General features: G+C 42.9%; 2 protein-coding genes and 1 non-coding gene across 7 annotated transcripts; 2 read left to right on the forward strand and 1 right to left on the reverse strand.

The window, feature by feature from the left end:
• Positions 1-14,836: 14,836 nt before the first annotated feature.
• On the reverse strand, positions 14,837-26,772 carry MGME1 (mitochondrial genome maintenance exonuclease 1). 3 transcript variants are annotated; one of them, XM_023731413.1, is made up of 5 exons: positions 26,656-26,772; positions 25,262-25,845; positions 21,854-22,070; positions 16,542-16,674; positions 14,837-16,149 (listed from the first exon to the last, which is right to left on the reverse strand). In XM_023731413.1, exons 2-5 carry the CDS (start codon positions 25,770-25,772, stop codon positions 15,988-15,990), a joined length of 1,023 nt encoding a protein of 340 aa, XP_023587181.1. In that variant the 5' UTR covers positions 25,773-25,845; positions 26,656-26,772; the 3' UTR covers positions 14,837-15,987. The 3 variants fall into 3 exon arrangements, with proteins under 3 accessions (XP_023587181.1, XP_004376501.1, XP_023587180.1); XM_004376444.2 differs by having other exon boundaries at positions 26,448-26,669; XM_023731412.1 differs by lacking the exon at positions 26,656-26,772 and adding an exon at positions 26,016-26,144.
• On the forward strand, positions 26,644-53,718 carry SNX5 (sorting nexin 5). 3 transcript variants are annotated; one of them, XM_023731411.1, is made up of 14 exons: positions 26,644-26,662; positions 27,136-27,218; positions 37,384-37,488; positions 38,651-38,782; positions 40,897-41,018; positions 42,327-42,450; positions 43,126-43,221; positions 43,975-44,080; positions 44,169-44,244; positions 45,568-45,607; positions 45,692-45,778; positions 46,927-47,086; positions 51,649-51,734; positions 53,642-53,718. In XM_023731411.1, the coding sequence occupies exons 2-14, from the start codon at positions 27,168-27,170 to the stop codon at positions 53,690-53,692; spliced, it is 1,236 nt and encodes a 411-aa protein (XP_023587179.1). In that variant the 5' UTR covers positions 26,644-26,662; positions 27,136-27,167; the 3' UTR covers positions 53,693-53,718. The 3 variants fall into 3 exon arrangements, with proteins under 3 accessions (XP_023587179.1, XP_023587178.1, XP_004376502.1); XM_023731410.1 differs by lacking the exon at positions 26,644-26,662 and adding an exon at positions 26,761-26,901; XM_004376445.3 differs by lacking the exon at positions 26,644-26,662 and having other exon boundaries at positions 26,812-27,218; positions 38,672-38,782.
• On the forward strand, positions 32,168-32,404 carry LOC111820568 (small nucleolar RNA SNORD17). Its single transcript, XR_002824106.1, has one exon. It is a non-coding gene; the product is annotated as a small nucleolar RNA SNORD17 (small nucleolar RNA).
• Positions 53,719-71,079: the final 17,361 nt, after the last annotated feature.

Genomic DNA, 71,079 nt, shown 5'->3' on the forward strand with positions numbered 1-71,079 from the left:
TTAAGACCCCAGGCACTACACAAAGAACTAGGAGGTAGAACAGAACAGTAAACACATTATTAGGCCAATTAACTGGGATGTCCCATGAAACCATGACCCTGAACCTCCAAAGCAAGGAATCAAACCCCATGAGGTATTTGGCTGTACATAAGCAGCCTCAGCAGCTAGTCCTTTTTTTTTCTTCTGTCATTGTTGTAAACATATCAGACAACTTTTGCCAATTCAACTCTTTACAGGTGTACAACTTATTGACAACAATTACATTAATCAGCTGTGCAACCCTACCCTTAATCAATGTGATTTTTCCATCACCGTAAACTGAAACTCAGTATTCCATAAGCAATAACACCCGCCCATCCCTTCTCCCTCCCTTCCCTGGTAACCACTAATAAACTTTGGCCCCTATATATTTGCCTATTCTTGTCTTTTTGTGTAAGTGAGGTCATACAATACTTGTCCTTTTGTGATTGACTCATTTCACTCAGCATAATGTCTTCAAGCTCCATCCATATTATATAGCATGTATCATTTTCTCTTACTGGCTGAGTAGTAGTCCATTGCATGTATGTACCACATTTTGTTTATCCATTCATCAGTTGATGGGCATTTAGGTTGTTTCTACCTTTTGGCTATTGTGAATAGTGCTGCAGTGAACACTGCTGTACAAGTATCTGTTTGAGTCTCTGCTTCAAGTCTTTCATATTAACCATTTTAAGTGTACAATTCAGTGACGTTAATTACAGTCACCATGTTGCACAACCATCACCACTATCTACTTCCAAAGTTCTTTATCACCCCAAACAGAAACTCAGTAGTCCTTAAGTAATCCAACCTCTCTTTCCCCTCCCACCTGCCCCTGGAAACCACTAATAAACTCTTTTTTTTTGTGATAAATATATATGTAATAAATTGTTTTCCATTCATCATTTTTCATCTGTGCAATTCAGTGACTTTAGTTAGATTCATCATGTTGTTCAACCATCATCCATATCTGTTCCCAAATTTTCCAGTCACCCTTAACAGGAGTTCAGTGTCCACTAAGCAACGAGTTCCACTTTTTCCCTCCCTCTCACCCACTGCTGGTAACCACTAATGAACTTTGGTCTCTATACACTTGTCTAGTCTAGATATTTCACAGAAGTGGAATCATACAATATTTGTCCCTTTGTGACTGACTTGTTCCATTCAGCATAATGTTTTCAAGGCTCATCCATGTCATAGCATGTATCAGAACTTCATTTTTCTTTATATTTATTCTATTTCTTTATATATTCTATTGTATGGCTATATCACATTTTGTTTATCCATTCATCTATTGTGAATAGTGGTGCAATGAACACTGGTGTACAAGTATCTGTTTGAGTTCCACTTCCAATTTTTTTGGATATATACCTAGGAGTGGAATTGCTGGGTCATATGGTAATTCTATGTTTAACTTTTTGAAGAGCCACCAAACTGTTTCCCACAGCAGCTGCACCATTTTACAATCCCACCAGCAATGGCTGAGGATTCCAATTTCTCCACATCCTCCTCAGCATTTATTTTTTTGTTTTTTGATAACATCCTAGTGGGGGTGAAGTGGTTTTGATTTGCATTTCTCTAATGACTAATGACCCCCACGCATCTGTCAGTTTATTGTACTGTGGGGGTTTGTGTGTTGCTGTGATGCTGGAAGCTATGCCACCGGTATTCAAATACCAGCAGGATCAACTCATGATGGACAGGTTTCAGCTGAGCTTCCAGACTAAGACAGACTAGGAAGAAGGACATGGTGGTCTGTCAGTGTTGTTGTTATGTGCTGTCAAGTTAGTTCCGACTCATAGTGACCCTACAGGACAGAATAGAACTGCCCCATAGGGTTTCCAAGGGGGGTGCTGGTGGATTGGAACTGCTGACCTTTTGGTTAGTAGCCCGACTCTTAACCATTGCACCACCAGGGCTCCACATGGTGGTCTACTTCTGAAAAAAACTAGCCAGTAAAAACCTTATGAATAGCACTGAAACACTGTCTGATATAGTGCCAGAAGATGGGCCCCTCAGGTTGGAAAGCACTCCAGATATGACTGGGGAAGAGCTGCTTCCTCAAAGTAGAGTGGACCTTAATGATGTGGATGGAGTCAAGCTTTCTGGACGTTTTTGCTGATGTGGCATGACTCTAAATGAGAAGAAAACAGCTGCAAACATCCATTAATAATCAGAACGTGGAATGCACGAAGTAGGAATCTAGGAAAATTGGAAATCGTCAAAAATGAACTGAAGACATAAAGATCGATATCCTAGGCATTAGTGAGCTGAAATGGACTGGTACTGGCCATTTTGAATTATACAATCATATGTTCTACCATGACAGGAATGACAAATTGAAGAGGTATGGCATCACATTCATTGTCAAAAAGAACATTTCAAGATCTATCCTGAAGTACAACAGTGTCAGTGATATAGGATAATATCCATATGCCTACAGGAAGAACAGTTAATACTACTATTATTCAAATTTACGCACCAACCACTAATGCCAAAAATGAAGAAATTGAAGATTTTAACCAACTTCTGCAGTCTGAAATTGATCAAACACGCAATCAAGATGGATTGATAATCACTGGCGATTGGAATGTGAAAGTTGGAAACAAAGAAGGATTGGTAGTTGGAAAATATGGCCTTGGTGATAGAAATGATGCTGGAGATCTCATGACAAAATTTTGCAAGACCAGTAACTTCTTCATAGCAAATACCTTTTTTCACCAACATAAATGGCGACTATACATGTGGACTTTACCAGATGGGATACACAGGAATCAAATCGACTACATCTGTGGAAAGAGATGATGAAAAAGCTTAATATCATCAGTTAGAATAAGGCCAAGGGCTGATTGTGGAACAGACCATCAATTGCTCATATGCAAGTTCAAGTAGAAGTTGAAGAAAATTAGAACAAGTCCACGAAAGCCAAAGTATGAACTTGAGTATATCCCACTTGAGTTTGGAGACCATCTCAAGAACAGATTTGACGCACTGAACACTAATGACTGAAGATCAGACGAGCTGTGGAACGACATCAAGGACATCATACATGAAGAAAGCAAGAAGTCATTAAAAAGACAGGAGAGAAAGAAAAGACCAAAATGGATGTCAGAAGAGACTCTGAAACTTGCTCTTAAACGTAGAGTAGCTAAAGCAAAAGGAAGAAATGATGAAGTCAAAGAGCTGAACAGAAGATTTCAAAGGGCAGCTTGAGAAGACAAAGTAAATATTATAATGAAGTAAACAAAGACCTGGAGTTAGAAAACCAAAGGGAAGAACATGCTCGGCATTTCTCAAGCTGAAAGAACTGAAGAAAAAAAATTCAAGCCTGAAGTTGCAATATTGAAGGATTCTACAAGGAAAATAGTAAACGATGCAGAAACCACCAAAAGATGGAAGGAATGTACACAGTCACTATACCAAAAAGAATTGGTCAACGTTCAACCATTTAAGGAGGTAGCATATGATCAAGAACTGATGTACTGAAGGTCCAAGCTGCACTGAAAGCATTGGCAAAAAACAAGGCCCCAGGAATTGATGGGATACCAACTGAGATGTTTCAACAAACAGATGCAGTGCTGGAAGTGCTCACTCATCTATGCCAAGAAATTTGGATGACAGCTACCTGGCCAATCAACAGGAAGAGATCCATATTTGTACCTATCTCAAAGAAAGGTGATCCAACAGAATTCAGAAATTATCAAACAATGTAATTAATATCACATGTAAGTAAAATTTTGCTGAAGATCATTCAAAAGTAGTTGCAGCTGTACATCAACGAGGAACTCTCAGAAATTCAAGCCGGATTCAGAAGAAGACATGGAACCAGGGATATCACTGCTGATGTCAGATGGATCATGGCTGAAAGCAGAGAACACCTGTGTCTTATTGACTATGCAAAGGCATTTGACTGTGTGGATCATAACAAATTACTGATAACATTGCAAAAAATGGGAATTCCAGAACACTTAATTGTGCTCATGAGGTAACTGTACTCAGACCAAGAGGCAGTCTTTCAAACAGAACAAGGGGATACTGCGTGGTTTAAAGTCAGGAAAGGTGTGCGTCAGGGTTTTATCCTTTCATCATACTTATTCAATCTGTATGCTGAGCAAAATAATCCGAAAAGCTGGACTATATGAAGAATGTGGCATTAGGACTGGAGGAAGACTCATTAACAACCTGCAATATGCAACTGACACAACCTTTCTTGCTGAAAGTGAAGAGGACTTGAAGCAATTACTGATGAAGATCAAAGACCACAGCCTTCAGTATGGATTACACCTCAACATAAAGAAAACAAAAATCCTCACAACTGGACCAATAAGCAACATCATGATAAATGGAGAAAATATTCAAAATTGTCAAGGATTTCATTTTACTTGGATTCACAATCAATGCCTACAGAAGAAGCAGTCAAGAAATCAAATGACGCATTGCTTTAAGGTATCAAAAAACAAAGATGTCACTTTGAGGACTAAGGTGCACCTGACCCAAGCCATGGTGTTTTCAATCACTTCATATGCATGCAAAAGCTGGACGATGAATAAGGAAGACAGAAGAATTGACACCTTTGAATTATGAGTTGGTAAAGAATACTAAATATACCATGGACCGCCAGAAGAACGAACAAATCTCTCTTGGAAGAAGTACAGCCAGAATGCTCCTTAGAAGCAAGGATGGTAAGATTTCACCTCAGATACTTTGGACGTGTTACCAGGAAGGACCAGTCCCCGGAGAAGGACATCATGCTTGGTAGAGTAGAGGGTCAGCGAAAAAGAGGGAGATCCTCAACAAGATGGATTGACACAGTGGCTGCAACTATGGGCTCAAGCATAACGATTGTGAAGATGGTGCAGGACTGGGCAGTATTTCGTTCTGTTATACATAGGGTCGCTATGAGTTGGAAGGCCTGGACGGCACCTAACAACACCACCAACGACTAATGAACTCAATAAATACTTGTTGAATGAATGAATATATAAATACCCAACCTTTTAAGATCAAAATAGCCTTGGTTTTAGAATGACCCCTTTCCTCTGAGAAAAATCCCTAGCTCACAAGGGAACATTGTTCCATGAGGTATATCCTACAACTGACTTTAGCTATGAGAACCCACAAATTTTTATTGAATTCATGATTGGAAAACTAACAGATCAACACTTAAACAGCCCTCTTAGCCACCAGCAACCAGTTGCCATTGAATCAGTTCTCATGTGTGTCAGAGCAAAAACTGTGCTCCATAGGATTTCAATGGCTGATTTTTCAGAAGCAGATCTCTAGGCCTTTCTTGTGAGGCACCTTTGGGTAGACTCGAACTGCCGACCTTCTTTCGGTTAGCCTAAGAACTGTTTGCAATACCCAGGGATGCCCTCTTGGCCACAGGCAACCTCAAAGAAACCAATCTGGTTCTATGTTTGGAGAATCCCCCCTCCCTTATTCCCTCAGAGGGAGCTAGAAGCAAAAGCTGATACAAAGGCTGATGGAGGAAGGAGGAAAGAGCACGCAAGTACCAAGTGGAGATGGATAGAGGGCCCTGGCCCAACTGCACATCTAAAACCCAGTACTGATGCCCAGGGGAAGGCCTTTGCCCCTCAATCCCCCTCACTCCAAACATACTGCCGTGGAGTCGATTCCAACTCATAGAGAACCCCCACTCCACCACATAACAATTCCACAACCAGAGGCCTCCTGGGCTCTGGGAATTCTGCTTCTATGCAAAGAGCCACCATGGTCCAAATAGTTCCTATTTTGGTTCTTTCCTTTATACCATTGTCCTGATTTTTCCTCAGCCAATTCCAAGCCCAATGTACCATTTTAGCTGATGTGGGTGAGTGTTTCGTAGGGACAGCAGATGGATGGGATGACAAATAGCAGGATGGTGGGGACAGCTGAGAAGGCTCCTTCCTGTGCCGGAGCTGTTGGCTGTGCACGTGTTCCAACATAGTCTAGATACACCCTGTGAAGCTGCAGCATGTGCTGGGGGGCAGCCAGCAAGCTGGATTCCATCTCTTCCTTTGCAGCTAATCAGACTCGTCCATACATCAATCAACCAACTAACCAACTGTCTTAGCTTGGGCTCCTCCAGAAGCAACTCTGCGACAAGTAGTTTATTTGGGAGGTGACCGCAAGAAGAGCGATGAGGTAGTGGGGAAGTGAACTTGGGAGAAAAACCAACAGGGGGTGCCTTAGCGAGCTGGTTACTGCTGTGGGCCACCAGGGCCCAGTCCTGCTGGGGAACTCTGGGCCACTATGTAGACCAGGCCTCAGAGTTGTTGCACCCAAGGGTTAAGGATACTGAGGTGCTTTTCCACCAGCTCCTATGTGTCTTTGGTTAAGTGTTGCTCCTAGAGGTGTAAACTCCACGAGATTTTGGCCTGCCCTGTGGCCAGAAAAAATTTTCAGGCAGAAAGTCTCAGCTGCTTAGTACAGAGCCATTGTTTGGAACAGCAAGTAGTGAGGGAAAATGGACAGGGCAAGACAGCATTTGTTACGCCAACTAGCACAGCACTGGGGCCAGAGGAAATATAAAATTGGATCCTTGCTCACAGTCTCGTGGTGGAGAAGACTATCAAATAGACACGGTGAATAGTCTAAGCAGAGGCCCGTGTCAATACTGTGGGTGGGGGGCAGAAGACTATTGAAGGTGCGCAGCAGGCTTCACAGAGCAGGGAGCATGAGCCAGGCCTTGTGAGTCAAGTCACACACGTGTAGCTAACAGTTCACAAAACCTTTCCAACTCCTATGATGGCTGCCTTCTGGGCAGCTGGGATTCCTAGTCAGTTAGATGGACTTGGAATTCCTCACTGAGGAGCTGCTCCGGGGCATTCAGCAAAAAAAGCAACACCAGAAGGGGGCAGAGCCCTCTCAGTTGAGTCTATTTCCTGAGGGACACCTGAGGGGCCCTGCAGGGAGGCCTGGATGATGGTGCCTCTGGTGACAAATCAGAGGGTCCTGGAATTGGAAGGTGCGGGAGAGGCCAATGGCACTGCCTCCTCACAAGTGTCCTACAGGGAGTGGTTCCATTCCTCTTTGCAAGCTGCCCAGGGTTTAATGAACATACCACTGTGTTTCCTTACGCTAAGCCTCCTCTCTGCAGGCCCACTTCTTCATGCCAAGCCTCAAGGAATATCAGTAGAATCTGCTTTATTTATACAGCTTTTTACAGATTACAAAGCATTGTGACATACAGGCTCGCGGCTGGTTCTTACGATGACACTGTGAGGAGGTAAGATGTTATTACCTGAGTTTGCCTGAGGAAACAGAGGCCCCAAATGTCAACCCATCAGTAGGAGGTTACACAGCTAGTAATTAGCAGCTCCAGGAGGCAAACCTAGGTTTTTGCCCCATGTCCCCTGTGTGTCCCCTCTCGCGCTGGCCTCCAGACGGTGGAAAACAGTTACTAAGGGAATTCCTCGCTCCTGGTCTCTGGTCTAGCCTCAGTGTTTCTGGAATCACTGGAGGAGGTGTCATGGACTACATGCGCACTGCTCTAAACAGCGCTGATGTGCATGGTGATGAAGGCAGTCCTTGTTCTACTTTTCTGACTGCATCGAGAAGAAAACTCTGTCAGTACTAGCCCTTAGCATCTGTCTTTCACTCCAATGACCTCTTTTTCCCAAAGAGAGAGCAGGCCCCTGGAAAGTAAGAGAACTAAGTTAAAACTAACAGCACTGTTTTGTTTTCATTGTAGTTATTTTATGACTACCTTCTGCTTATGGCAAGTGATAGTCATTTTCCATCACGATAGTGAGATAAATTTGCCTTTAAAATGCATTTATTTGAATAAATAAAGTGAGCTTGTTCAAAGAAAAATGTTCTGTAAATAGTTTAAGTGGTCCTCGGATATGATAAAAATCCTGATGGTGGCACAGGAACGACAAGAAGGGTGACATTTTATCATTATTATTAACAGTAATAAAGTAGCTATTATTGAGTATCTAATGAGGCATTGGTGGTTCAGTGGTAGAATTCTCACCTTCATGTGGGAGACCTGGGTTTGATTTTCAGCCAATGCATCTCAGGCACAGCCACCACCTGTCTGTTAGTGGTTGTTTATGTGTTACTATGATGCTGAACAGATTTCAGCAGAGCTTCCAGACTAAGACACATTAGGAAGAAAGGCCTGGCAACCTACTTCCAAAAACAACCAGTGAAAACCCTCTGGATCACAATGGTCCAGTCTGCAACCAATCATGGGGATGGTGCAGGACCAGGCAGTGTTTTGTTCCATTATGCACGGGGTCACCATGAACTGGGGGCTGACTCCACGGCAGCTCTCACAACAACAACCTTTCACGGAACATTTTTGTACAGACTTTTAAAAGTGTGTTGATGTCTTTGATGATTAACAGCTAACACTTCTATTCACCCTTAACTTCTTTTAGACTGTGATATTAAAAGTCTTCATAGCAGACAAGAGGCTCTGATTTGGAAAGAGGTTCACTGGGACTCTGCCACAGCCTCAGCTCGGTGGCCCGGCGGTGTGTGTGGACAGCGCCATGTGTACTCAGCCTTCTCTCCCACTGCAGACTCAGCAGTGGTCAAGGAAAGCCCCCGGTGGGCTTGGAGCTGTAGTCTCCTTCCAGCTTTGCAAATAGCCTTGTTCCTGAGCTATCTCACTCCTCTTTCCTGGGCCAGTGACCCAGATGCATTCACTCTCTGAGGCAGCACGGGGCACAGGACTTCCTTCATTGTGGACATAGAGAAAAGGCTCCATGTCACTACGCTAGAAAAACTGAGAAAAAAATTACAAGCCACCCAAAAACGGGGAGCAGATCACAGAACTCTCACTTTGTCTAATCCAATTCAATCCAGACCTCTGTTAGTAACTAAAATCCCCGAACTACCCGATATACTGCAGTGTTCTTCTTCCACCACTAGGTGGTAATCTCGTTTTAAGGAAAATTTATTCAAGCAATAACGCTGTTCAAAACAAAATGTAAAAATTAACTGTTTTTACCCCATCATATTGGACAAAAAGAAAAATCCCCAAACTCTCGTGTTGATGAAGATGCGGGCAAGCAGGAAATTCCCAACAGCACTTGTGGGAGTGTAAATTGATATCATCATTTTGGACAGGAATTTGGCAGTAATGCTCAAAATGTGCAGACCCTGTGACCTCGCAGAGACACTTCTAGATTTGATAATGTGGTGATCTAATGATGACTATGGCTGCCATTTATTTTGTACTGTGTGCCCCTATGTGCCAGATGCTGTTCTGCCTACTATACAAGTAGCAACTCATTTAACCCTCATAACTCTAAGAAGTAGGCACTATTATTTCCCCCCAAATTACAAATAAGTAAATCAGGCACAGAAAGGTTAGGTAACTTGCCCACAGTCACAGAGCTAGTGTCTTAGGCTGGGTTCACTAGAGAAGCAAAACCAGTATAATGTATAAATATATGTAGAGAGAGATTTAGATCAAGGAAATGGCTTACTGGGTTGTAGAGGCTGGAATGTCCCAAGTCCGTGGGTCAAGATAGAGGCTTCTCCTGATTCACGTAGCTGCAGGGGCTGGTGAACCCAAGATTGGCAGGTCTGGGAGCAGGCTCTTGCTCACGGGCTGTGAAGATCAACGAATCCCAAGACCAGCAGGCAAGATCACAGGAAAGCTGCTAGCTCAAGTCCCTAGAACCAGAGGTCAGATGAACAGGAGCCAGCTGCAGGATCCAGAGCCAGCAAAAAGCCCACCAGCCTTGCCAGAATGTCCACGTATATTCGATGCAGGTCACACACCCAAGGAAACTCCCTTTCAACTGACTGGCTACTCACAGCAGATCCCATCATGGAGGTGATCACATTATATCAAATCTCATCATGGAACAACACCATATGACTGTCAAACCACTGAGAATCATGGCCCAGCCAAGTTAACACACAACCTAAACCATCACAGCTAGTAAATGGTAGAGCCACAATTCAAATCTTGCTTCCCACCACACTGCATGTCCCTCAAAGTCCAGGAAAATACACACAAGGTGTTCACTGCAGCATCGTCTGTAACCTAAAAGCATAACGCAGTTACCCTAACAGCCCATTAGAAGGACAATGACAAATGAGGGAATATTGCAGAACAGTTAAAAGCCATGCACTAAGCATAATATCTATATGCTTCGCTGTAGAAATATTGATATGTTTAATTACTGGTGCCATGCCCAACCTTGTTGAGGGGTGTTATGAAAAATACAGTATATGCACAGATTTCTCTTTCAAAAATATGAAAAATTCTGAGTTCTGAGGCACATCTGCCCCAAAGGACGTGGAAAAGGGATTGAGGACTTGCACTTCTGGGGTTGTTGGAAGCACTAAGTGAGGTAATGTGTGTGCCCAGCTTGTAACAATGGCTGGCACTTGGTAAATGCTGAGGAGATGCGCACTATAATTATAAAAAAATACACAGGAGCCTTGAATAATGAGTTGTTCTGGTCTTGTTCCTGTCACTCTGGAATTCATCTGGAAGAAACATCAAACTCTGAAGCTCCAATTCATCTTTTACCAGTCCCATCTCCTGAACAACAATACCTTTTGGGAAAAGAACCTCCCTGGTAAGAAGGTGCTGAATCAAGTTCCTGCTGTTGCTGTGGAGTTGAGACCCAGAGCCCAAAGCTTAGAAAAAAATCTGAAAGCACAACACCCAGAAATTACCAGAATAGGGCATAAACGGAGTTCTAAAAGAGGACCTGCTGCCTCTCAAAGGCTGTGTGGCATGATGGAAAGAACCTGACTTTGGAACCAGAGAGGCCTCCATCTTAGTTCTGCCACTCCCAGGCTAAGGGAATTTCTGTGTCTCAGTTTCTTCAAGTGTAAAATGGACTAATAATACTTACTTGAGAATTTTGTCGTAACAGTAAAGCACCTCTCATGGGACCTGGTAGGCAGAAGGTAGACACCAAGTGGCTGCAAACAGACACATCACATACCATGTGTACGAAGTGACAAAAGAAACGAGGTCATTGTCAACCACAGTTCTGCCTTGCTCTAAACTGACCAGGTATTGTGGATTGAATTGTGTCCCCTGCCCCCAAAATCCTAACCCCTATACTCGTAGATGTAATCCTATCTGGAAATAGGGTTTTCTTTGCTATGCTAATTAGATCATACCCAGATAGGGTGGGTTCTAAATCTAATCACTTCTGAGTTATAAAAAAGTGCAGGTTAGACACAGAGGCACGCACACACAGGGAAGCCAGATGCCATATGAGGAAGTCAAGGAACCAAGGAACCCCTAGAACTACTGACAAGGAAGGAATCAGCACGGCCGAGACCCTATTTGGACTTTGAGCCTCCAGAACTTAAGAAAATAAACTTCTGTTCCTTAAAGCACTAGACCTAGAAGTGGTCAACACGGATAGATCTCAAAAACAAATGTTGAAAAAGCAAGTGGTAATTAAAAACACAGAAAGCAAAGCTATACATTATTCATGGAGACGAGCACATATAGTAAAACTATAAAAGGATACACTGGAAAGATACCCAATTTCTGATGGAGTTTGTCTCAAGGGAAGGGGAATGTGATTAGGGAAACAAAGAGAGGGCTTTTAAGTTTATCTGTAACATTCTACTTATTTTGCTATTTATATAAATCTCTTAAGCAGAAGGGAAAAACCTCAAGTGCTAACGCAGAACATCATAAGAGATTCTCTTAAATTCCCTTCTACAGTAGAAATAACTTAGGAGGATCGATAGGCTTGACTTCAGCAGCAGCACATCTCTACTCAATATCTAGGCCTCTGCTGCTCTAAGAACTTCACTGCCTTCCAGTTGATTCCGACTCCTAGCAACCCTATAGAACAGGGTAGAGCTGCCCCAAGGCTGTAAATCTTTACGGAAGCAGACTGCCACACCTTTCTCCGGCAGAGCAGATAGTGGGTTCAAACCGCTGACTTTCTGTGAACAGCAGAGCACTTAACCACTGTGCCACCAGGGCTCCTAGCTTGAAGAACTAGTTGTTAAAAAACAGAAAGAAAGGGAGGGAGGGAGGAAGGGAGGGAGGGAGGAAGGAAGGAAGGGCGGTCAGTACTGCCTTTTACTTAGTAATTAATCTGTTTTAATAGACACTGTGTTTCTCTTTGGGCATTCCAGCTCCAAACAGCTTAAGTATTTCTTTAAAAATAAAAGTTCCAACTATTCCCTTGCTTAATTTTGTCTTTTTTTGCGGGGGAGGTGGGGGAATAGGGCAGGGTAGGTTATAATGACATGTTTAATTGCTCAGGTGGAAAGCCACAGTGATTAAAACAAATTACCCCTCCCCACTCCTTTCATGATAAACAGAGAAAATATTGAAGTTGTCAAAGATTTCATTTTACTTGGATTCACAATCAATGCCCATGGAAGCAGCAGTCAAGAAATCAAATGACATATTGCACTGGGCAAATCTGTTGCAAAAGGCCTCTTTAAAATCTTAAAAAGCAAAGACGTCACTTTAATGACTTAAGGTATGTTTGACCCCAGCCACGATCGTTTCAGATGCCTTATACGCATGCAAAAGCTGGACAATGAAAAAGGATGACTGAAGAATTGACACATTTGAATTATAATGCTAGTGAAGAATACTGAATATACCATGGACTGCCAGAAGAACAAACAAATCTGTCTGGGGAAGAAGTGCAGTCAGAATGCTCCTTTAGAAGTGAGGATGGTGAGACTTTGTCTTACTTTGGACATGTTATCAGAAGGGACCAGTCCCTGGAGAAGGACATCATGCTTGGTAGAGGGTCAGCGAAAAAGAGCAAGACCCTCAACGAGATGGACTGATATGGTGGCTGCAACGATGGGCTTAAAAATACCTACTACTGTGAGGACGGCACAGGACCGAGCAATGTTTCGTTCTGTTGTACACGGTCTCTGTGAGTCCTAACAACCTAACAGCTAATACCTAACAACTCCTTTAAAGCCAGTAGGCAAATTGGTTTCCTAGAAACACACTGATTTATGACTAACCCTCTTTCTATATTTACCAGTGTTAACACATATGAAACCATAAGTCATATGTTGACAATTTTTCCTAGAACTACAATAGGTTTATTGAAGTTAATGTTCACATTATCAGGGGCTAATGGCTCTGAAAGTAGCCCTGGTGGTGCAATGGTTAAACACTCAGCTGCTAACCAGAAGGTCAACAGTTCAAACCCATCAGCAGTTCAGTGGGAGAAATGACCTGGCTATCTTCTCCCATAAAGATTTCAGCCCGGGAAACCCTATGGGGCAAGTCTACTTTGTCCCTTAGGGTAGCTAAGAGTTGGAATTGACTTGATTGCACACAACAATGGCTCTGAGGAAGAGGCCAGATCTGGAGCAGGGGGTAAGCCATGAGTTTTGGAAAAAATTTGAAAATTACTTTTCAGTGCCAGCAAAGAGCGTTTGTCAGTAGCTAAATCCATTAATAAGAATGGGTAGAATTGCAGAAGATAGAAGTGCAGAGTTTTGAATCTAATGGATTGTCCCAATACTAAAGACTGTAGAGCTACATTCTATACCTCTGTGAGGTGTTTTCAAAGACCAATTTATACTTTTTTTTTTATGCTCACATAGACTGTCTCATTACTGCAAATCCTCCATTTCACTGGAGTTTAATATGCCATATCTCACTTAGGGGAAGAAGTGGTATCCAAATATTAGTAACCTACACAACAATTTCTGAAAAATTGTGACTCATTTAGAATCTCAAATTTGGCTTTCTTCTCCATGCCTTAGCAGCAATAACTTTTTTCATTGGTATTTCCCTCTCAGGGGATTGAGGCTTCTTTAACTGGCGAGGTCTGAGGAGCCTCAGGATTGTAGTGAGAAGTTAGTGTACCCCTGTGTGGCAGAGAGAAACCCACCAGGGATTCTTCTAGTTGTTCTCATACCAACCAGTCTTCCTGGTCAGACTCTGAAGGTCTCTATCTTACGCAACTCCTCATGCCACCATTGACTTGGAAGACTCGTTACAGGAGGAAGACAGGTTCAAGGTGAATTTGTATTCACCCCACAGAACAAGTGTATTAAAATGAAGTTTTGCTGGGTCTAGTCTGTCAAGGTGGTGTCCCTGGGTGGCACTGTGGTTAAGAGCTTGACTACTAAGGCCTGGCGATCTGCTTCTGAAAAATCACAGCCTTGAAAATCCTAGGGACTGCAGTTCTACTCTGGACACATGGGGTCACTATGAGTCGGAATCGACTTGACAGCAACGGGCTTAGTCTCGCAAGGGAAGGCATTAGTAATTTAGTGGTAGAATTCTCACCTTTTTTGTGGGAGACCTGGGTTTGAGTCCCAACCAAGGCACTTCATGTACAGCCACCACCCAAGTGGAGGCTTCTGTGTTGCTATCATGCTGAATGGGTTTCGGCAAAGTTACCAGACTAAGAAAGACTAGGAAGAAAGGCCATCTGATCCCACTGTGCATGGGGTCCTCATGAGTAATGGATCGACTTCATGGCAGCTAAGAACAACAGTCGCCCATGTCCTAGGAGAAGGCTTCTTACAGCAGTGTGGCACAATCTACTGGTACAACTGTTAATTGTCTCCCTTGATTTTGGAAATTATAGGCTACAGGAGCTTATGGTGCTTGAAAAAAACAGGAATACAGAAGTGCAGAGTCAATACAAAGTTCTCCCTTAATCCTCCTCTCCTACCTGAATCTTACTTTCCTTGCCAGGTGACCATGGTTGACAGCTTAGTGAGGACACCTCCTCTTTTATGCATTCACATACAACACAGACCAAGGCCACTAGGCCAGTGGTAAAATTTTAAATGTGAAAACAAAGTATAATTCCTAACTTTATGAAACTCTTCTATAAACACATAAATTTAAATGAAAAGAAACAAAACCAAAGCCTCATCACTTTATTCGTATCTTTTATTTCTTATAATGACTAATGAAAGAAAAAAAGTGATTTAGCAGTCTATCTTAAGAACAGCAATTGTAACTTAAATGCTAACAAATCCAGTCTATAAAACAGGGAGCCCTCCCCCAGGACTATATTAAAAAAAAAAACCCAAACTCATTGCCGTTGCGTCAGTTCTGACTCATAGCGACCCTATAGGACAGAGTAGGACTGCCTCACAGGGTTCCCAAGGAGCAGCTGGTGGATTTGAACTGCTGACCTTCTGGTTAGCAGATGAGTTCTTAACCACTGCGCTACCAGGGCTCCCCCAGGGACACAGTAGGCATTTATATCAGTTTCTCAAACCCAAAAACAACTAATAATTTTTATTACCTATCAAACTATTATTCTTCCCCCACAACTGAAAAAAGTCCAAACAATGGTTTTTCCCTATGTACATGATCCATTGAATCAAACCAGCATAGTTACTAAAAGGTGGTATTGAGGGATATTGCCAACAACATTGTGAACATCATCTATCTTCCCAGACAGTAATGTTTACTCGATGCTAAGTAATCACATACTTACTTTTCAAAAATTTTAAATGGAAACCTTTCTCCCCAAATGAAACACACAGAACCCCAATATATAAAACAAATTCCAAGGAAACTGCGTTGGCATGGAACTGGCTGATGGCTGTTCTTTCCTCCTCGCATATTCTGGGGGTACCTGTCCTCCCCCCTCCACCACAGTGTATCCCTGGGGAAAATGGAGAAGCAGGGACCTCCTGTGTGCTTGGCACACCAAGCCTCACTGCCTTTCAATCCAATTCAGAGACTGGGCATCCTGTCTGGGACACAGCCAGTCTACAGAGGAGCCCAAGAGTCACCAAGGCTGTGCCAACCCTGCTCACCCTCTTTCAGGTAAATAGCTGGCAGTAGCATAGTTGGCATTTGATGTGCTAGAGTCCAGCTCTTTGAATCTAAACTTTTAAGGCTTTTCCATAATTTTGGTTACAAGACATTTCAACAAATGAATACTTCTGCTTGGGTTAATGTAGCTCTTCTGAGCATCTCCATTTTTAAATCACAGTCAACAGCAATATAACTTCCAAACTTGAGAAAGTACTGAATGTCCCCAAACAGCATCCTTTCCCCTAATCTGGTTTCTGAAGCTTCTGGTTCTTTTCCTTCTCTGTATATTCTTCCAATCGAAGAAGCCACTTGGACCAGTACTGGGAACAGAGCTCTGTGTCCATGAAGTGTGGGTGGGCAGGGGACCCATTTTTGTAGGCCACCACAATTAAGCCATATTGAACCTAAAAAGAAACACAGGGCACTTTCAATGTTTCTATATTAGGTCCAGAGTTCATGCTCATTTTCTTCTTATTCCAGGGCAAACCCAGTCAGAACAAAGCAATCTACAGTAATAACATCTCCTAATTCAATTCTAAGATGGGTTGATGAAAGACTAGCACCAGGATATATAAAAACACAAAGATGACAGATAAGACACTGAAGAATGGAATGTAATCATTAAAGATTTAAAAAAAGAGCCCAGGAAGAGGAGGAAAAAGTACTTTTTAAAGTAGGAGGTCAAGAAGTGGATTAGGCAGTGGGATGCAAGCAGAGTGAAAGCCAAAAGGAGTTCAGCAGCTATAAAGAAGCATTGAGCATGGCTTTTGAGTAGGAAGAGGCTCAGTGTCCCAACCTGAAAGTTATAGCTGGCGTCATGATTTACTGCACCAACGTACGCTACAACTTGCAGCGGGTTGTCAAATGTATTTTGGATAAAAGGCTTTGGTTTCTCTGATGTCTTCCAATCAATCACACACAGCTTGCCCCTAAAGAGAAACCAAAGGAAGTCTGTAAATAACAGTTCAAACTGAAAAACTCTGTTTAGGTTAACGTTCTTCTTACCCAGTTTACTACTGATTACCCAATGCAAACCGTTGCTTCTTGTTCTTCACTTCCCTAAAAGATGGCTCCCCTGGGCTTTACTTCTTAGGATTAGGACAGTGAGATGCTCTCTCTCCTCTGAACCCGATTCAGGCCGGTGATGAGCCTGTCAAGAGGTAGGATATAAACTACTTCCTGAAGTGCAGCGAGAGCCATAGATGCGGCCCACAGGGGGTGCTGGGAAACCTTCCTCCAGTCTCTAAACCTTCTCACAATTCCTTTGGACTGCCACAGTCTCCCTTCTTTTAAGAGCTGACAGGGAAATTGAAATTGCATCTATTGTTGTCTTAGTTGATTGGGCTTCAAATACTCATCAGAATGAAAATACAACAGGCCAGTAGCAAAGTCCCTATTATGAAGGACTAAGCACCATGGTGCCTTAGAATGGTCTTACTCAGACCAAAACTGGGGTTAAAATCCAACAACATTTAATATGCACCAAGCATGGGAACCACGGTGGTGTAGTGGTTAAGTATTACAGCTGCTAACCAAAAAGGCTGGCAGTTTGAGTCCACCAGTCGCTCCTTGGAAATCCTTTGGGGCAGTTCTACTCTGTCCTCTAGGGCCTCTATGAGTCGGAATTGACTCAACGGCAACGGGTTTGTTTTTTTTTTTACGTGCACAAATATGAAAAAGGAGACCTGGGCCCTGTCCTAAAAGTTTACACACAGGATAGGGTGTCTTACTATTAAAGATATTGGGAAAATTTAAAAATTCCTACCTTTTTTTTGTTTCCTTTTTTGGTCAAATAACCAGTATATTCCTCTCCACTGGCCCCATCCTGGTTGCATTTTATATTAGTTAACTGTAGGGATCAAAAGGATTGCAGGCGAGTGGACTATTAACTGGTGCTTCTCCAAAGGCTCTATTAATCTGTCTCTCATGACTTCAGTTTATAGGGAGGTTTTGTATGAAGCATGGATATGTTACTTATCTATCACCATAACTACAGAGAGGCTTATACAAGGTACTTATAAGATCAGTCTAGAGCAGCACTGTCTCAAAGAAATAAGATGTGAGCCACATATGCCATCTTAAATTTCCTAGTAGCCACATCGAAAAGAAGAAAAAGAAAAAAGAAACAGGTAAAATGTTAATATTTTATTTAACCTATCTAAAATAGTGTCTTTTCTACATGTTATTTCTTAAATAATTTATTTTTGTTGTTATTATTGAGAATATACACAGTAAGACAAACACCAATTCAACAGTTTCTATTAATATCTAAGTTATTAATGGGATATTTTACATACATTATACTAAGTCACTGAAATCTACTTTGCATTTTATATTACAGCACCTCTCAGTTAGTACTGGTCACTATCAAGTACTCAGTAGCCATATGTGGCTAGTGGCTACTCTACTGGACAGGGCAGGTCTAGAGGTAACCCTATTGTCTTTATAATATTTGTAATATTATCACTGTCTCTGTAATACTGCTAAGTCTCACAATCTATGCAAATGAAGAGAAGGCCTCAACTCCAGGAGGCTGCCGTTCTCGGTTCTCTCCCTTGACTAAATCGAGATACCCTAAAGATTTCTTCCATGGACCACTGTTTATAGCAAGGTAATAGGAATTGCAGAATTTTGTAATAGGGAAAAAAATCTCAATAGTATAAGTCCAAATTAAAACCACAATAAGACAATTCACAAACAGCTCTTGTAGAAATTAAAAGATACTCAGACTCATTATGTGAAATGCAGATTACAATTACAAGATACAATGTTAACAAAATTGCTAGCAGTGTGTTGTTAAAGGTGTGTGTAAATAAGCACACTCATCTCTATCATCATTTAAAATACACACACCGTTTGATCCAGAAGTTTCCCTTCTAGGTACATACCCGACAGCAATGGTTTGATATCCTGGATGCAAGTGATAATTGCCTGGGAGACTTAAGCACTCATGCCCAGGCCCGCTCCAAGACCAAGTGAATCTATCCCGAGTGTATATATCACCCACCCAAAACAACTGAACAGCAACACACAAATGAACCCTGTGCATCTATCTAGAGAAACTCTCACAGCAGTATACAAGGAGACATGCTCACTGCAGCACTGCTTGTAATTGTGAAAAACTAGAAATAACTAGAATGGCGATGGTTCATCCATACAAAGGAATAACAAACAGCAGTTAAAAAGAGAGAAATGGATCAAAATGATAATGTTAACATGCTAACATTTATTGAGTACAATGTATGCATTTTAAGCACTGTGCATGGAATAAAAAAGAGAAAGGTTTAGTCACTATAATAACCCTATGAAATAGGTACTATTATTAGCCTTATTTTATATATGAACAAACTGAGGTACAAAGAGGCTAAGTAACCTAAGATTATGATGAAAAGCCAGAATCCAAACCCAGGCAGCCTGGTTCCAGAACCCAGTACCTTACCACCTTTGTGATACGTATACCTGGAGATTCCTATATATTGTGCCTCTCACAGATCACTGTGTAACAATACATAGGGTTGTGTGTGTGCATCGTGTGTGTGCATGTGTCTGAGTGTAGAAAGCAGACTGGAAGTGTGTTACATGTGTGTATGTATTACACACAGTACTGTGTGTGTGCATGTTAAGGTAAACAGCAGGAGAGGGCTGGAAGTGTACTGTGTGTATAGTGTACATTTGTTGTGTGGGTATGTTAAATTAGCTGGAAGGGAATACTATCACATTCATCAGAGTTACTGAGATAGGAGGTAGTTAAAGGGGATGTGAGCTAATTGGTAACATTATACTTTTCAAAAAAAAGAAAGAAAAAATTGGAAGCAAATGTGACAAAGAATTTAATAGCCTTTAATTATAGGTGATGGAAAATTATTTAAAAAGAAAAGAAAGTTGCAAATGTATATGAATAATAAGGAAAAGTCTTAAAAATACATTTTTTTAAAGTGAAACAAAGCACCTTGTGTTAAAAAGTGGGGGTGGGAAGGCTGGTGTTCCGTAACCTCCTCCAGGGCTTTATCAAACATCTCCTCCTGGGTGAGGCCTTCCCTGCCACTCTACTGAACATCACAATGCCCTCCTCTAAGGCTCCCCATTCCCTCACTGTGCTTTAGTTTTCTCTAAAACTATCACTATCTGACATAATATATCACTAGGTGGTACAAACGGCTAACATGCTTGGCTGCTAGTGCAAAGGTTGGAGGTTTGAACCTACCCAAAGGCCTCAAAAGGCCTGGCAATGTACTTCCAAGAAATCAGCCACTGAAAACCCTACAGAGCACAGTTCTACTCTGAAACACATGGGGTCACAGTGCATCAGAATTCGCCGACACCACTAGCATGAAAACTCAGTGAAGGTAATGATTTTTCTGTTCTGTTTACTACTGGATCCCTCAGTCCTCAAAACAGTGTTGGTACATGCAGGTACTCAAAAATATCTGTTGAATTAATCAATCAACTCAAACTTTTATAGGAGAATCTGACAAGATCATTCCCAGAACAAAGCACCGGTCAAGGCCAGTGAAAGAAAGGAGTATCAGTTTACTAAAAAGCAAAATCATGATGTGGGGGGGGGGAGGATGAACAGGTGAAGCAGAGGGCATTTGGGGGCCAGTGAAACTATTCTGTATGATACCACAATGGTGGATACATGAGATACTGCATTTGCAAAACCCATAGGACTGTACAATACAAAGATGTAACCTAACCCCTAATGTAAACTATGCACATTAGTTAATAACAATGTATCAATATTGTTTCATCAAAACACATTACCACAAGAAGGCAGGATGTTAACAACGGGAGAAACTGTGCGCAGAGGGAAGGAAGGGGATATGGGAACTGTCTTTTCTGTACCCCTAAAACTGCTATGCAAAATACAGCATATTAAAAACAAAAAACGTGGGGGTGGGGACATATGATTGCACATATCATCATTAAATATCCCTGGAAGAAAACACAAGAACATTTTAACAGAGGTTAAAAACAAAGTGGGGGTGGGGAGACTCACTTTTAACACTGTTTGCATTAGCCAGGTATATGTTACCCATTAAAAATTCTTGAATTTCTAAAAATTAGATTAAAAAAATGTTCAACGTTCATTGCTGATGCCTTGACTGAAAGAGCAAAACACAGTCAATCAATCAACCAATAACAAACAAACAGCAGTGCCATAGACATGTTTTATATTCTACAACTCTATGAAAATCCCTTGGTGTCAGGAGCTTTGTGTAGGCCTTGGGTGGCAGTGACTGCCTGGCTCCCTTGCTTAATCTAAAGGGCAGCCACAAATAGCCCAGCAAATTTCTAGGCACACAGGGCTCTTTTCAGATATGAGGCAGCAACAGCACAAAACCATTAGGTGGCCTAAACACTGTTTCCAGACTAATCAATATTCTCTCATAATTTTTTTAATTGAAATGTTAACTAGATCTCCAAAGGTTACACTTACAGATTTTCTCCCCATCCTGTTGTATTACTCTTGTGCTTTATTTGGAATAGGGGTACCTGCAGGTCACAGCTACCCTTAGAATCTGGATTAAGTGGGAAAATCAGTTAACACCAGAGCAGTTTAAAAACCACAGGAAGCTTTAGTAAATTCTGAGTTCTTACCCATTGCAACTACTGACTGGAAGCCAGGAAAAGAGCTAGTTTTCAGGGCCAACAGACTGTGGCACTATCTTGAGGAAAACAGGAAAGAAAATGCAGGCATCAAATTCGATCTTATGTCTGGGACCTTGCTTGAGGGGCGGGGAACAGGAGGGACAAGCTGGAAAACAGGCCATCCTAGGGATAATAAAAAGTTATGCCTTTCTCCACCAAGCAACTTGATTTTTTTTTAAACTGACAGAAAATCTTTATTGAGGGCTCACAATTTGATCTTTAAACGTCATGATTTACAAAGATTATGAATCTCTTCTCCCTGTATCCCCCCTCACCTTCCCACTCCACACCTAATTCTTTCACCTATCACATGGCTTTTGGGTGAAAGAGGCAGAGGTCAAAGTATCTACAGGCACATCTTGAAGCAGGAGAAAAAGGTAATGTTTGATGGGCACCATCTGTCCCAGCCTGCATTAAATCAATCCCACACCACGAAGAAAACAAGCTAACACTTACTGATACTTGGCCACGCAGTCCAGCAGACCCACGTACTTTAGCCCTTCATGTTTAACAGCGCTTTCCAGAGCTCGCACTTCAGTGACATCTTTCAGAACATGCTGGATGCTTTCAATGTACCCAGATTCCAGATTTCTATGTCTTTCTTTTGAACTCCCTTGGGGTGAAAGTATGCTTTCCAAGGCTTCATGGAACCGTTTCCCTTGTAAAAATGTGTCTGAAAAGAAAATCAGGGCAAAGGAAATAAAAAAAACCAAAAACAAAGCTAGCACTAAAAACAAATACTCTAATAAAATTAAAAATAAGATAAAAAGTTATACAAGAGTTACCTTTAAGCAATAACCCCTAAGGCACCAAATTTCAGCTCCAATGAAAGCTAAGAACGCGTTTTGAAAATCAAAGGGATTAGGACAGTTTAGACAATAAAACGGATTAAAATGAAGTATTTCTAGTAGAATTAGGCCAAAGCTAGTAGAATTTAAGTTTGAGGACTACAGGACCACACCTAGTTTATGCTACTATGTATTTAAGTGCTCAATTTACAATAGTTAACAGGTTGTCAAATTTAATTTAGAAATGTAAAGGACTGTGCTTCTGTTTCTAACCAAAACTTAAATTACGAATGTAGCTGGTAGAAATCTTTTACTACTGGGATTAATGACTAGCAAGGAATGAAAATTTAAGGCACATACCAATTAAAAACTATCAATTGGACATTGTGGGATTATGCAGGGGTGGGGGGGAGCTAAGGGAGGCTATATGTGACATTCTTTACCTGCACCTTTTTTTTTTTTAGCAACCTAAGACAGTTGCACTGTCCTGAATTTTTTTTTTCTCATGCACTTTTAAGGGAACACAAACATATTCAACAAAAGCAAGAAGTACTATATATTCACTTGGTTCCTCGTAAAGGAAGGAGGGAAAAAAGACAGACGGGCACTGTTGTGCTACACTGTGGCTTTCGTGCTTTCAAAACATTTTACTGAGTTCCCAAACACAACAAGGCAAGTATTATAAGCTCCATTTTAAGGCATGAGGCTCTCCAAGCCTAGGCAGTGCTGTTATTTTGCCCAAAAGCAAAAAACTGGAACGGCAGCCTGGCACAAGAGCCTGTGTTCTTTCCAGCCCACCACACAGCAAAGAGCACGGAAGGCAAACTCAGACACCAAAAACACCATTAGATACACACAGGAACAGAGCAGGAAATACACATGCTTGGAGACAGACCTACAGCAACTGGGGAAAATAATCTCATTTAATGAAGTCTATCAAACCACAGTACATTTTTCAAGTACACTTCATAAAGGCTTTTAAGGTCAGTTCTCCTGGCAAAAAATGGAATTGCTTCTAGTAATTTACTTGGAGAGTTAATGAAATTCAACTTAGGAAAAACTAAGTTATTCTACCCTAAATTTACTGGCTCAATTGGACTCACTAGCCCATCAAAGGCCTATAAGAAATTTAAGACCAATGGAACTAAAACCTAGGGAAGAAGAGTGTAGTATTCATCTAGACTGGCTTAATAAAGCAGAAGATAAACCTGTTAAAAGCAGAAAGAAAAAAAAGATTGCTCTATCAATTGCCATGCAAACAGACAACTCATCCCTGATGCAGACTTAACCCTTGGCTAGCTTCTTCACATATAAGGGACCACAAACATAGGAAACCTAGATTACATGATCCCTCAGATTCTAAGGCTTAGAATATTAAACATGATTCAACTTTAAAAAAACGATTCAATCCATTTATTGCAGGTAGCATCAAGTCAAGATTATTTACCAATAAATTAAAGGAATGAAAGTAAAATATTTTCAAGCCTCAGCATATAAATGTATTTTAAAAAATTCGTGAGCTGATAGAACTGGCAGGATTGCTATTTTAGGTTACAAAATCAGTGTAGCAAAAACTGAAAAAACAAGCCCTAGTCCTTTCCACTAAGATCAACAATGTAAATGAGAGTAAGTCAGACTTTCTCATCCTCGCCAGTCTTCAAAAGGTAAACTGATGTTTGGGAAACTGCTCCAGCATTAGGGAGAAAGCCAGCTGTGGGCACATCTCTATGCTCTGGCCTTGGGCAAAATCTGGCAGAAAGGAATTTATCAATCGAGTATTTTTCAGACTGACTCATTATTGATTTACTGGGTTATGCTTTTTTTTTCTTTTGGCCACAGCACTAATCTGTATACCAAGAGCGCCACCAGGGTACTTCCTTACTTAGTGCCAACAGCTACAGACCCCGGGTCTTCACCTGTCCCTGAAGTTCTCTGCCTTTACTCTTTTTATACTGATTTTAGGATTCCCACAAGCTGTGACATTCCTGGTTTAAGGAAAATCAAACAACTTCTCATGAAGAAACAGTATCAATTCTAAATTCTAACGGTGCAAATAAAAAAACTTAACATGTCATTAAAAGACTTTTATGTAGCTTGTTTATGTTGATGGTTGTTACTAATTATCTTAAGAAAGCAGTCAGCCCCTGTATGTTTTCCTTGCCCCTCACATCTGGGGAATGTTATAATGGGCTAAGGTCTTGACTGTTTTTGGCCAATTCCACACGCCACTTATATAAACTTAGTATTTCTCTTTAAAACACATATGTCCACAGGTTTAATGTGTTAACACACACATATATTTTTTTCTAAGACACCTGAAAATAAGCACAATACTTTTAAAACAAAGTGACTGTGTACCACAAGGGTACAGGCACTACTCACTGGAAAGCATAGTGGTAAGGAATGGTCAATGGAAAACCTAGCTTTAACAACGTATATTAACTTTTAGAGCACCAACTAATTCACCTGTGCTGATGATCTTTTCGTTTTTCAACAGAACCTGTTTTAAGGAAGTGATTCTCTTCACTAGTCTAAGCCTAATAAGAAAGTCAGCAGTTGAAGGCTAAAATTCATTTAGTCTCAATTCCTAATCAAACACACCTCAATTTACTAAGCCATAAATACAGTTCCTGGGTCTGGCTTGTTGCCAGGGTCTTTAAATTCACCAGTCTACATTGATCAGTGGAGCAAGGGGGTATTTACTAGATTTTGAACAGAATGCCTAGCAAACAATTAGAATTCTGTTACCAGGTGACTTTTTTTCATAATCAAGGGAAATAAGCAATTCTAATACTTCAAGTTTGTAGCTTAAGAATGAATTTTATGCATAATTTAGTCAAATTAGTTGATCTCTTTGTGTTTCACTTTCATCTGTAAAAGGGGATATCATCTCTGCTTCACAGGGTTGTTACCAGAATGAGGTGAGTTAATACACATCAAGTGCTATTTAATGCTAATTATGAAAGTAGTTCCTCACTAGTATTGTTAAAAAAAAATCCAATTCATTTTTAGGACAGTGGTACTCTATATCCTAGAAAACACAGTAAGCACACAGAACCAGGGATGAGAGCATTACTTGAAGTATATTCTGCAAAGCCATCTTCTCCCAGTTCTAGAATCATCCGCTGCTTCCACCTCTCCAAATAGAAGATCTGTTCTGATGTCATGGTCTGCTGTAGGACCCGGGTCACACTTGGTATCACACTTCTTTGCAAAGGGATTTTCAAAGGAATTGAAGGGTCACTTGCTGTATTCGATGTTACTCTTTTCTCTGGATTTAAGAGAGGAAACCAGTTTCGTGGAGTCTTTGTTTGGTCATCCTGCTTTGGGGGCTTACATTTACTCACAGGTCCGTACAGTAACGCATCTTCGTCAAACAGTGATTCTGGGGTCCGAGCATGGCTTCTTAACGACAAGACAGACCGTACTAAATCAGAGTATTTGTCTTGATCCACTTCTTCATAAATGCTCACTTTTTTCTTCCGGCCACACGAATAAGAAGTGGAGAAACCCACATACGGGGTTGCTTCTACAGAAAACCCCTTTGAACTTCTGAGCTGCCTGCAAATGGTCTGAAAAACCTTCATCTTCAGATTTTTTAAAATTTTCACTTCTCTTTAGTCTATTTGCAATGTCGAGGGCTTTCTTCCCCTTGCAATCCTATTAAAGAGAAAAGCAGTGTTAGGTACCAGACATGTTAAGTAGTTAACCATCAAGTGAAAGCTGCATCAGAATATTGGATATTAAAATTGTATTCAATAAACTTTTTCGAAATTTGGACAAGGCCATTTCCCAAGACTCGCATGAATACCAGAAGGACCAGCACTTACAAAATGCGAATTAGTGGACAGCTTGGGGCAAGACGTCCTCAATTTTGAACCTGAAGAAACTTGTGACACCCAGTAACGGAGGCGTGTGAGACCGAGAAAAACGGAACGGTCGAGCCCGTGCTATAGCAGCTACAAAGGTAATAGTTAACAGTTAACGATGGATCCCTAAATACCCGGTACTTTGCTAAGTATTCTGAATGGATTTTTCTCATTTAATCCCCAAAGCTTCTAAGCTTGGTACTATTATGACGCTTTTATAGCTGGTAAGCGGCGACGGGCAGGGCCCACAATCCTGATTCCCAGAAGGCGGTGTCCAGCTCCGCCGGAGGTGTGGACCACAGCGGGGCAGGAGGACTGTGGCCACATGGAGGGAAGCTGGGGTTAGTAATGAACGACTTAAGTAGAAGCCTGGCCCGCGGCAGGTGTCGGTACCTTAGAAGTCACGACGCTGCAACCAAGCAGGAGGTAAGCGACGCTTCGCTTAACTACCCAGACCCGAACATCCTCTCGGGACCCGTACTTTTGTCGGTCCCGCGCTTTCGTCTTGAATTAGGCCCCGCCCGAGGCGCGGCGGCCCCAGCATGCACTGCGGCGCTCCCGCACCGCCCCGAGGCCTCATTTCATCTTCTTAGACACTCACGCGATCGGTGAGGAGCCGTTCCTCTGAGGCGAACGCGCGGGAGCCTCCAAATTGCGCCATTTTGCTCTCACGAGATTTTCTGTACGTCACCGCTCGTCGCCATCTTGGACTCGGGCTAAGCGATAAATGCCCCCCGCACTAGACGCTCGGTCTTTCGTGCGACCTGCCTTGCTAGGAGAGTACTTGTGTCTCCGTGTACCTGGCGTTGTCCAGCGGTTAGCAGTTTCTGCGCCGTGTGGAGCGAGGGTAGGCCCCGCGTTTTTATGCCCGGCTGCAAGATGGACGACAGCGGGGACGGGGGAGGCCGCTCTGGGGAAGCACGTGGCGCGCTGTTCGCCTGCTCCCGGGGCTGCTGGGATGGTGGCGGAGTCCCGAGGCCTCCCGCTGCCGTGGGGCAGGGAGGCCAGCGGAGGCGGGGCCGCGGCCGCCCCTGAGAGGCGACCAGGCGGTGGTGGCCCATCCTCTTCTTTCCTCGCACAGCCAGGCAGCCTCTGCTCGAGACCCGCGTCGCCATGGCCGCGGTTCCCGGGTTGCTGCAGCAGGAGGAGGAGGACCGCAGCAAGGTGAGACCCTACTTGCCCTCAAGCTACAGAAGGCTGTCCCCGTGGACCTCCTGCTCCGCGATTCCCCCCATCTGATTCCCACATTTTTTTTCTCGACTCCCATCATTCGCATACCCCCGCGGGGCTCCCTGGCGCCTCTTGTTTTTGAGTCTCCCCGCGGAGGAGGGAACCGGAGACGCGGGGTCTTACTCAATCGTAGCCGCCTCGGTGCTCTGTGCCAGATGCCGAGCGGGCGGGAGCCCGACGAGTCTCTGGGGCTGGTCTCTGGAGACCTGGGGACATATTTATATTAAACGTTTTTAAATCTTCACATGGCTTCGTGGCGACTTTACGGTGAACGTGACAAAGTGAAAGCCTCTTAATACTTAAATACCAGGGTGTGGTTTTGCTTCCACGCTGGCCCCCTTTGGGAAACTCTTTTATCCCCAGCACGAGGGAAATTATATCAAGTCAAATTTGAAGCATACTCGTTTCGACTTCATAAACGCTAAATGCGGTACAGTGGGAGTTCTGAAATTTTTAGTCGGTGCTCAAATACTTGTCGAACTTTTTAAATATTTTGTGTTTATATAAATTACCCCATGCCGTGTAAATTTTGAGGTCTAAAAGACAATAATCTCAGACTATCAGGTCCAATTAAAGATTTATAGATAATCCTCCGCTCCTTTTTTGGTCCCCTGAGTTACTTTTCGCAATACGCAGAGATAAGAACGACAACGTTGTGTGCAGAATAGTCAACATAAAAGTTTTCTGCCAGAAAAATGGAAAAAATGAAAGGCGCTCTCAAATTTACGTAACCTGGAAGGCGTTTTGAAAAGTTACGTCTTTTTAGAAGCTAAGAGCACCTTTGGTGAAACTTTCATCTGACTACACAAATAAGGATATCGTTGTATTGAGGTGCACCTTTGCATTGCCAACGGGTGGGTGGTCGTGTCTTTGTTGGGATATTTTATTTCTTTGAACGTTGAAATTTGTTCTTTTTTTTTTAATCAAAAGTGGGAACCTGGTACTACGATTCCTTCTAGGACATTCTAAAAGTAGTTTTCTCCCTAAAATGTAGATGCTGCATAGGAATTTTGATTGCAGTTTTCTTTCCTGGTACCTTCTAGCTTTCTTGATCCAGAATCAGTTTTTAGAAAGCTGTTTAAAAGGACTTGATTGCCTCAAACTGCCTTCTTAGTAATTGCAACTGATGACCATCTTAGTTTTTAAAATGACTCCCCGCCATTCTGATTGCCCCAGCAAAATCTGAGGAGGGTTATGAAGGCTATTTCCTGTCTCCTGGTTGAAGTGACTATAGAAACTTTGTCCATATCCGTAGTGAAGAGGATTATATGGAATTATTTCCCTTAAATTTTTTTTGCAGAAGGAAATAATAAAACTAAAATATGATCCTAACACATGATTTCATTTTGCTCTGTGCTACTAGTCCTGTGCACTACATTTTACAGCACTTGGTTAATCAAGTCTAAGTGATTTTACAACTCTCCAAAAGGGAGTTCACAACAAGTGTGAAATAGTAACAGGTCAAATCTTGGGCAAACTATTCTATAGCTGTGGTACAGTTTTGTAGTCACTGAAATAGTTGACGTTTTTACTTAAAAATATTTGTTTAAATTTTCTGACTTGCTTTGGTTTAGAATTTCCAGGAGGATGGTTCATGGTTTCACCCAATCCCCACAGCCAGGGGTTAAGACCCACATGAAATAGGTAACATAAGTGATTCTTTAGGAATTTGACGGCTAGCACAGTACTTTTGGGGTAGGGCCGGGGTGGGGGCTAGTTCAGCAAAACTGGAGCCAGGCATATTGGGCTGTGTCTGGTACCCTGACACTTCCATTTTGTAACATTTAGGTGAAGGTGTTGGGATTTGTCTCCTCAAAAAAGCAATTCCAGAGAAGAATTATATGGTTAATTTGGCTTTTAACTTTCTTTACCATGGGGCAGATTGCATTTTGATCTTTAAATTTAAAGAAAAAGGAGTTTTACCAAGCCCAGCCCCTTGAAGACTAAAGTTAGCTTTATGTCTTGTCTACACTAATACCATTAGGTATTATGATACCTAAGAAAATATTCCCCCTCCCCCTAATACTGATTGGTGGGCGTTCTCAGATGCCGGGGGATTTTGACAGGGTAGGAGGAAATTAGAGGTTGTGTTGAACTTTTTTCGAGTGGTTAAGAGCTATAGCCGGCAGTTTGAATCCACCTAGCCGCTGCTTGTAAATCCTGTGGGGCGGTTCTACTCTGTCCTACATAAAAATTACCCTTGCCTCCAGTCGTCTTGCACCGTTTAGGTTCCCTGGTAATTTAGCAAACCTGTGACAAATTGTGTTGTGGGTATTGAAACCCTGACTGCCTCTTCTGACCTTTCTTTGTGATTGTGAACTCACTGAAGTTGAGCTTTTTCATAAAAAGGAAAAAGCTGTGCAAGGATACTGAAGCCTGTTCTTGTATTTTTCAGCATTTGTAAGGACTAGGTGATAATCCCTTCCAAGCCTAGTGGTATTTTTAACTGGGGCTGCTCCTTGACAGTTGCAGCTTGGCTTTTAATTTTAATAAGTTGATTACATGGGCTCTGGGTAGATGATGTCTGTTCTTTTCAGACCCAGTCATTAATGTTTATAAACTTAGTTCTCCTACTCTGGGTTTACAAATAAGAGGTGTTTTTTTTTTGGTATGAAAGCTGCCTCCACCAGCTAGGATTGAAGGAGTGTCCTGCAGTTTGTGTCATTGTAGTAACAGCCCTGAACTTTTACCAATATGGCAAGTCCAAGTTTTCCTATTTTTATGGACTTAAGTTTTCTGCTAAACTTAATGGGTTTTTTTGTTTGTTTCTTTTTAAACAGGAAGCATGACTTTAAAGCTGCCCACGCCTTCTTTCTGGATCAATAACTTGCACATAGTGTCTTAAGTTCCTCTTTTGTGAATACTACTTCAACTGCTCACATTTTTTTAGCTGTAGGAAGGGGCTATTAGAGAATTTTCTAGATTTGACTTACTTTTTAGATTTAAATTCTTATTTGGTAAGGCCATGTAGGTGACGGTGCTTGGTTTAAACCAGTTTCTCAGCTAGAACTTGACATTTTGGTTTACTGTGTTTTGCATTGTAGGATGTTTAGCAGCATTCTTGGCCTCTACCCAGTGGTGACAATCAAAAACATCTCCAGAGATTGTCAAATATCTCCTGGGAGAGGGGAGATAAAAGTGCCCCTGGCTGAGAACCACTGTCCTCTCTTAAACTGGTGTTACGTGGTAGGGCCAGTTTGTGTTACAGAGGCTAATCAGATAAGATGGAATATAAAACTTAAGCGTTATTGAATATCTGGTAAAATTAGGTCCCCACCCCAATATTGAGGAACCTTATCAAAATGGTGGTAAAAGGTGGTTTTATTCAGGTTCCTAGTACCCAGTGATATGAAGAGGCAGCTGTGTGGTGGCTTTGTTATTGTCTAGTGTCATCTTTGGACAGTGGAAGCCTGAGGCCCTGGTATAACAGCACTTACTGTGACAGAAAATACTGTAGGCCAGGATTGAAACTAACTGAGAAAAATGCGTGCTTCAGGATTTCAGAGCTTTGTAGGTTCTGCCTTTTCATTTTGAAACATTCTTTAGAAATTGGAAAGCTTTATGGAAAGTGAAAGTTTGGTGTGACCTCCTGGTTCCCTGTGAGTGGTCCTTGTGCTCACAGTTCTCTTGTGTATATAGCCCAGGCAAAGGAGATGGCTGCAGGACATCTGGTCTCACTGTGTTTGATTTCTCAAGTATAAATTGAGAAGTTCTCTGCATATAGATTGCCAGAAAGCGATTTCTTTAGCTCCGACACCTATTTATTATTTGTCCATTGAGTTACTCCTAAAAGAGGGGCATGGAATTTGTCAAGCTGTTTCATACCTCAGAGACAAACCATAAATACTTAGGAGTAGTTGAGTTATAGTTCTAAGGAGAGAGGCTGAATAGGAATGAGACTGAACTTCATTTTATAAATTAGTTCCTTGGCTTAACTCCTCCCCTCTGCCTGTTAGAGATTTGGCATAGTTCAAGTTTTTCAGGCACTGCTGTGTGGTCCGGAGAGAAAAGTAATTTTTTCTACTTATGTTAATTATTTATTTATGTTAACCTGTGGTATTCATTTTCTCCTGATGAGTTGGGAGCTATGGTTTGCCTGATCTGTTTCTGAAGGGCACACCCTAAGCCTTCTTTTCAGTCATGGTAAATGGTGAGGAGTACAGACAGATGTGTCTCCAACCTTGCATCTTTCTAGAAGTACAGTACAGAGCTTAGACACAGTGCTGCTTCATACCAGGTAGCTGTGGTGGGTGATGAAATGAGGTACAGTGTTAGTGTTTACATCAGAATGATCTGGGAATTTGTCATACCTCAGACTGAGCAAAAGAAATCCAACTATGAAGCAGGCAGCCCATGTTGCTAAATCATCTGTTTTGGTGGTGAATGTAAATTTTTTTATTTTCAACTTGGACTAATAATAGAGTAAGATTGTAAGGGGCAGGCAGTGTATGTTTTTGAGTACCTTTCACCCATATGAATAATGTGTAGCATGTCAGCTTTGGTGTAGCATAGGGCTTGCCAATTTGAGGGATGGGAAGAGTGTGATTATGTATTAGGGAATTTTGGGGAGGGAGCCTTGATGGGATTGGGTGAAGGGCTTTAGCCCTGAATGAAGGAAATTCATTTTTCTGCTTTTTGTTACAGTTGCTTGCTCTGTAGTTGTGGCATGTTGATTCCCAAGTTAATAGAATTTCTGAACTAGGAGATCCTTATAGATCATCTAAATCAACCCTTATCTCTGTGAACTCATTTGAAAATACTTCCAAGTATCTAGTAATTAGATGTATTTCTTGAGAAGAAACAGTTATTTAAGAGAAAATTCAACTTTGTCTCTCTTCTGAGTTCCATGTTGGGACTTGGATTGTGTAGGGGCTTGTGGCCTTGTGAAATGATGATTCAGTTTATCCATTCGCTGAGTACGCTACACTGACCTTCTTCCAGGTCTCAGTTCCTGTTCTAGGAACTTGGGCTCCGTAGCCTCGAAATGCCCTGCAGCCTTGCTGTGTTCTACAGCGGACAGCTTGTGTGTTGGTAGACTACCGGTAAGAATGGTTGGTGTCGGCAGAGATGGGTCCCCCTGGGTCCCATCTCACCAAGATGAGTGGTGGAAATCTGATCACTTGCTGCAGCCCTTTATCTAGCTTTTTGTTAAGCTTACGACTGAGTAACTCTCAGTATTAGTACTCAGTGTCCGAAGTCCTTGGTTACGTTGTCTTTGAGGACTAAAGTAAGGTATGAGGAGAACCATAAGGGTTGAGGGGGAAGAAGAGATGAGACCTGTGAAAACTTGATACAGTTGTTCTCCTGCACCAGTGCCACAAGGAAAAGCTGGCATAGAATACAGATAAATAAGTTTTGGTTATCTTCATAATGGAAGAAAACAATAAATAATTCAGAGTATCAATACTTGAAACATTTTGGCATCTAAACAGGGCCAAGGGAAGTAGGGAATGGTATTAGAATTTTTTGCAGAGGATTTCTTTCCCATGAGTTGAAATGGTATTGAAATAACTGTGTGTCTTGTGAGTCTTTAATATTTCAGAAATTTATGCAAATCTAGAGTGTGGCAGAACATTTTTGGATTTTATTTCCTCACTAATGAGTATTGGACAGGCAAGGTATAACACCTTTCCAGCTGTAAAACCCCCAGCTTCTTGCTTCCTGTGATTAAAGGGAAAATCTGATCGGGGCAGGCTTCTTGCCCCTGCCCTGGCTGTACACATCCAGTTCATTCATGGATGACTTGTCACTCAAAATGGCCCTCTCCCTGGCCGGGATGACAAAGCAGGATCCTTAGGGGAGAGGAACAATTAGGAAGGAAGACACAGCTGTAGCATGTGCTGGCTTAATACGTTTCTTCTGCTTTGAGAATGGAACCTAGAAAGTTATTTAAGTATACACAAGTAGTCTTTTTTTTCAGTAGTAGTTTCTTTGCAACAGTCAAATAAAGATGGAAGTACAGGGGGTGACACATTTGACTTCTTATTGCATACAAAACTGGTTAGATTTAATGGTTACTCAATTAGGCCTCATCCCAAAAGAAGAGAGTTACTGAGGTGTTTCCTTGTCATTTTGCCAGTATGGCACTAGTCTGTCTAAACTGGAGATTGCGTCAACCCCAGGCCAGTAGGGCCTCTTTACTTACAAAGTTCGTAACCCATCCATCCACTGAGATTGGCTTATATCTTCATAATGGCACCAATCAATTTAACATTTAGTGTCTCTGTTCCGACTGTGGGTTCTGAAGTTGAGGATCTTGCCTTCTGTGTTGTCCACTTACGTGGGTGCCGTTTGCTGTGAGCCATTAAACCTTTGAAGAGGGAGCTTTGCAAATGGTGTTATATCTTGTACCAAACTAAGTACGTTAAGTGTGGTAGTGGCTCAGAACTGCAGGGTTGTCCTGCAACCAGTGTCATAAATGTCCCATCCCAGAGTGGTGAGGGATTCAATACTAACTTTTCTGCTTTCAGGGAAGTGCCTTGTCTGTCTTAACCATAAACATGCAGATTTCTTAAAACAGGGAAATTCACTTTTTAAATGAAATACCCATTGTTTCTTACTGTTTGGATGGTTGAATGATTTGGTAGGGAAGCATGTAGGGAGATGAAACTCAAACTTTGAGTGTATGTTAATGGTGGTGAAGTGATTTGGAAAAGGATAGTGAGAATGGGTTGCAAAACTTGAAGACTGATAAATGTTGATGAATTGTGTATGAAGGGATTGTAGGGATTATTGGTGTATGTTTTGTGTATATTTTCACACAGTAAAACAAAAACTTCGGGTGCGTGTAACATGCCCAAAGTCTGACTCGGTTCTGAATAAAGCCTGCCATTCCCCACTGATCTTTATGCACTATTTTAGGCATTTTAGCATCTGGCCCAAGTCAGACTCACTGTTGGCTGGCAGAGCTAAGCTGTACTCCAGATGCTTTAAAATTAGAGGATAGAGGTAGGTGAAGGGGGAAGTATATGGGGGGTGCTACCCACTCCTTTTATCCTTGAGCTTCCTGAGTTAGCAAGTACTGTGGCATGGGGCTCAGGGGTGTTGGTTTTGTTGACTAAGCATAAGAAGGAATGCTGAGCTTTTTTACTCACACTTGGTGCTTCCGGAGTTAGGACACAAGTGCTGACTTAGAAGCTGTAAACATTTTACAACTTTTTATTCCTGTTGTCTTAATCTGTATCTGTTTCATCTGGTGCCTTATATATGCTCCCATGACAAGAAAGTTCATTCAGTTTGTGAATGGGGACCATTGAATTGGTGATAGTCTGGATGTTCAGGGAGTTTTGCTGATACTCTCTTCAGACAATTTGTTAAGGCCCAAATAAATGCAGACTGCTCAGTATTACCTGCTTGTCTTGGGTGGTTGGGTTTTTGATTGACTCCCTTTCTGGGCTGCAAAATGGCTACTGGAGAAGCTTGGGTGCTGCTTGATATCCCTGTATAGTGCAAAGTCTCTAAACCCCTTAGTGATTTCATCTATTCCTTTGTGTCCTCATCTTACTCTTACACGAAAAATGATTTCTGTGCTGACAAGAAAGGAAGACAGATATACTAATAGTCTGGGCTATTACCTGTGTATGGTTGAGAATTTGGGAGTCTTTTAGCAAAACCAGAAGAAATAATTGTTCAGTGGAATGAAAAGCAGCTAGTGAAGTCCATTATAGCTTTGACTTTGGTGCTTAAATGAGCTCAATTTACTAGATCGCATCCCCCTAGGGCCCTGCAACCCTAATTTCAAAGGTATCCCATGTAGAGCTTGTAGATTCCCTGGGTTTGCTTGGCTTATAGTGAGTTAAAGTAGAATTCTTTGTCAGCACATTAAGAAATTGAGATGCTGGGAACCCCAGGGTTGTGATTTCTCTAGGAAACGGCTTCTCTGGAAATGGTGCTGAGCTCTGGAACGTGTATCTTAGACCTGACCCCTGGACTGCCACAGCTTCACCAGTGCCTGTTACCACTGGTTTCAGCTGGCCCACGTTAATTCCTGTACTCCTGCCTGGCCTTGCCAGATACAACGTCTGAGATAGGTGGGGTGGCCAGTATTCCTCTGCAGTTGCATTTCAGTGTGCATTTTGAAGTTCCTTGGAATGTTGCATTTGCCCAGTGGTAACTGTCAGGAGGAAGGAAGCTTTTATCTGCCAGATATGCCAGAGTTAGAAGTCAAGGTTGTGATAAGATGAAGTGTCCATGACCTTGAAGCTTTTATCTTTGCAGAGAACTCATAAGTGAACATGTGAAAATTAAGCCAAATCAGCGAATATTTCATAGGAGTCATGAAGAGTTTATTTGGAAGGAAAAGTACTCAGGTTGAGATGTTAGGGGCCATTGTTTATAATTTGGGGGAAGTTCGGTGGCAGTACTTGAGGCTTCTCTCAGAAAAAAGCCATGCATTTTTAGTGAATATATCTAGTCTTTTTACACCTGAATGAACCAGTTGTTCTAATTTCAGGTTAAATTTGAGTCCTTGGTCCTGAACTTTTAAAGAACAGAAATTTATATTTTCACACTTCAGGAGGCTAGAAGTTAGAATTCAGGGCACTGGCTTTAGGAGAAAGCTCTCTGTCAGCTCTAGGGGAAAATCCTTGTCTCTTCAGTGTCTATAGCCCTGGTCTTCTTGGCTCCTTGACAGTCCTAACCTGACATCTGTGTCTGTGCTCACTTGTCTCTGTCTATGCTGCTCTTTTCATAACTCAGAAATAAGCTCGTTAACATAACAAAACCCTGTTTCCAAACAGGATCACATCTACAGAGGGTTAGGATTCCAGCACATATTTTGGGGGGACACAGTTTGATCCATAACACTTGATCATTAGCTTATGGTTTAAGAAGAGGAATAGGGATAGGGACCTGATATGTGGTCTCTCAGACGTTGTTTATGTCAGGTCTTCAGATAGACCACCAGTTTGTCTTCCTTAGGAATTAGGGTTTATGATTATGTTGTTGCTTTAACTTCAGCAGGAAAACTGTTCTAACAACTTTAAGACGAGTCCTTAAAGATGCTGCTACTGTTCTCTTTCTTTTAATCTTAAAGTTTTTGTTGTTGAGAATATATACAACAAAACAGACACAAATTCAACAGTTTCTGCATGTACAATTTAGTGACATTGATTACATTCTTTAAGTTGTGTGACCATTTTCCACCCTCCTTTTCTGAGTTCTTCCTCCCCAATTAACATAAGCTTACTGCCCCTTAAATTTCTTACCTAATCTTTCGAGTTGCCGTTTGTCAGTTGGATACCATATAGATCTTAAAAGAGCACAGTGCTCAAGGCAGAAATTCTTTCCTAGTTAAGCTTAACTATTGTTTGGTTTTAAGAAGACTTCAGGGGGTACTTTTGATTTAAGGTTTAAAAATTATCTCAGGTCGGTAGTTCTGAGGGTTCATCCAGCCTCTGTGGCTCTAGAAAGTCTGGATTCTTTTCGAACTTGGCTGCTGCTATTCCAAGAGAAATTTCAGACTGGCAGAAATGAAGCTGGATATTTTTTCCGCTGAATTTACAACCCACAAAATCAGTTATTTTTGCTTTCACAGCAGTCTTAACACTTTCCCCTCATGTGTAACCACAGTGGGATTCTGCTAACTGAGGCCTTTGCTAGTTTTATTGTTCACTTCTGTTGGATTTCTCAATGGTCCCTGAATAGATTTTTGAACTGCGTTTTTCTTAGCTCTTCACCCAAAATCTCACCCATGTGACTATTCCCTCCGAGTTTTCTTACATATATGGGGTCTGGTTAATGCCTGTTGACTAGTCTTTGTACCTTTGCATTTGAATAAGAAGCTCAAGAAGCCTGAGCTAGGCTGTCTTACAGCTAGCTCTTCAAGCATTTAGATAAATGTATTTCTCACGTTGGCATAAAACTTACATATGTACATGATCCTTGGAATCATACAGTTGCTTTGTTTGGAGTATAGGAGTACTTTGAACTCACCTAAGCATTCCCCACAACTTTGAATATATTTAGAGACATCTCAAAACAGTGACCTTATTCTAAAGATCTCTCTAGACTGCTTTTTAATTATGATCTCCTGTTTTTGGAAGGATACTTTTTAGGGCTAAATCGAATTTTAGACTAACACCAAAAAAATGTATTTCAGCTGAGATCTGTGTCTGTGGACCTGAATGTCGATCCCTCGCTTCAGATTGACATACCCGATGCGCTCAGTGAGAGAGATAAGGTCAAATTTACAGTGCACACAAAGGTAAGTGGCAGAGTGACTTCATTAATGAAAACGATGCTAGGTCACAGTGTCGTTACTCATTGTGAGTGTGAGCATAGACTCCCTTAACGGAAATGGTTGCTCCTTGTTTCTGTGTAGCTTTGCTGCTGTTAAAGTGAGAAATTGGGCACCCCCTCATCTTGGTTGTAGTTAACATCCAGAAATGCTGTTGTTTCAGCATTGCCCCTCAGTGGTGGCTCCCTAGAGCTTTTATATAGCTAATACTCTGCCATGAGGAAGCACACCTGGTACAGTGCTACAGCGGGAGCCAACCACCTGCCCAGCTCAGTGCGTTCTGCATTGTCAGCCTGCTTCCACCCCACCTGTTCCTTGTGATCCAGAGATTTTCCCTCCCAATTTTTAATTTGACTGAAGCAATATGACCAATCATGTAGAAAAAAACTGCAGTTTAATTTCTCAGAATCAGTCTTCAGGAACATTTTCAGGCTTTTCTCCCTCCGACTAGTTAAAATATAATGAAAGCTTTTATGCCAGCCACTCTTCTAAGGGCTTTACACTGCTGTTTTACAGGTGAGGAAACTGAGGCACAGGTTTACATAAAGTAAATGGCTGAGACAGGATTAGAATCCAAGCATTGTGATGCTGGAGCTTGTGGTTTATCCCCTGTCCAGTCCTAAAGTCCTTTCCTACACATTTTTCTCTTAATACCTCAGTGGCTTTATTCGCATGCCTTAGTTATTCAGGAAGCGATATGAAGATGGGCAATGTGATTCTCTGCCTGAGTTGACCTGATGAAAGGAGGTGGAATAAGCATTCACTGTGGTAAAAAGGAAGCCAAAGACAATTTCCAGAGCAATAGTGAACTGTAGCTAAGATTTTTTTAAACATTAATGTATGTCTCGTTTTGTTCAGCCTTTTAAAAAGAGAATTAGGGTTGTGATTTAACTTCCTGGAACTTTTTCTGCTACTGTTAGATTCTTACATCTTTCATTGGATGTTTCTTGCAAACTTCAGAAAGGACTTTTGTGAAAAGAGGTTATATCTTAGATGTGAGTTCTGTAGTCGTGGAGAGATTGGGTTGGGTTTTGCTGCCTGGTTCTTTACTGGATCTTACTGTGATGTTGTATTACGTATTATTTTCCCATAGTGCAACTCAGGAAACCCAAACCACTTTATCTAAAAGTGGTGGTTTCTTTCTTTACAGACCACACTGTCCACATTTCAGAGCCCAGAGTTTTCTGTTACGAGGCAACATGAAGACTTTGTGTGGCTACATGATACCCTTATTGAAACAACAGACTATGCTGGACTTATTGTAAGTACATTTTAGAAAGTCAAGTAATTTCTAAAGCTGGTTTCTTTTACTTTGCTATTTCTTTTGTTTAAAGAGACTTTTACCCACTTTTTATAGCGGATTGTGTAAACAGTTTGATTGCATCTGCTTACTATAGACTGTGCACCACTAATTCTCTTACTGGTAAATTCTAAAATATATGTGGAGAATGGTTTATAACTAAATATTCTATTGTGTTTTCAGTGAAGGTTTACACAGCAGTTTACGTTCCCATTCAGCAATTTCTACGCAAGTTATTCATTGGCGATGCGTGAACATTCTTACTGTTTCCGTTCTGGTTGTTCCATTTCCGCTAACCTAGTTTCCCTGCCCCCTTACATCCTCACCTTTGTTTTACAGTTGTTGACAATTTGGTCTCATGGGTAATTTTTAAAAGAGCACAGTACTTACGAGTGATACTTACTATTTTGTGAGCCAATCTGTTATTTAGGTGCAAGGTGACCTCAGGGATTAGTTTCAGTTCAAGGTTTGAAGAGTATTAGGGTTGTTCCTTGCGATCTAAAGAGTTTTTCTCCTGATTTTTAATTTAACCGAAGCAATATGCCCAATCATGTAGAAAACTACAGTTTTCTAGAGTGTTAGAGTTTAAGGTATTCTCTCAGGACAGTAGGTCTGGGATTTTTAATTTTTTTTTTAAGGAATTTGAGGTTCTGTTCCCCATTGTTCTCCCATTCTATCAGGGTCCATCTATTGTGGTCCTGATTGGAACAGATTGGTGGTAGCCGGGCACCATCTAGTTCTTCTGGTTTCAGTAGAGATGAGTCTGTGGTTCATGTAGACTATTTGTCCTGTAGACTAATTTTTTATTTGAGCCTTTGGTTTCCCTCTTGCTCCAGATGAGTGGAGACCAATAGTTGCATCTTAGATGGCCACTCGCAAGCTTTTTAGACCCCAGACACTACTCACTAAACTAGGATGTAGAACATAACTTTGTGAACTGTATTACTTCAGTTGACTGAGGTGTCCCATCTGTTGTCCTAATCCTTCAAACCCAGGAAACCAATCCCTTAGTGTATTTGATTATGTCTAAGAAGTATCTGTAACCAATATCCCTTATGTACTTTTTCGTATATGTGCATGTAGTCACTTAGATTCATATACGTGCATACACACACAGACCTATACGGAGCACTGGTTGAACAGTGGTTAGCCAAAAGGTTGCCAGTTCATATCCACCACCTGCTCCTTGGAAACCCTATGGGGCAGTTCTGCTCTGTCCTATAGGGTCACTGAGTTGGAATTAGCCCGATGGCAATGGGTTTGGTTGTGTGTGTTTTTTTTTTTTTTTTTTTTGATACATCTGTATGCCTGTATACATATATATACCTGCACATGCTTTTTTTGGTTGTTTTTGCTGTTTCAAAATTATATATGCCGTAGCATTACCAACAGGTCCTTTTTTCTCACATACTTTTTAGTGACATTGTTTACCTTCATCAAGCTGTGTACACTTCACCCTCATTTGGTGTTATCTTTCCCATCACTAAAAATACAAGTGTTTACTATCCAGAGAGTGAATTTCCTCTTCCCATCCCTGTCAGTCTTTGAATTTAATTCTTGGTTACAGGAACTAATTTTAAAGAAGAGTGAAATATATGACTTTTCTTGCCAAGATGACTGAAGAGTCTGCCTAAATGATGATTCTTAATAACTGGATGAAATTAATACTTATAAGCTTGTATTTAGAAATGTTCTGTTCACTTAAAACTAGAATCTTTTGATTATTCTCTGAAATTTTTTTAAAAAGTTTCGAGAATTTATAATCTTGATGACACTTCATTGGTTTTTAGCTTTGATTATTCTGGGTTTAAACTGAAACGTTGAAGCAGAATGAAAACTGTTATGCCCTACCAATTGGCTATAATGAGTAAACTGAAGAAGTACTTGTGTTCAGAGTGAGTGCCCAATTATGGGGGAGGCCACTTCGTTTTAATTAAATGAGAATTAATAGGATTAATAGAAAAACAGAAGTTGACTTTTAGACAGCCATGCTGAGTTGGCTGTCTTCTGGACACACCAACTAGAATGTTACTACCAGGCCAGGAATGCTCACGGTTCACCTGCCTTTGCTGCAGATTCCGCCCGCTCCTACAAAACCTGACTTTGACGGCCCTCGAGAGAAGATGCAGAAACTGGGAGAGGGTGAAGGGTCTATGACCAAAGAAGAATTTGCCAAAATGAAGCAAGAACTGGAAGCGTAAGTGGATTTTCTTAATGGGCTGCATCTTTTGAAAAGCGGAGAACCGTGGTTATGTGTACAGAAATAAGTAGAAGAACCTGACAGCTGGTTTTGTTTTTTTAAGTACAGCTGTTAATTAGTTGCCTAATGCTATTTTGCAGAATGTGGGACATTGTCTTTGTACTTTAAATGTTGATTCGCTGGGGGCCGTTGACACCGGCTAGGCTGTTTGTTTTCCCTGATGTAGACCAAACTTGTTAGGGAATGCTGATGTGGCATAGTGAAGAAATAAACTTCCATGTCTTTATAAATTTTTCATGTTACTGATAAATGTACAAACCTTTCTTCCCTGTAAAGTTTGGTTATTATAAGTGTAGGAGAAACTAAATTCCTGCAAGTGTTACAAAGAAGCAACTCTGAATAACCCTATTGATGGTTCCTAGTACTCATCAGTCTGTCATATTTGGAGGTTTGCATTAAGAAAACTGAAAAACGTGTACCAGATGTTCAGCTAGTGTTCTCTGTTCTCTGAAACAAACCAAACTTGAACTCTTAAATTGCCCATTACAACCCCACTGGAAGATGAGAAGGAAAATACTGTGTACCTTCCCTTTTCAAATCGTTGGCTCTAGATTCTGAATTTTTGAAAGTTTGAAACCACCCTTGCTCTTTGTTATTTTTGGCTCAAAAGCATCACACACCCCTGTCCCCCCATCAGTGTATTAGAGTTCGGGTGCCCATGTCAGCTGCTCTCCTCAGTGCTCTTCCCCGAGCCCATGTTATATAGGGCAGTGCACCCACACCTCCAGGTACTGAGTCATTCAGCACGCACTTGCGTGCCCTTGTGGCCAGGCTCTGGGGATCGAGCACTAAATGCAACAAACTAAACAGCATGTCCGGAGTTTAAAGCAATCTTTAATGTGTAGAGTGAGATTAAGTCATTTTATATAATTTCTGCTGACTCTCATGTTTATTAGACTCATGCTGGCTGTGGATTTAGAGGGCTTTCATTGTTTTAAAGAAAAAGAATGTTTCTTGCCAGGATCATGCTCTGGCTGCTAAATAAATAGCAGTGATTATGTGTAGGTTGAGGCTTCTCAAACTTGATCCATCAAATACAATTACAACATCACTTGACCCCTCCATCTCTGTTCATTCTGCAGATTCCAAAATGGCATTACTCTAGATAGAAAGTTATGCCAAAATGCCGTTTTGTCCCGTTCCAGTATTTTACTTAGTGGCATGAACAGGACAATAGAGTGAGCCGGGAGCAGTATTTGTCGGGGAGCTGAGTGACGCCAACTGAATGCCATCCGTCTTTTTCAGTGAATACCTTGCGGTCTTTAAGAAGACTGTATCCTCCCACGAAGTCTTTCTTCAGCGGCTTTCTTCTCACCCTGTTCTCAATAAAGATCGCAACTTTCATGTTTTCCTGGAATATGATCAAGATGTAAGGCATGTTTATTCTGTTTCTGTGGTCAGTTAAAATTTATAAGGCTATACAGCAGAAACATACTTGGAATACTTTGTGGGCTATTTTAAAATTCTGAATTTCTTATCAACACAATGGAAAGCTTGTTAGATATTGTCCCCCAAAAGATCCATTGTTCTAAGGCATTTTTATAAAACTGTTTAAAGAAAATTTTGATGTTTTTCCCCTTTTCTCAGTTAAGTTTCAGATCATTAGGAGGAACTTAAATTGATTTGGTTTGTTTTCTTCCTGACTGTTTTTTTTATTGAAATGAGACTTGTATGCTTTTTATTTTTTTTATAGGTTAAGTTTCTTGGTACTTTTTGTTTGAGACAAGCTTAACTCAGAAGTTTTCTCATTGTGTTCTAACCCAGTAGAATTGTCAGTAGTTCAACCACAGATTTAAAAGCCACTCAAAGTTTAGTGACTGGATAGTTTTTCGAAACATCTCTTAACGTTAAAATTTTACAACGAGGTGAACTGTTCAGGTTTGGTGGGTTATTAGGTTAAATAGTTTGGTGTGTATTAGAAGTATCTCATACATGGGCCTGTACTAGTAAAAAGTATTCCTTTGAAGGTATTCAGACACTTTTTAACGTGAACTTGAAAAAATAACGTGTACCATAAACTCTCCTTTTGGAATTCTTCCTTCAGCTAAGTGTTAGGCGGAAAAATACCAAAGAGATGTTTGGTGGCTTTTTCAAAAGTGTGGTGAAAAGTGCTGATGAAGTCCTTTTTTCTGGAGTTAAGGTAAGTGGCTTTAGCTGTTTTAGAAAATTTTTGACTTCCATGTGAATATATGTTGAAATGGTTGTGTTTTAGATATGTCGAGTTAAATAAAACAGTAATAATTTCACCTGCTTTTTATGATGTGTCTTCTAGAAACATTTTAAACAGCACACATGACTCACATTTCTGTTGGACATTGCTGTTCTACAACATGAAATTAATACACTAGTCTCATATTACCATCGTAGGTATGATTTATTCACTCCCCCCTCCCCCCTTAATTACTAGTGAGTACTCCGAGAATGTACTATGTCCTTGGCACAGTGTAAGGTGGGTGGCATTGCAGGGCGGCATGTGACATCCCTGGTCATTGCTTAACAGATGCCAGCATTGCCTCCCAGTTGGAGCCAGCCAAGTCCACCTACTCAACCCACATGCACACGTAACACACACAAGATGGATGTGTACAGCACAGGGTAGCAGACCTGCACCAGGCAGAGCTGTTGGTGTAGCAGTAGTGTTTCTGTATCCTGTAGAGGATGCCAGAACTTTACTGGGCATTGCCAGATTGTTCTCCCTGTTGACGTTGCCATCTGAATGATACAAGACTTCTGCAGCCCTTGGTGTGTGTTAGTCTGGGGTGTAAAATGGTATCTTACCCTTTTGCATTTCCCTGGTTTCTAGAGCCTATTTGTCATAAAGTTTATTGCACAAAATGCACATTCACATTCTTGGAACTTCTGGTTCTTAAATTTCTTTATTTTTCTCTTTCAGGAAGTAGATGACTTTTTTGAGCAAGAGAAGAATTTTCTTATTAATTATTATAATAGGATTAAGGATTCGTGTGCAAAAGCTGACAAAATGACCAGATCTCATAAAAGTAAATACCATTCACCTACTAGCTACTTACAGCTTTACTCGTGTGCCTGGCTTTGTTCATGTAAAAAGGGCTGCCCTTGTTTCTACAGATGTTGCAGATGATTATATCCACACGGCAGCCTGCTTGCATAGCCTGGCTTTAGAAGAGCCCACAGTCATCAAAAAGTAAGTTTTTATTGGGAAAACATTACCCCTAGCTCTTTAATTGCAGACCCCTGAGTGGTATAATTAAAAGAATAATCACTAATAGAGGAACCCTGCTGATACAGTGGTTGAGTGTCTGGCTGGCTGCTAACCAAAAGATGGGCAGTTCATACCCACCAGCCACTTTTTAGGTGCCATCAAGTTGGTTCTGACTCACAGTGACCCTGTGTACAACAGAATGAAACACTACCTGGTCCTTCGCCATCCTCACAATCGTTATACTTAAGCTCATTGTTGCAGTCACTGTGTCAGTCCATCTAATTGAAGGTCTTCCTCTTTTTCACTGATGATCTACTTTACCCTCTTAACAACATGTCCAAAGTATATGCTTGCCATCCTTGCTTCTAAGGAGCATTCTGGTTGTACTTCTTCCGAGACCAGCCACTATGAGGGAGAAAAAAACCGTGATCTACTCCCATAAAGATTAGAGCCTAGAAAACCCTGTGGGGCAGTTCTACTCTGTCCTAAAGGTCACTGTGAGTCAGAATTGACTTGATGGCACACAACAAATAATAACTATGTGGTTTCAGTTCTGCTCTAGAGTACGAGCTTATCAAGTACAGGCAATAGTCTGGCACTCAAATCTTAGATACCCTCAGTATGTAAGACTTAAGTTTGTAGATGACTTGTGCTCTCTATAAATGAAAAATTGCATAATCTATTACCCGCAATTTTTTTCCCCCCATCAAATTTAAGAGTCTCAATTTCTGCTTGAGTATTTTAATATGGGAGAGATTTTGGAGTCGTCTTTGTGCAGTTTGCCTTGTGTCTTCTGTGGCAAATGGTGCTTCCCATCTGCCCTGGTCATCCCCTAGACATTGTTGGGGAGATTTGGTTATGCTCAAGAGGAAGAAAATCTTTGAAAGAAAGTAGAACAACTTTGAAGTTCTTAATGACCTTCCCAGTCTCATCTTGAACTTTAAGTTTCTGACATTTTCTCTATCCTGGGCATTTCCTGTGGAGGTGTGGTGGTGCCTCATTAAAACCTGACCTTAGTTAACACAGCTCTGGCATTGGATGAGGCCATCTTTAGGCGCAGGTTCTGCGCAGCAGAATACCTGAAGGAACAGCATGGAAAGCTGGTGCCCCGTGTGTGGCAGTGCCGATGGACTGAAGTTTGCTACCATTTTCTGTACTAGTTTGGCCCAATTTCAGTGAAAGCAGTACTTTGCCTAAAGTAGCAAAGGTTATTAGGACTCACCAAGCTTATCTATTTGTGCCTTAGAGTATTGATTAAGATCATATTTCATAGATGATTTAAGACTTTAAAATATCTATTTTCAGGTACCTTTTAAAGGTTGCTGAGCTATTTGAGAAACTTAGGGTAAGGATTTTTGTGTTGTCTTCATAATAAATATTTTATCGTGTAGATTTTTGCTTCGACTGTGACCTTCACTTTTTTTAATAGAAAGTAGAGAACCGAGTCTCATCAGATGAAGACTTAAAGCTGACAGAGCTCCTCCGGTACTACATGCTCAACATAGAGGCTGCTAAGGTAAGAGGAGGGTTTGTTTAAATCATCAGACAGTGCAGGACCGTTCTGCCACGACCCAAAGAGGGCTAATGGTATCTTTTTTGTTCAGAAAGAAAGTTAATTTGTTATACTTTGAAAGACAGGCACTTAATAGAATTGTTTGTATAAATGACATGCTTTTTTTGTGATATCATTAAATCTTGTATTGCTGAGAACTCTGTAGGGGTGTTGCTGAATAGACAGATCATGGGTGTACCATAGGTTACCGGACATAGGACATAGGGAACCAAGCTCAGAGGACTATTTCTGAGGCAAAAAATAAGTTCTGCGTTTGTGAATTTTTATTGAGTTTCAGATACAGCTGTAGCATTTTATGAGCCATAAAACATCAAACTGTGCATTTTTGCCACGTAATGTCTCTAAATTTTCATGGAATTAAAAACTCACCATGAAAACTTAAGAATAGTATATATAGACATAATAGTGTATTGAACGCCATATATCTTTACCCAGCTTCAATCGTTTTGTCAATCTTAATAAATAGTTTTTTAAAACTCCATAAGACGTTTAATACATGTGTCATAACTACCCATTTTAGTGACTGAGATAATTTCTGCCTTCTTTGCTATATGGTTGCAAAGGATCTTTATTTCAGATTAGATCCTCAGGGTAGATTCCTAGAAGCAGAATTTGCAGGGTGGGATTATGTGAATGTTCCCTGCTACCTTGTTTCCCACATGCATTCTAGCAACATACCCCATTGACTCTCTCAGCAGTAAAGGCACATCTGTTTTGATAAACAGTGGTTGGTTTTCTGAAATTGCCTTCAGCTATTGAAATAAATGGAATCAATTAGAGAAAAGGTCCTTCTGTTTACACTCTGTTGGTTTAGTCTCCTGATCATATAAAGGATTCTGAAAAGGCTCTCAATAGTGCTGTTAGAGTTACTTGTCCCAGCCAACTCTTGATTCAGAAAAATTAATGGGTAGGGGAGAGAGTTGGATTAGATTCTTGCTGTATGACTATAACATTTCAGGCAGTAAATTGGAGAAGTGGATAATCAGTTTATTTTTTTTAGTAGCTTAGATATTTAGTACTCATGTTTTGGTCTCTGGAGATTTTCCAGGATAGATTAACTACCATGTCGTGCCTGTTAATTTTCTTCTCAGGATCTCTTATACAGACGCACCAAAGCCCTCATTGACTATGAGAACTCAAACAAAGCTTTGGATAAGGCCCGGTTAAAAAGCAGAGACGTCAAGTTGGCAGAGGCACACCAGCAGGAATGCTGCCAGAAATTTGAACAGCTTTCTGAATCTGCAAAAGAAGGTAGAGCAGGGATACTATTTTTTATTTGGAAATAATTTCAAGATGGCAGTTAGGAAAAGTTGCAAAAATAACACCATAGATCCTTTATTGGAGTTACCTAAGTGGCAAGACTTTGCCTCATTTGCTTTATCACACACACTTTTTCCTGCTAGAATAAGTCATTCTCTTACATACAGTACAGTTATCAACTTAGATAAACTTAACCTTGATATAGTACAATCTGTTGTCCATATTCTCATTTTCTTGCTTATCCCAATAATGTCCTTCAGTACAAGATCCAGGCTAGTTTTGTATTCAGGTGTCGTGTTTCCTTAGCCCCTTTTAATATGGAACAGTCTGATAGCCACCATCCCCCTTTTTTTTAAGTATGATCTTTTTTTAAAAAAAAGAATGTTGTTTGTTTTTGACTGGTCTGTTTCTCGTTATGCATTCCCTTCCCAGCCAGAATACTATATGAGTAGTGCCCTTCTTGCTGTATCACGTCAGAGAGCATAGTGTGTCCATCTTGCCCTCATCTGTAGTGTTAATTTTGATTGCTCAATCAAGAAGTTTGATTTTTCCATGGTAGAATTGCTGTTTTTCCCATGCCACTAATTAGCAGTCTGTAGGGAGACACTTGTTAGGTGCTGTCGAGTCAGTTCTGACCCATAGCAACTGTATGTACAGCAGAATGAAACACTGCCCAGTCCTGCAGCAGCCTCACAACATTGACTATGTTTGAGCCCATTGTTGTAGCCGCTGTGTCATTCTATCTCAGTGAGGGTCTTCCTCTTTTTTTGCTGACCCTCTAATTTACCAAGCATGATGTCCTTCTCTAGGGACTGGTCCCTACTGATAACATGTCCTGAGACACTTAAAAGACCATTAAAGTGTCTTTAAGTAACACTTAAAGACCAAATACTTATTCCTCATCAAATTTTTCCCCTAGATTTGGGGTTTAGCAATATTGATGATTCTTGCATGAACCAGTCTTTATGTGATGGTTGCAAAATGGTGACTCCTTCTCTCCCTTCCCTCCCCAACACCAGCTTTCCTTTCCCAAGTCAGCACTGTACTGTGAACAAGAGCCTCACATTCTCCCACATTTCTTTATTACACCTGGATTCCTCCCTCCCGTTTTTTTGTTATGCTTTAGAGTTCATTACAATCCTAAATTATTTTGGTGCTAAAATTGCCCAGGCTTTGCCAATGGGGACACCTTTAAGCTGGCATGTCCTTGTGACATGTTCCCTTTTTCTTTTTTTAAATTGTGCTTTAAGTGAAAGTTTGCAATTCAAGTTAGTCTCTCGTACAAAAATTTGTACATACGTTGTTATGTGACCCTAGTTGCTGTCGCTGTGCTGTGACAGCACACTCTTCCTTTCCACCCTGGATTTCCCATGCGCATTCAGCCCGCTCCTGACCCTCTGCCTTCTCATCTTGCCTCTGGACAGGAGCTGCCCATTTAGTCTCATGTTTCTACTTGAGCTAAGAAGCACACTCTTCGCGAGTATCATTTTATGTCTCACAGTCCAGTCTAATCTTTGTCTGAAGAGAAAGCAATGGTTTTAGTTTTGGGCCAACAGAGAGCCTGCGGGCCGTGTCTTCCGGGGGTTCCTCCAGTCTCAATCAAACCATTAAGTCTGGTCTTCTAAAGAATTTTGAGTTCTACACCCCACTTTTCTCCTCCATCAGGGACTCTTGGTTGTGTTCCCTGTCAGGGTGGTCATTGGTGGTAGCTGGGCACCATCTAGTTCTTCTCGTCCCAGGCTGAAGGATTCTCTGGTGTATGTGGCCCTTTCTGTCTCTTGGGGTAATACTTTCCTTGCGTCTTTGGTGTTCTTCATTCTCCCTTGCTCCAGGTGGGTTGGAACCAGTTGATACATCTTGTGTATTATCTAGTTAGCGACTACCCCTCTTCCCCTCTCCCCACCCTCATAACCATCAAAGAATGTTTTCTTCTGTGTTTAAACTTTCTCTTGAGTTCTTTTAATGGTAGTCTTATACAGTATTTGTCCTTTTGTGACTAAATTCACTCAGCATAATACCTTCCAGATTCCTCCATGTTGGAAGATGTTTCACGGCTTCATCGTTGTTCTTTATCGTTGCATAGTATTCCATTGTGTGAATATAGCATAATTTTGTTTATCCATTCGTCTGTTGATGGGTACCTAGCTTGTTTCCATCTTTTTGCTGTCGTGAACACTGCTGCAATGAACATGTGATGGCTCTTATTTCTCTAGGATATATTCCAAGGAGTGGGATTGCTGGATCGTATGGTATTTCTGTTTCTAGCTTTTTAAGGAAACACTAAATCGATTTCCAAAGCGGTTATACCATTTTACATTCCCACCAACAGTGTATAAGTGTTCCAGTCTCTCCACAACCTCTCCAACATTTATTATTTTGTGTTTTTTGGATTAATGCTAGCCTTGTTGGGGTGAGATGGTATCTCATTGTAGTTTTGATCTGCATTTCTCTAATGCATGCCCCTTGTTTTTTGGAGCAGTCAGATGTTTGATGCTCATCTCACACTTTGTCTACGCCAGCCCTGGAATTAGCCATTTTTTCAAAGAGCCCTGGTTGCTTTTACTACGAAGTAGTAACCAAGATCTGGGAGCTAGGTGTGGTCATTGCTCTTGGAGCCTGTTTACTTCTAGACCCTTTCAGTGGACAGAGCTAGTACATGCAGGGGTGTGTACACCTAAACATAACTACACACAGACACACACCTTTCAGACGTGAGTCTATGCTATAGTGACTCTATTCTAGTCCAATCCACAGGATTCTTTCATGTCTTCCCCATTTCAGAGGAGGGGGTGTTTTTTTAAATAAAGCCTAACTTTACTGGGAGATGGCTTGCCATTTCCATTGAACACAAATGTAATATGTAGTTTTTTTCTCAAGAGGACCTTCCTACCTTGGGGGTTCTCAGGGACTGTGTGCATAGAGCAAGCCAGAGCAAAAAGTTGAAATGTATCATCTAGAATGTGAATGTACTTATAGTGGGACACGGGACTTGCCATGCTCACTACCCACCTCACCCCCCCTCCCCCCATAATTCAGGTTTCCATGAGAAGTCTGTTTTCTTTTTAAGACTTCATTTTCTCAGAACTTTGAGTTTCCCTGTGGTTCAGAAATGCAGGCATATCTGGAAATGTTCTGATAATATTAGTGGTATGTTCCAGTAACATGGTTGATGCTGCTTGGCATGTCTGATAGACTTTCTGGGATTCTGATCCTTTGTCTTGCCTCATGTCTACTCAGGACTGTGATGCCATAACTCTGTAAGGCACAGAGCTTCTCTTTATATAAACTCTGCAGATACCGTGCAGACCTGCTCATGTGGCTCTGCCTTCTGAATTCTTTCAAAGGAACCTCCTTCTTGCTGCCCCCATCCTTGAAACAGTTCTTACCCCCCCCCCCTTTTTTCATTCAACAAATATTTGTTAAGCACTTACTATAAGCCAGGCTCTGTTTTAGACTGTGCTAAATAAGCTGGAGATTAAGCTCCTTCCCTTACGGATCTTATATTCGAGTAAGGGAAGATAGACAACTGACAGTCTGGAGCTCAGGAGAGAATCCCAGATTGGGATATTTCCCAGAAGAGAATATCTGATTGGATTGGTTTGTCACCTTGCAAAATGAAGGACCTCCATTGGGCAGAATCAGAGTTGTAACCTTCAATCATCATATTGGCTATATGGTTCTGAGAATTTTAGAGAGGATTAAAGAGAACCAAAAGCTTAACCCGCTGTCAAGTGTAGTCCTGTTTCTACTACCTGCTGTTTTTCCTTATGTTCTTGGTGTACCATACTCTGTAGTACTGGGATTGATTTGCTCTTAGGTCATGTTTCTCAGATTTGTAGGTAGCTCTGACAGTTGAACAGAAATGCCGCAAACGATGGTGTGTGCCACAAGGCAGAGAGCTTAATTTGACACGTTTATAGAAAGCGTTAGAGGGAGTAAGTACATATTCTTGGTTTACCTTAATTTCCAATAAGTTATTAGGTGTCGTCGAGTCAATTCCAATTCATAGTGACTCTATGTGACAGAGTAGAACTGCCCCATAGGGTTTCCTGGTCTATAATCTTCACAGGAGCAGATTGCTAGATTTTTCTTCCATGGAGCTGCTGGGCAGGTTCAAACCAGCCTTTCATTTATCAGCCGAGTGCTTAACATTGCACCACCAGGGCTTCCTTGCAGTGAGTTACTAATCCTGAATTCTGGTGGAGGCAACAGGAAAGGAAAAGCTAGGTGTAAAGGTGACAGGTCACATCTGTAGTACGGTTGATAAGGCTTTCAGTGACAAAATAATTATTTTTTGTCTAGTGTGATGTTAAGTTTGGCATTCTTGTACATATACATGAGAAAAATTAAGCAATTGTTATACATCATGAATTAGACATTTCTGTGTCCAATGTTTTTCTTGCCCAATAATGTCCTTTGCAGTTAAGAGCTTTGGTGTTGACTGCCTTTAAAAACAATCTGTGGGGAAAAAAAGCTGTTGGTGCAAGTGTGTCTGCCTGAAGGTGAAAATTGTTTAACTTCTGGTAAACTTGAATGCTTTTCTCTTCCTATAGAGCTGATTAGTTTCAAACGAAAGCGAGTGGCAGCATTTAGGAAGAATCTGATTGAAATGTCTGAACTGGAAATAAAGCATGCCAAGGTAAGTGTTTTCCTTAAAATTAAAGCCAACAACTTTTTTAAGGCTTTTGTTGTTGTGGGGGTGGTTTGTTGTTTTTTTTCCCAATTATTTCCCTGTTCACAGCGTCAGTGCTGTCGTGCAGATGGGGCTTTTTTTTCCTATGATTTCCCGGTTCACAGTGTTGGTGCTGTACGGATGGGGCTTTTTGTGTGCTCTTCTTCTTAGTATATGGGAGCTACTTACTGGCGTTTTGTGAGTTACTTGTGAGATGAATAGGTTGCTGGGTGGCACAAGCAGTTTGCACTGGGCTGCTGTCATAAAAGCTGGTGGTTCAAACCCACCCAGTAGTGCCAAGGAAAAAAACCCTGGCAGTCTGCTTCCATAAAGATTACAGTGCAGAAAATCCTACGGAGCGATTCTCCTCCACAGCACACGGGGTTGCCATGAGTTGGAATCAGCGCGACTGTAGCAGGTTTTGTAAGCTTAACAGGATTGTGTGTTTCTGCTACGGCTAACCAACTTCCCCGCACCCCCAACATCTTGAGAAAGTACTGATTTTGGATAGAGCAGGCTGTCTTGCCCCCCTACCAGAGGCCTTATGGGCCACACTCTGAACGTATTCAGCATACCATTGTAAGTTCTTCAATACCTTCAGTTTTCACAGAAAACTCTTTTAGAGGAAATTGTTTTCTGGTTTGCTAAGTGTCCTCTGATGTCAGTTCCTTCTTGATTTAGAAAGGAAAGCACACTTATTCTCCTGTTACATAGATTTAATATCTAACTTACTTTCGGCATAGAAGAGATGTAGAGCAGTGGTTGTCAGTGCTGGGTGCACGTTATAATCTACTAGGAGAGCTTTTGAAAAGAAAATTGGTGCCCAGTGCCATTATATCAGGATTTCTGGGGTGGCCGCCAGGCAATCAAAGCTAAGGCTGCCTGGGTGGTTCCGGTGCCCAGCTGAGATTGAACCCCTGTACTATAGGGCAGGCAACTGGGTCAGCCCAGAGACTGCAGTGGGAGGCTGCTGAGCCACGTTGGGAGGGAGTGTCATTGGCCACCAAATCTGGCATTGGTTAAAGCAAGAAAACAAACAACATTCTTAGGTATTTTGAAACCCTTTAACTACAACATTAAGAAAAAAAGTTGCTAAAGAATTGTCTTGTGGCAACCCCGTGTGGTCAGAGTAGAACTGTGCTCCATGAGGTTTTCAGTGGCTGATTTTTCACAAGTAGACTGCCAGATCTTTCTTCTGGGACACTTCTGGATAGACTTGGACTCTTATTTTGATTTAACAACTGAGCATATTAACTGTTCGTACCACCCAGGGTCTTTGACTACAACATGGATGGTTTATTCACTTGCCTCTTCATTAGGTCCAAACCCTGTTGTGAATGACATCTTAAATTGGAGTATCATGTTTGCATAAATCTCACCTGTAATGTTTGAATGTTAAAAGTTTTCTAACTTTCTTCAACATGGTAACTTGGACATCTATGAAACAATTTTTGCGGAATTTGCAACTATTTTTTAGCCATTTTTTGTCAGTCTTTCCAAGGCCTTCAGGTTCGTAGGGACAGCTCATTTATATAATGTTTAAGTTAGGAAGTTAGAGTAAGCATTCGGGAGCAAATAGGTGGTAGGGGCAGAAGTGCTAGAGAAGAGCCCACTAGCCCTTGAGCTTTGGACCTCTCCCAGGCAGCAGTCCCTGTCCCCCTGGAGGGAGATGAACTCTGCAGCATGGAATTGGGGTGGGCAGTTGTTCAGTAAGGATTTAATGAAGAAAAGCGCCAGCCCATTTTGGCTGACTTTGAATTTTCTTTTGTGAAAAGTTAAGTCAGTGGATTTGAGTTTAATTCTTACAGGTATATAGCATACCTTAGTCTCTAGAGAGATTTATTGGTCTACCTTGACTTCTGCTTTTCTTCCAGAATAATGTCTCCCTCTTGCAAAGCTGCATTGACTTGTTCAAGAACAACTGATCTGCCTTTATTCTGAGTGAAGTAAAGGAAACAGAACGAATGTGAAAGCCAGCATCACTTGCACTTAAATCATTAGCCACGGAAGATTTATTAGCTTTTGACTTTAGTTTAAAATGATGTGAATAAATATTTTGATTTCTAAAACTCGTAACACTTAACCATGTTCATTTAAAACTATTTTTATTGCATGTTACTTGGACATAACTAATCTTTTCCTTATGCATTTAATACCTCAAGTGGGCAGAATCTAAATACTAGGTTCTTCTGTAATTTGTCTTTAGTTATTAAGAAAGGATGTAGGAGACATGTGCCTTTTGGAAACAAGTATAAGAAATTGCCTGGCACATGTTTGTCTCACTATTTCGTGTATCCATGTCCCCACAAACAGAATATTTTAGGGTAGGAGTCAGTTAACAACAAACTGTTCAGCTGCTTGTTACAGGTAACAGACATTCCATTCCTTTATCAGGCGTTTTTTCTCCCTGTTGATCTCATGGTGCTTTAGCCATCTCCAGCGTTTGCACTGTGACAAGAGAAGACATCTCGTTTATCTTTACACACCCTTTGCAGCTCTGTTTTTGTAGTTGGGATATTAATATTGGGGGGGAGAGAAGTATCTAAGGGTATAGAAACAAGTATGTGGCCTGCTATAGAAAATGGCCAGATCTACATTAAGAACATGTGAGCCCCCTCCCTCACTGGTAGTAAGGGGTATATGAATGTTGGGCTTTTGTTTTTTATAAAATGTATAATAAAATAATCATGCTACCTTGTGGAGTGTTTTTGTGAAAACAAGGCTAGGGTGCACCCGAAGATTGGCAGCGGTGAGAGCATCAAACCAGAGCGAGGCCCTCCTTGGATATGGGGCACCCACGTTTGCAGTGGCTGTGCTGCTGTGTCCTCTCCATCGTGTGGGAGGCACTCACTCTGTCTCCCATTATTGGTTATGGTGGTGTCTGCTTGGTTTCTCCACTGGGAAGTTTACTTTCTACCTTTGTAATTAATAAGTAACTCATGGGAAGACACTTCTGCAAACGTGTTTTCACCCACTACTTCTAGCATCCGTTAATTCTTGCCTGAAATCAGTTGTAACTGGTTGCAACTGGTATGAGTTGCAAGATGGTGATACTTGAACACCATGGGGAGCATGTTTTCTTAACATTTAACTGCTACTGATGTGCATCCCCAGCCAGTTATAGCTAGCTAAAACTTAACTGTGGGCCAAACTCGGTAGGTTCTACTGTCTTCACGTTGTTAGGTGCTGTTGAATTGATTTCTACTCATAGAAACCCCATGTGACAGAACTGCCCCCTAGGGTTTTCTAGGCTGTAATCTTTATGAGAGCAGATCACCAGGTCTTTCTTCCACAGAGCTGATAGTTGGGTTTGAACAGTTAACCTTTCAGCAGTTGAATTCTTATCCGATGCACCACCAGGGCTCCTTGTCTTCACATTACAGATTGAGAAACCAGCTAAAGGCAGCTGTAACTGCTGCTTGTGCTCCTAACCAGCCTTTGTCCTGCCCTCTGTCCCACGTGCTGCCCACAGTAGCCCAGATAATCTGTGTGATTGGAATTAGCGCCTGTTGCCAGTAGTTGAGGTGCCTGGATCACAACTGGGTCAGTGTGGTATTTAGACCCCATTGAAGGAGCTCTGGCTATTGGCCTCAGCCTGATGCCTTTTTTCTTTGTTTTTTTAACTAGATCTGTTGCTGGTGTGTCATAGGCAGCTGGGTCTGAATCCTGGCTCTGCTACTTTTTAAGATGGCCTAAGGAGACTCCCACTCTGAACCAGCTATGTCTTCTGCACGCTGCAGTCAGTACCTTAAAGTCTAGGTGCCGCTGGGTTTAGATCTACAGTGTTCACAAGTACAGACTTGCATGTATGGCCTGATTCTAGATGTGCCCACCCTCGCATGATGGTTTTGCTTCAAGGCTAATTTTTAAGTATTTAGGTCTCTAACACTAACTCAAAAATACATGGAGGTCTGAGTGTTGGGGATGTTACTGGTCCTTCCCCTTTCCCATCCATGTCAGTCAACTACTGCCTCTGGAGTACTCGCCTAGTATGCCTTGAACTGGCTGGAGGCAGCAGCTTATGTCCCAAAATACCAAGGTGAGGCGGAATGTGAATGAATGCGAGTTGTGTCCTGCATGCTGAGAAGCCCGCGGGGCCAGATGGAAGGGAGACCTGAGCTGCCTGTGGGAAGCTGGAGCGGGGCGGGGGTTTTCCATGTGGGCCACAGCTGGGGGACAGCCATCAGACAGGTGGGAGCGTTCCAGGAGCCGAGCCCTGGTGTGCGCTGGTTAAGAACTCGGTGCTAACCAAAAGGTCGGCAGTTTCAATCCACCAGTTGCTCCTTGGAAACCCTATGGGGCAGTTCTGTCCTATAGAGTCCCTGAGAGTAAGCAGGCTGGCTGAGTTCAGACATTTTAAAATGTTTTGCTACAGCAGATAGGTGGAATGCAGGCCACGTCAAAATGATAAACTTGGGGAGAATCTGCAGCATTCTGAGTGACTTGACAGCTAGTGATCCTCCAGAAAAGCCCACCTGTGTGCTCAATTCCTTTGGAATCCATCCTGAGAGCTGGAATCCTAGGAAAAAATGGAGCAAATAGGAAGAAATTTTTAGGGAGAAGCTGATTTGCTGTGGTTACAGAGCTCAGAAAGTGGCATTGTAGCACACACAGCTGCATTTCATACATAATGCATTGAGAAGACGGCCTCTGGTCTGTAAAGCTTTTGTAGAAAAGTTGGGTCATGCCGTTACTGCCATTTACGGTGACAGCGCAAGTAGTGGGCCAGCCTGCCTCAGCGTGCATTCACGTGTTGCATCCCTATTTTTCTGGATCCGTTTCCTCAGTAACGTTTGCTGTGCCCGCTTTCTGGGGTTGCGGTCCGTTTGAGGTAATGCCCAGATCCAGCTCCGTGAAGGCTGGATTTCTATTTGGGAGGTGTTTTCAGCAGTAAGTGCGTGCCGTGCACAATCGGCCTTCCGCCTGTAGGGGGCAGTGGTGACCCGGCGCAGCCACCACAGCAGCTTGTGGGGCCCCTCCTCCTGGTGCAACTAGGGGAAGCCTGGCATTCCGCAGAGTTGCTGATTAGCAGGAAAGGAAATGTCACGCTATCCGAGATTTCAAGTAATTCCGGATGGTGTCTTCCCAGACCAGCAATCCCTTCCAGGATTTGCGGGGGCACCGGATTCCTGGTGACCCGAGACACAAACTCCTTTGCTTAGGCTGCTCAGTTTGTTCTGAGAACTTGCCTTCTGGGACTGGTGTCAAACAGCTGTGAGGTGGTGGGGATGCAGAGCTGGGCCATGTGACATGCTTGGAAGGGAGGGATGGAGGGAGGGTCACAGCTAGGCAGTGACTGTGATATGAGCTTCAGGCACAGCTGGAGACCTAAAGGCCCAGGGGACTTGATGCACCCTCTTACCCCCAACACTTAGACATGTGATTCCACTTGCCTGGGTGGCCAGACCTAAGTGGTGACTTACGGGAGGTTTGGTCTGTTGCCATTCAAGTACATTTGCTTTTTAATCTTTATTTTCAGTCATAAATGCAGTACATTTTAAATTGACTGCCATCAAGTCAATGTCCAACTCATATTGACCCTATAGGGAACTGCCCGCATAGGGTTTCCAAGGCTGTAAATCTTTACAGAATCCAACTGCCACATCTTTCTCCCGCAGAGCAGTTGGTGGGTTCAAACCATTCAACCCTTAAGTTAGCAGCTGAGTGCTTTAACCACTGTGCCACCAGGGATCCGTAAAGCAATACATACTTGTAAGGAATTCAAACAACACAAAAATGTATACTCTAGAGAGTAAAAGTCCTTTTTTTTCCCCCTACATCCCATAAATAATAGTCATTTGGTAAGTATATTTCCTGATTTGCTTCTATCCTTTGTGTATTTTACAGAAAACAATGCAGGATATCAGTGCGGGGTTAGTTTCTGGAAGCTCCCAGCTGATTAGTATCTTACCTCTCTCTGGGTAGTCTCCAGGATCCAGAGGCCAGAAAGCACCTTTGCCTCTCTCTCCCCTGCCCTGCTCCCACCAGGAAGAGGGCAGAACTCATGGAGATAAGCATGCTGGGAGGAGGCCTTGATCCTGAACCTCCCTCTTGCCCTCCAGTATCTCCCCTCCATCCGGCATCCCCCTCCCCTAAAGGCTTCATTAGCCAGAAGGTGGAATCTAGAGGACTTTGATTTTAATTAGTTCTTACTTTCTAATACATTCTTTACCAAACTCCATTTGAGCTTAAATGGTGGGTCAGCTAACATTCAGAACACCCAGGGAAAGAAGAACCCATAATCCCAGCCCACTGCTGTTTTTGTGTCTGACGGCTGCCTTCTAGCTCCTTCCCATGTGCACAGATTCATCCAGTGCACCCTCAGCCGAAGGAATGAAGCTTTTGTGGGCAGGATTGGGGGTATCAGTCAAAAGAGAGGGGTTCTCATGGTCTCAGGGAACATCTAGTTCAACTGGTATAACAGTTTATAAAGAAAATGTTCTACATCTGACTGGTGAGTAGCGTCTGGGGTCTTAAAAGCTTATGAGTGGCCATCTAAGATACTCCACTGGTCCCACCCTGTCTGGAGCAAGGGAGAATGAAGAAAAAAGACACAGGGAAAGATGAGTGCAAAGGACTAATGGACCACAACTACCACAGCCTCCACCAGACTGAGTCCAGTACAACTAGATGGTGCCCGGCTACCACCACTGACTGCTCTGACAGAGATCACAACAGAGGGTCCCGGACAGAGCTGGAGAAAAATGTAGAACAAAATTCTAACTCACAAAAAAAGACCAGACTTACTGGCCTGACGGAGACTGGAGAAACCCCAAGAGTAAGCCCCCGGACTCCTTTTTATCTCAGTAATGAAGTCACTTCTGAGGTTCACCCTTCAGCCAAAGATTAGACAGGCACATAAAGCAAGACTAAAGGGGTACACCAGCCCAGGGGCAAGGACAAGAAGGCAGGAAGGGACAGGAAAGCTGGTAACAGGGAACCCAAGGTCATCGAGAAGGGGACGGTGTTGACATGGGGTTGGCAAGTAATGTCACAAAACAGTATGTGTATTAGTTGTTTAATGAGAAACTAATTTGCTCTGTAAACCTTCATCTAAAGTACAATAAAAATAAAAAAAAGGAGCGGGCTTTGGGGGAGCGGATGTAGGGTTTTCTCTGATGTTTGCTGCAGGGAAAATGTAGTGGAAGGCCAGCCACCTGCTTGTGTTCTGGGACCTGTTTATTACTGGTCTTAGATTTTAACTGTCATTTTGAGGGGGTTGGGAGGCAGGTGAAGATCTGTGTGTTCAGTTTGCCATGTCCCCACTCATTGTAAAACCACAGCAGGGGACAGGACAGTTCATGCACCTGGTGGTCAACCAGAGACAAGGCAAGAGACCAAAACAGCACGTGGAAAGGGGGCTGCTGGGCTGCTGGGCTGTGCACCAGATGCTCCTGATTTGGGCTGGTACGGATGGGATGGCAGCTTTCTTGGCACAGCTCACTGACGTCCCAGCTTGCCGCTGCCTGCCTGGCCATGGTAACTAACCGCAAGCTTCAGCGACACAGTTGGGCACTTTGCTTGAGGGTGGAACCTCGAGCTGGAGCTGCCTCTGTGATTCCAGCTGGATCCAGCTGTGGCTCCAGGCCTCTGTGCTGCTTGAATCTGTTGATTGTATCATGGTCCTGCGATCCGACTGTTGGGAGGCTGGTGGCTAGACATGATTTAGAGGCAGAAAAAGTGGCAGGAGGAGGAAGAATGCACGGAAAGGTTTGATGGGATGGGAAGAAAAGGAGCCACTAGATGCATGAAAACGGTTGACCTTTAGGAGCCCCACGCCTTCCTCTGGCCAGGGTGGTCATGGTCTGCACGCAAACACCAGCTGCCTCCCAAGACAGGAAACCCCACGGTGGCCACACCAAGGCAGACTTTGGAAACGCCTGCTGCGAATCCCAACAGGCTTGCATGAGTGTTTTTCTAAAGTCTGGTGTGTCTGCAGCGCTTTTGACCCTTCTGCACTGTCTGTTAGTGCTTGTTGCTCTAGGAGGGGCAGAGGAAATGTGATTGATTGATGGGCATTGCCTCGGAGTCAGGGGCTAGAGATGAGGCCGGGTGAAGTGTCCTTATTGGTGTGAGCCAGGAGGGAAGTGGGCCAGGAGGCACCTCCTCCATGACTAAGTGCTTGGCTGGAGGTCCGAATTCTGCCTTGCTTAAACCCACCGCCGTGGAGTAGATTCCAACTCATAGCGACCCTATAAGACAAAGTAGAACTGCCCCATAGGGTTTCCAAGGAGCAGCTGGTGGATTCGAACTGCCAACCTTTTGGTTAGGGCTGAGCTCTTAGAGCCACTGCACCAGCAAGGCTCTCTGCCTTGCTTTGGGCTAGGCATACACTAAAGAAAGTCCAGGCCCTACCTATGACCACATATTTATTCACACACAGCAGCCAAAGGGATCCTTTTAAAACAAGTCAGATCTTGAGACTAATACAAAAACCCCTTCTGTGAGTCCTTATTTGAATCCTTCCAGTGAACATAGGCTGTACCTGGTATGCTGCCCACCTTCTCTCCTCCCACCCAGAGATGGTATTTCCGAAGGTGTCTGCAACAGTATTTCCAACCCCACCTGCTCTTCTGTGGAGTCCCTGGGTGGTGCAAACAGTTAAAATGCTCTGCTGCTCACCAAAAGGTTGGAGGTTCAAGTCCACCTAGAGATGCCTTGAAAGAAAGACCTGGAGACCTACTTCCAAAAATCAGCCACTGAAAACCCTGTGGAGCACAGTTCTACTCTGACACACACGGGACTGCCATGAGTTGGGGTTGACATGGCGGCAACTGGTTTTTTAGGCTCTTCTGTATTGTGACCTTGCTGCAACTTCATCAAAAGGACTCTAATTCCCTTCCCTTGAATCTGGGCTGGCTTCAGTGACACATTTGCTTCCCATAGAAGGTGACAGCGTGATGCTGGGTAACTTCCAAGGATAGACCAGAGGAAGCCTTGCTGTCTGGACCCGCTGCTCGGGTCACTCTCCTGAAACCTGGCTACAAAGCTGTGTGAAGCCCAAGCCCCACGGAGGAGAAGTGCTTGCAGGCCTCTCTCAGCCTCTCTAAACCAGTCCCAGCTGAGCCCAGGCCCAGACAAGTGAGTCTCCAGAGCAGGGCTGTCCAACACAACTTTCTGTGATGATGGCAATATTCTGTATCAGCCACTTGTCGCTATTACTAGTGTTTAGATAAAATAGAGTGCGCTGTTAACTTTGAATTTCAGATACACAACAAATAATTTTTCAGTGTATGTCCCGTGCAATATTTGTGACATACACTAAAAAACAATTATTTATCTGAAACTCACGAGTCACTGGATGTCCTTCATTTTTATTTTCTAAGTCTGGCAACCCTATATTATGCACTTGAAATGTGGTTGGTGCAACTAGGATGTGAATTTTAAATTTTGTTTGTTTAATTTTAATTAAATTTGAATAGCTACACGAGGCTAGTGGCTACTGTATTGAACTGAATGCTGTAGATAATCCCAGATTAGTCATTTTAGTCACCCTGGGACTTTCATGGCTTCCCAACTGAAGTCCCAGACATTGTAGAACAGAGATAAGTCATCACCTGAGCCTGCCCAGATTCTTGACTGCAGAGCCCCCAAGCATAGTAAAATGGTGGTGGCTTTATGGCACTAAATTTGCAGCAGTTTGCTATGCTCACCAGTAACTGGAGCTACCCCTACCGCTCTGACCTTCCCTCTGCCACCATCCCCGCTCTCATTCCTCCAGCCACACCTGCCTCTTTGATGTTCCCTGAATACCCCAGGCACCTTTCTGCCTCCGGCCCCTTGATCCAGCTGTTCCCTCTGCCTGGAATATTCTTCGTCCTGTATTCCTTTGGCTCTCTCCCTTGCCTCCTTCAAATCTGTGCTCAAATCTCACCTTCTCTGAGGCCTTCCCTAATTCCCCACCCCCCATGTAATTGCTGATCCACTTTACCTCCCATCCTTCCTCTCTTCCTAGTATTGCTTGTTTTCTGTTTCTCCCTGCTGAGACGTAAACTTAGGGAGGGTAGGCGGGGCCCTCACCTCTTGTTTGTGCGGTGTCTCAGATGCCTAGAGGTAGGCAACGCAGATGAGTGCCTGTCACTCAGTGTAGTTAGCTGACTCCTGGCGACCCGTGCACAACAGGATCGGACCACTGTGATCCACAGATTTTTCACTGGCTAATTTTTGGAAAGGTTGTCACGGGGGAGGTCCTGGTGGCGCAGTGGTGAAGTGCTTGGCCGCTAACCGAAATCGTCGGTGGTTTGAACCCACCAGCCTCTCGGAGGAAGAAGGATGTGGCAGTCTGCTTCTGTAACCTGATTTACATATTTGAGTTTCCAGGAAACGGTACTTAAGACCATTCTGGGTTTTTTTGTGCATGTTATCATTAGTAACAGAGCCCTGGTGGATTACATACAGTGCTACTGTGACAATTTGCTGATGTTATCATTCTCAGATGTTCATTTACAGATGTGCAATTTTATGATTTACTGTTGAAAACACCGCAGTATAGATTTAGTTTTCTAAAAAAAATCAGGGGCTTCAGTTGCTTGAAAACATGAACCCAAACGCTGATCTCTTTGCTAAAGTCGGTAGGCAGATTAGGGAAGCAGTTAGATGTTAGCGCAAAATATACGAAGAAAAAGAGAAAACGACCATATAGACAACTCCCACTAATTTTCTGACTGGAAATGCCATCCCCATTCCCAGGGATAATCCAGAGGATCCAGAACCTTCCACAAGTGGAGTTATTACCCCAACTGACAAAATGCCAATGTAGTCCAACTCTTCTTCATCATGGGAGTAAATTTTTATGATTTGTGTACTCTTTTATGTATGTATGTATTAAAATATATCTGTAAGTTTATATGTAATGTTCCAACCCCCCAAAGACAAATACTGATAATAAAAGGCAATAATAATGAAAACTAAAAAAAAATGAGATATTTGACTTACGATGAGTTGTCAGAATGGAACCCTGTCATAAGTTGGAGACTACCTGGTACAGCCTTGGAAACCCCATGGGGCAGTTCTACTCTGCCCTATAGGGTTGCTTTGAGTTAGATTCAGAAACAACTAGGTTTCTTTTTTTGAATTTTCCGGAGAAGATCGCCAGGCCATCTTAGTCTGGAAGCTCCACTGAATCCTGTTCAGCATCATTGCAACATGAAAGCTTCCACTAATAGACAGGTGATGGCTGAGCATGAGGTACATTGGCTGGGAATCGCCTGGGTCTTCTTGCATGAGGGCAAGAATTCTACCACTGAACCACCACTGCCCCGTCACACATCAGGTGCTCAGTAAACTTGCACTGAATGAGGCAGTGAATGCAGTGAGGGTGAGGGAAACACTAAAGTGCATGGGGTGGTGCCCACACTCCCAAATACCCATCCAGCGAGCTCCATGTGTATAGTTGTTGTTTATGTTGTTGGAAAAAGGTATTTCTGATGAATAAGTCATTGGTCTTGCAAAATTCTATCTTGCAATCTCTGGGGTCGTATCTATCACCAAGGCCAAATTTTCCAACTATTGATCCTTCTTCTTTGTTTCCAACTTTTGCATTCTAATCACCAGTAATTATCAATGCATCTTGATTGCATATTTGATCAATTTCAGACTGCAGAAGTTGGTAAAAATCTTCAGTTTCTTCATCTTTGGCATTAGTGGTTGGTACATAAATTTGGAGAACAGTTGTATTAACTGATCTTCCTTGTGGACGTATAGATATTACCCTATCACTGGCAGCATTGTACTTCAGGATAGATCTTGAAATATTCTTTTCGATGATAAATGCGATGCCATTCCTCTACAATTCCCGGCATAGTAGACCACGTAATTGTCCGATTCAAAATGGCCAATACCAGTCCATTTCAGCTTACTAATGCCTAGGATATCTATCTTCAAGTGTTCCATTTTATTTTTGACAGCTTCCAATTTTCCTAGGTTCTAGTTCATACATTCTACATTCTGATTACTGATGGATGTTTGCAGCTGTTTCTTCTCATTTTGAGTCGTGCCACACCAGCAAATGAAGGTCCTGAAAGCTTGACTCCGTCCATGTCATTAAAGTCAACTCTACTCTGAGGAAGCAGCTCTTCCTCAGTCGTATTTTGAGTGCCTTCCAACTTGAGCAGCTCCTCTTCTGACACTGTGTCAGACAGTGTTCTGCTGCTATTCATAAGGTTTTCACTGGCCAATTGTTTTAGAAGTAGATCGCCACATCCTCCTTCCTAATCTGTCTTAGTCTAGAAGCTCCGCTGAAACCTGTCCTTTCATGGGTGACCCTGCTTGTATTTGAAATACCTGTGGCATAGCTTCCAGCATCACAGCCACACACAAGCCACCATAGTACGACAAACTGACAGACAGTGGTAGATGACTGATATAACTGGTGTGAACAAGCTGTACATGGGGAAAAGAGATGAATGGGCAAATGCTAGGTTGTGTATGGTTTTTCAGCAATAACAACCACCAAAAAAAGGGAGGAGGGTTTTACAGATGCTAATACTAGTTATACGTAACCAGTTACATCATGAGATTAGTTCTCTTGGTTTGGGGGCTTAGGACCATGGTGTCATGGGACAATCCAGTCAATTGGCATAAGATAGCTCTTAAAGTTTATGTTCTACCTTCCAGTATGGTGAGTAGTACGTGGGATCTTAAAAGCTCACAAGTGGCCACCTAAGATAAAACTATTGGTTTTTATTCATCTGGAAGAAAAGAGAAGACAGGAAACCCAAGAATCAGAGAAGGAACTGGACTACAAGACTAACTGTCTACATGAACCACTGCCTCCTCCACCTTGAGATCAAAAGAACTAGATGGTGCCCAGCTATCACTACTGAACCTTCTGATCAGGAACACAATACATGAATCCTGATAAAAAGAAAAATACGGAACAAATTCTTAAAGAATCCAGACTTACTGGACCTATAGAGCCTGGAGAAGTCCCTGAAACTATGGCCCTGAGTTGCTCTTCAAATCTTGAATTGAAACTATCCCCTGAAGTCACCTTTAAACTAAGTTAACAGTTTAGCCCAAAGAGTTAAGATTGTCATCCTTGAGTATTGTGTTTAAAAAAAAAAAAAATATCTAGTATCAACAGCTATTTTAAAACAGATGAGAAGGTTGAGGGGCAGAGAGATTACGTAAATGGAAGTGAAACAATTAGAACAGAAATAATGAACGTTGACACGTGAAGAATGTAATCAATGCCTGTGGAATGGGAGCAGGTTTTGCTGTGTATGTTTTCACTAAAAATAAAATTAAAAAAAAAAAAATCTACCAGGTGATTCTGAAGTACAGCCAGGGTTGAGAACCACTGGTCTTCTTTGATCCCAGCATATCCTGTGAGCTGGGGTTCTCAGGAGCCCCATGCTACAGATGAGGAAACTGACGCTCAGGCTCTCCCACGTGCTCAAAGTCGAAGGGTGTAAAGTGGTGCCTCTGGGACTCATTCCTGTTAAAGGCCACAGTGAGGGGACAGGGCTGACAGAAGGCAGGGGCCTAGGGCTGGGCTTCAGAGGGGACTCAGCACCCCAGGAGGCATATAGCTCCCTCCCCCAGGGCCTTTCTTCCCTCCAGCCTGGGCCTCCTGCCTTCACTAACCAGGTTAATGAAAGGCTCCCGGCCCGCCACTCTGGCTCTGTAATTTGCTGTCTGTCCTCTCTAATTTTATTGCCTTCTCAGCAGTTTCCCAAGAGCTGGGGGCTCAGCTCCCACTGGAAGGCGGCTCCTCAGCCTAATGAAAGGGCCTGCTTTCTGGCAGCTATGGAACTCCTCTCCCTTGGAGGGGGAGAGGGGGCAGCTCCTTTGCGGAGTCCGGGGGTTGGGGGGCTGTTTCAGAGCAGAGCAACTGCCCCTCTATTCACCAAGGGCCATTCTGGGTGCTTTTTTGGAAATATTCTTAGAAACGTCACAGAACTAGTAAAGAGAACAGGAGGCCGAGCAAGCAGGACGTCTGGGTGCGGTATGTCTGGCTCGACGTTGTGGCCTCTCCCTGTTAGCACCTGTGTTGTGGCTTAACTTTTCTTGGTTATGTTCCTTGGGGCCTTATTTCCCTGACTGGATTGTAGTGCAAATGGTTAACATGCTCTGCTGCTAACCAAAAGGTGGGAGGTTCGAGTTCACCCAGAGTCACCTTGGAAAAAAGGCCTGTGATCTGCTTCAGAAAAATCAGCCATTGAAAACCATAGTTCTACTCAGCACACATGGTGTCCCAGGAGTCAGCATCTACTCAACAGCATCGGTAACTGGTAAGGCCAGAGACTTACGGTGTCGGACTCCTCCGGGCCTGGCGTGTGCCATCCCTGCTTCACTACCTGGCCGCGGTGGGCTGGGTGAGTCCACAAGCTCAGTTTGTGAAATGGGGATACTGTTTCCCCTCCAGCGTTGCTCTGAGGACAAGAGGAGGAGCAGGTTTGTGACGTGTTTAACCCTGTCCTCACCCGTCTTCGCCTGGGAGGCGTTGCAATACCAATTCCCACCTAACATGAGGATAACAACAGTTCAGACCAATTGGAGGGGCTGTGAGGACTAAGGAGACAATTCTCGCAAAGCCTTTCCAAACACAGATGTGGCACTGTCATTAGTGTCGGCCCCTGTGGGTCGCCTAGTGCCAGGCTATGCCCAGTGGGCCCTGATCACAGGAGAGTACTACTTGTACTGCCGCAGATGGGGCTAATTCTAGGGCTTCTGTCTCCCGAGTTGTTAACTCCCCAGAGGTGGAAGGTGAGGCTCCTTCCTGTCTGGCTCTGCAGGCAGTGTTCCTGCAGTGCCCAACACCCTCCTCATGGCAGTGAGCTGCCCCTGAAAGCACTGACCATTTGCACAGGTGCCTTTACAAGCAAAGCCCCTTAGCCAGGCAGACTTGGAAAACTTAATACCGGCCACAGGCCATCTCTCCCCTTCTCCTAGCATTGGTATCCTTGCTGGAACACCCCCATCAGAAAGTCATTCTGCGGTCTCTGCCCCTGGGGCACTGCAGGTAGCCTGGGACCCGAAACACAGTGGTCAGTTTTCCCTACCAGAGGCTACCTGCAGCTCCGTGGACAGTCCTGCACTCAGTCTCTGCCTGCAGGCATCCTCTGGTCTCTGTGGGCCAGGACCAGAATGCCCAGGAGTTAGTTATCGTCAGGCAGTGGCCCTCCACTAGTGAGGAACAGGAGCTGGAGGACTGGTGGGTAAGCGCCCAGCATCCTCGCCCTCAGTGGCACGATCCGGAGGTGAGTTCCATGCAGTCCCTCGAGGGCCCCCAGTGCGGCCGAGCCCCAGTTGCCCACAGTGGTAAACTGCTCATTGATCCACCATTTACTGCCTTTTCCCAGACTCATTTCCACACTTCCTGCCACAGCTTCCTAGGAGCACCTTCCAAATAAAGTGCTTATGCTCAAATCCTCATCCGAGGGTCAGCTTTCAGGGAGTCTAAATTACTGCAAACATTACTGAGCCGTCACAAGTGTGAATTCCAGAGACTCAAACTCTGGTTTTCCTGCTCAAGTTGCCGTGGGTTTTCCCTGAGGCACCCACGACGGAGGGAGGATGGCTGGGCTGGAGCTTTTCTGATTGGGGCAGGGGGTGCAGATGGGAGAAGCTCGGGCAAGGCCTGGCAGAGTGGGGGACCTGGAGGGCGGAAGCTGCAGGGGAATGTTCTTCCTTGCCCCCTTCTGTAGGTCTCACTGCAGCTCCAGACTCTGCCAAGGTCTAAGCCCCTACTATTTCCTTTTTGTTTGGTTGTTTTACACTGATGATAGAGAGAGAGAGATGATAGATGGATGGATGGACGGACTTCAACTCATGGTGACCTTATGTGCAACAAAACAAAACATTGCCAGTCCTGTGTTATCCTGATGATCACCGGCATGTTCAAATCCGTTGCTGGGGCCACTGTGCATGTTAACTGCCTTCCACCCTAGGGGGCTCATCTTCCAGCACTGTATCAGACAATATTCTGTTGTGATCCATAGGGTTTTCACTGGATAATTTTTGGAAGTAGATCACCAGGCTTTTCTTCTTTATCTGTCTTAGTCTGGAAGCTCTGCCGAGACCCGTCCGCCATGGGTGACCCTGCTGGTACAGTAAAACCTGAGAAAGCTGGAACATGTGTAAGGCAGAAACCTGTCAGAGAAGGAAAACTGAAAATATTTTCCACTAAAATGAGCAATAGAAAAGTGGTAAGACTGTACCCTGTCAAAGGTGAGAAACTCGTGAGACCGGGAAAAACAAGGCAGTTTCGTTGAGTTCGGCTCTCACAGCGTTTCGCTGTATTTGAAATACTCGTGTCATAGCTTCCAGCATCATGGCAACATGCAAGCCACAGAGTACACTGGGCTTGAGCTGTGTTCGGTGTGCTTACTGTTCAGGTAGAAAACTACATTAAAAGGGAGCTTCACCCATGGAAAAATACAGACCTTTAAAAGGTTGATACAACAGTATAAAAGAGGGGTCGGCCTGATTTAAAAACTTTCCAAAAAAACAGGCTTGATGTGGGCATCACACCTCCTCAGACTTGACTGTTAATTTTGGCATCCCGAAGAACTTTAGATCTAAAACATCATCTCTTTATTACACAAGAAGTTTGGACACAGCATCTGAGATTTCAGATTGATTAAAAAAAGGAAACATAATCATAAAGAGCCATAGAAAGAAAAGAAGGCCCTTGAATTTCTTCTAGTTTATAAGACATCAGTTTCTCGGCAGCTTTTTATCTCTCCGCTTTTGCTTGAACATTCACAGTAGCACAATAAACGTGGAGATATAGTAAGGTTGCTGTATCTTGTTTTTAATCATGAAGTAAGGTACTGCAGAAATAATCCCGTATTAAAATACCATGTTAAGGTGAGAGCAGTGATAAAAGAATGGAAATTAAAAATGACAAATATTAGAACTTTAAGTGTTTTTACAAATATCTGTGGACATAGGTACAGCCCAAGATGAGTTACCAATGCACCAAGTGTGTGGTTTACAATCAAGAGACCTTTGCAGAATTAGGGCCCAAACGAGGAAGCTCAAAGGCAGCCCACATTATGGTGTCAAAGGCATTGGAGAAGCACTCCAGGAAATGCAGAAGGCCTTGTGTTAAACTCTGACCTAAGTCTTGCTCTCCTCCTTAAAAAAAAAAAAAAAAATTGTGTCGGCAGGGCATCTCTATATCAATCTCGCCAATCGTTTTCCTTGGCAAATTTCATTTGCCCCCAGCTTTGTCCCCCTGCACTGTACTGCAAGTCCAGATGCGTTGGGTTTTTTGTTTATTTTTTTAAGAGGGGAAAAGAAGTCCAAATGTCCAAATTAAGTTAATTAAATGTACGAACACCACAGGGTTTCATACTGAATCAATAGGGCTAATTTAGGGGCTGCCAAAGGGGTTCGGCCGCCGGTGAGGCAGAGCACCTGGGCCCCGCCGGGGGGTGCAGAGCGCCGTGCGGCCGTGGGCGCTGGGGCTGTCCCAGCTGGCGCCAGGCGAGGAAACAGTCTCACAACCCCAGGTGAATAAAGAGGAGGGGTCACAGGTGGAGATAAATGCAAATCTGAGTGGGGCTCAGGTTTTCGATCTAAGCCCCCACTCTATACACAGGGCTACTGGCTTGAAACAAAAAGCCTGTGTTTCTCCCGGACAAATTCTAGCTCCCCTTCTAGCGTATCCAATATAAATATTGGCTGAAGGCGGAGTTACAGGGGCTTCAGTGGCCGGGAACTCCTCACACTTCAGCGTGGCCAGTGCTGAGAGAGGGAGGCTCTGGGGCTGTGGGGGCCCAGCACAGACAGGTGCTCATCTCTGGACTGGAGGTGGGGGTCAGAGGACATTCCTGGAGGAAGTGAATTGGGACCCCCCCCTCCCCCGCCATGGCCCAGGAGGAGCTAACTGGATACCTGGTGAGAGGGAAGAGTGCTCCCAGCCAAAGGGACAGGAGCAGGGGCCGTGGTGACGAGAGGTGGAAGCCAGGATGTGCAGTCTTCTCGCTTCGCTGCCCCTCCCTCCCTGTGTGGCCATAGACGAGCGCCCTGTGCTCATACCGGAGAAACTCCACCCCGAGAAGCACAGCAGGTTTTGGACAAAAGAGTCCACACAGAGCTCCGATGAAGCAGGACCCATGTTTGCACAGGGCCTCCCGCCACAGCACTGGTCACAAATTACCTGTGGCCTTTCCAGGCCACACCTTTGCGGGACGTGAGCACTGAGCCCCAGGCTGGCTCACCATCCTGGGGGCCTGGCTCAAAGTCCCCCAGAATCCTGGGGCAGCAGCCAGCAGACAAGGAGGACCTCAGTAGAGGGAGAGGCTTTCCAAGGGTCCTGGAGAGGGCACCCTGGGGGCTGGGGGCTTCCTCTGAGCTTTCTCCAGGGGGCCCTTTGTGGCCATGCTCCCTCTGGGGCCCCAGCCACCTGGCCTTACTGCTGCTCCTCGCCTTTGTCAATATTTATTTCTTCCCTGGCCTCAGCCTGGTATTTGCTTAAAGGGCAGGAGCAAATGTGGCAGGCTCTGCTTCCTTGCCTTGCACTGGGCTTCCTGGCATTTCCCTGGGAGCTGACTTGGACGTTAAGCTTGGCCTGGTGTGGCCTCTTTGAAGAGGCAGTCTCATTTTCTGCAGGCAGACAGGGCTGTCGCCTCTGTCTCTGGCCCCACCATTAGCATCAGTGACTTTGCTAGGATTTTCTCTCTTCCCTCTTGAGTCCACTTCTCCTGAGAGGCACCTTAAACTTGTCCTCTGGCTCCACCCTACAGGCCTAGAACTGAGGTGCTCAGAACATTCTAAATGTTCCAAAAATATTCCTGCCACAACAGTGCTCCATGATCCAAATTCCAAGAAGCTGCAAGGAGGTTGTGGTGAAAGGCTGCGGGTCACGCAGTTTAAAACAGATGTTCACGTCCTTTTGTGTGAAATCAGATCCCGGGTGTTGGCTGGCGCAATGGCGTGGGCCCGCAAGACCTGAACTAAGACTGTGGAGCCACTAGTGCTGTTGATTCATGGAGATCAACCAGCCTTCACACAGCTGCGGACCAGTCACTCCACATTTTCTTCTGCCAAATCTATTCAGATGGAATCTTGTCATTTTTTGCCTCCTGCGTACCTCTGGAAGTGTTTCAGAGAGAGAATTCCTCAGCCCTTACTTCTCTCATCGCATAGTCCCAGATATTTTGAGGCCTGTTGCCTTAGTTCTGAGCATTGCTCAAATCAACACAAATGTGGTGCTAGTCCCTGTCCCCATGAAGACACTGCTGAAAACCAGACATGGGCTGCTGTCGTTGTTTTTCTAACTTTTTATTTTAAACTACTTTTAGACTTACAGAAAAGTTGCAAGAATATTACAGACAGTTTCCGTATATTCTTCACCCAG

Source organism: Trichechus manatus, unplaced genomic scaffold (assembly GCF_000243295.1).
Source record: "Trichechus manatus latirostris isolate Lorelei unplaced genomic scaffold, TriManLat1.0 scaffold00042, whole genome shotgun sequence".
In the NCBI taxonomy this organism is placed as follows: Eukaryota; Metazoa; Chordata; class Mammalia; order Sirenia; family Trichechidae; genus Trichechus; species Trichechus manatus.

Coding starts and splice junctions, on each gene's coding strand:
- MGME1 (XM_023731413.1), bottom strand. CDS start 25,772: ATGAAGGTTTTTCAGACCATTTGCAGGCAGCTCAGAAGTTCAAAGGGG. Junction 22,071..25,261: donor CTTTGCAGAATATACTTCAA/GTAATGCTCTCA, acceptor TTTTCTTTTCAG/ACACATTTTTACAAGGGAAA. Junction 16,675..21,853: donor GACTGCGTGGCCAAGTATCA/GTAAGTGTTAGC, acceptor GTTTCTCTTTAG/GGGCAAGCTGTGTGTGATTG.
- SNX5 (XM_023731411.1), top strand. CDS start 27,168: ATGGCCGCGGTTCCCGGGTTGCTGCAGCAGGAGGAGGAGGACCGCAGC. Junction 42,451..43,125: donor TCCTGGAATATGATCAAGAT/GTAAGGCATGTT, acceptor TTCTTCCTTCAG/CTAAGTGTTAGGCGGAAAAA. Junction 45,779..46,926: donor TCAACATAGAGGCTGCTAAG/GTAAGAGGAGGG, acceptor TTTTCTTCTCAG/GATCTCTTATACAGACGCAC.